Source organism: Perna viridis, chromosome 4 (assembly GCF_037379345.1).
Source record: "Perna viridis isolate PV_CMFRI_1.1 ecotype Kerala chromosome 4, ASM3737934v1, whole genome shotgun sequence".
Taxonomy (NCBI): Eukaryota; Metazoa; Mollusca; class Bivalvia; order Mytilida; family Mytilidae; genus Perna; species Perna viridis.
The window spans coordinates 24,717,077-24,789,165 of NC_142448.1; the positions used below are offsets into that span (position 1 = coordinate 24,717,077).

Sequence of the window (72,089 nt, forward strand, 5' to 3'; positions counted from 1 at the left end):
CTTTTTGCGTGTATAAAGAGAAAGAAACGGTATGGTGTATATGTCTAAGAGACAACACCCCCACCCGGATGAAAATGTTCAATGAACAACGGGGAAACCCTCATACTACAAGGCAGGCTGCAGCTGACCCCTTAACATTATTATAGATTGGTAAAACGAATGAGTTCCCCTATACACGCAATGAAAAATAAATGTGAAAGCGAAAGATGATATACAGAGGCCAGAAATTCCTGACTTTGGGCAGGCGCAAAAAACGCGGGATGTTATAGTACAAACCTCCCCCATTAAAATCTGGCCACTGTGAAAAAAATATTACACCATTAAACAAACCTAAAAATCAGTTCGAAAAGGTCTGAGTTCTTTGTTTCAACGGAAATAAAGAAACTGTATATAAAGTACACAAATTAGGGACTACTATCAGTTTTCTGACATGCCAGCTCCAGACCGGTTTAAACCTACACAAAGTTATATCCAAATCGTATGTAAAATCAATCCTAATTCTTCCCATGCAGGGTTTAAAACCATGGTACTTCATAAGTCATCCAATCAGAACACAACACATGTCATGCCAAAAGCTGGTTTTGATTTTCTATGTAAAGACCATATGATCGAATCAATGCTAATAACCAAACTATGCCATTTTGAACTATTTGACAACAATATCATAACTATATCCCTTACGAATGAGCTATTCAACGGTTTTGTTAACTATGGTATGAGTACCGAGCTTTCCGTGCTTTTTGTAGACTATTACCGTAAAAGGGTAGGAGATACCCGCACGTATTAATCCTTTACAAGTACATCTGTATTTGTGAATGAGTTCCTTGTATCGGTTAAACAAAATTATAAATGTTTTTACGAGCTTGTGATATCTAATACACTGATTTAGTAATGTATCGTAGTAATATCGTCCAAATATCTAAAGGTGTTATTTAATATTTCTACCAAATGTTGGAAACGTCTTTATTTATCCTAGCCATAAATTATGATTCGTTACAGTACAGAAAAATATCCGCAATAAGTGGCGCACAATTCGTTGCCATGGCAATTCCAATACTTTGACGATACACGGTACGAAAATGTTGTCTAAAAGAAATTTGAGTGCTGTAAGCATATCAAAAGAAGTCCAATTAACGTAGTATTTATGTTTTCGACACTAAAAATGGTCCAGAAGAAAACAAATATATCCACATCCAGATTCATTAAATTACCATTTGGTAAGATATGTGATTTTTTGTTTAATGAGATTATGTGGCAGTGTAGTGTGTAAATTTCAAAACTGAACAGATTCGAAAGTCCCCACGTGGGCATGTAATTTATCAATCACTTCAAGCGAGTTTTAACACTCCAAAATTAATTAATTCTACTATTTTCATAAGTTTTGTTACAGTGTTTATAATAAGATTTTTTTAGGATATTGCACACTCAAGTAAGTAAAATAGAAAGTCTAACTGTAGAGCAATGACTTGAAGAAGAAATGAATTTATATTTACATGTATAAAGTGATTTGTGAAGTTTGGGAAGCCAGTGCATAAAAGTAACGTCCATGCTTCTCGGCTCAGCTTTTAAAGGTGTGGCGACGGGTTTGTGTTTTGTTCACAATTCGTGTCTATTTTCCACGTTTGGTTTAAACATATTTTATTTGTTCAAAACAAAATGGATCGGACACAAGTAAATCATACTTATGAAGTCCTTTCTGCAATACAAAATTAACAATGAAACATTTGTACATATGAGCATACGAGTAATTGTTTATATCATTAAACATATAACAAAGTTTTTTCTGAGAAGTTAGCTACGAAGGAGAAGAAATGATTTGTACAGATTTGACGGTGTTGATGATCACAGCCCATTAAAGACATGTTCGCTAGTAGTACATTAGACTATTATGAATCTTTTAGACCGCTTTATGAAAGCGAAAACGTGACTAAACACACTCTTGTTTTCAGCTTACTCTTGATTCCCAGAAACTAATAAATTAATATCAAACGGGATGTTGTTAGGTAGCCAAATGAGATCATTGATAAGTAATTTCATGTATTTTCTGTACAAAGGGCATTAAAAAAAATGGTGTTGGGCATTTTCAATTGAATATCCACAGCGACAAGCCGGATCTGAGATAATGTTAGCTTTACATAAATCGTTGTTTAAAAATGAGGCAGAACATCTTTGTTGTGTAAGTATATTAAGTGTTTTTGGACCAAATGAGAAGTATTCTGGAATTTCAGTTTTGACAGTTCTTCTTTTTTAATGCCATTTTAAATTGTCCAATTGATTTTGAGTGGCGTATTGAGAGGTCAAGAGTTTTCCACTCTTTAATTGTTGCAGGTATGAATGAATCTATAGTTGAAGACAATCTACAAAAAGGTACAATGATATCTTCCCCATTTCTTAGGGGGTACGTTATTGTACTTTGTATATTAGGAGATAAAAGATTACAAAGAGAGTTAGGAGGTTATTATTTTTCATATTAAAAAGCATTTGTAGTCTTTTTTTCTTTCTTCTTTCTGCTAATGTTTCCCACCCAACTTCTTTATAGATTAATTTTTTTTGTAAAAATTGGCAAACCAGTTGCTATTCTTGCACATTCTAATTGTAATTGTTCCAATGTATTAGTATTACCAACACCACAGTTATCCCAAACTTCAGTTGCATATTCACAAATAGATCTAATAAAAACCAGATACATCTTTTCTAAGGTTTTCCTACCTAATTGATATTTTAATTTACGTAGCACATTTAAGTGTTTGGATATGCTTACTATTGTATTATCAATGTGCTTCTGCCATTTTGCATCATTAGAAAAGGTAATACCCAAGCGCTTATGGGTGTTTGTAATTGGAATATTTTTTTCAATTTAATCCAAAATTGAGAGTAGGTAATGCATTATTGGAAAATATCATAATTTCCGTTTTATCAGGATTAAAGGACATTTGCCATTTCTTGGACCATTCATCTAGCTTTGCCAGATCTTGATCAATTACAGGTTTAATTTGTTCATGGTTTGACTGGAAACGTTTAATGAAGTTTCATCGGCAAATAATCTACACAGTGAAGTAAGTGTATCTGTTATATCGTTGATATATATTACAAAGAGCAAAGGGTCAAGTACAGATCCTTGGGGAACACCCGCCTGAATGTTACAGGTGAATACGAAGATTGGTTTATTAATATATTTTGGTTTCTTTCAGAGAGGTAACTTTTGAACCAGTTGAATAATGAACCCTTTATCCCATAGGCTTTCAGTTTAAGTAGTAATCATTCATGCCATACTTTGTCAAACGCTTTCGAAAAATCACGGAAAACAAAACAATTTATTTCTCTATTTTCAAATGAATTCAATATGCAATTGCACATTTCTAATAACTGATGAACTTTGAAATATTTTGGATGGAAGTCTGACTGGTATTTATAAATTAAGTTATTATTGTACAAATGCTTATATACATGTTTGAAAATAATTCTTTCCATAACCTTTCCTACACAGCTTATCAACGAAATCGGCCTATAGTTTGAGGGCAATGACTGGTCCCCCTTCTTAAATACAGCAATAACATTTCCCATCTTCCACTGGGAAGGAACTTTACATTGTTGCAATGACTTATTAAAGATTATTTTTAGAGGAATTGCTACTTTTTCGGGGGATATTTTTAACATTTTATGACTAATGATATCTGGACCAGATGCTTTATTTGGCTCAATTACCTTGATAATATTGATGATCTCATTTGTTTCAATATCAATTTCCGATAAAAAGTTTCCTGTCCTATCACAAAATTCTGAAAGAGAAATATTAGTGTCATCTACGCGTGATATATTTGACAAATATTCATTAACATCTTCATTAGTTTCCAATAATTTTTTGAATTGCCGCCATTATCAAGTACAATATGGTCTAAGTTTTGCTCGATTTTTTCTTTTGCGCTTTTCTTCATATTATTGACTTTGTTTCTCTGCTGTTTGTACTTTGTAATATCATTGTCTTTGTTTGAAAGGAGGGAGCGTTTCCGTAATCGGTCTCTTTTCTTTATTTCTCGCCTTAGCTCATTATTAAACCATGATTTATCGTATTTTCTAATAATTACAAATTTGGTGGGTATGGAGTCTCGGGCAATTTGTAAAAATTTATCGGTAAAAATGTCACATGCGCCATCAACATCTATGCTGTCAGGACGTAGTGTTGCCCAGTCAAATTCGTGTAGTTTAGCATTAAATTTCACTGTAACAACTCTGTCATAGACCCATATTTCACGTTTATACGGTTTTGATTCCGTTTTAAGACATTCAAGAAAAGCGACCGGTGCATCATGATCACTTATTACTCGGGGAGTTTCTAGTACATCTGAGTATATACATTTGAGAGAGTCCTTTAAAATTATCGGATCTAGGAGAGTCCTACTATAATCAGTTATCCTTGTTGGCTTTCCTATTACATTATTTAAATTGAAAAGATTGATAGTGTCAAGCAGTTTATTATTATTCATTTTGAATAAGTCTGGGTTTAGGTCTCCGACAACCACAATATTATCACATATTTGCAATACCTAATGAGTGATTTAACCGTGTCCGGTAATGATCGTCAGTCCATTCTGGTCGATATGTATTACAAATAAGTAATATCTGGCCTTTTGTCATGATTTTTATCCACAGTGTTTCATCAGTCTGATTTTCTAATTCGGGTACACGATCGATGCCCACGTGATCTTAAACAAAAAACGAGAAGACCTCCCCCAAACGTGTTCCTATCTTTACGTACTATATTTGAACTGAATGAATCGAGTTGGATAGCAGTGTCTTTTATTGCTGGATTCAAATGTGTTTCGGTAATCGTTAATACGTCAAACTCCTCAAAGAAGTCATTTAGGAATTCAAGTTTATTTCTGATACTATGGATATTTATATTACATATAGAAATACATTTATCGTCAGAATTACTTATAGTAGTACAGATTTTGTTCCACATTACCAACAACTAAAATGAAGTGGAGTACAAACAGCAGAAAAACTATGTCAATATTTGGGAACCTTGACTGGAGTAAAGTCAAAGCTATAATAAAATCTGTACAATGCAAGTTGATTTTAATTAGTTCTAAAAAAACTGAATTGACGAAGGTATCCGCGGTCTTTGTTCACTCTACAATGAAACAGACCTATGGCAATCATGTAGGTCACAAGGTCACTACCCATTCCCTTTTAGATCAAAGGTAATGACATTGATCAGGGATCGCCATATTTCTAAATTGTAAACGACCTGAATTTCTTCAACACAATACAGGTTAGATAAAGAGGAGAGAGAAAGAAGTAAAAGTACTGAAAAGAAATATGTACAAAGGCATGTTTTTCTGTTAAGAAAAGTGATCATTTTACTTTTGGGTTTGATAAATATTTTTGTAAAAAAAATGCGTTTAAGTAGTAAGTTACTGTAAAATATTACTTTTACTTCCAAACTGTTGTTAGTTTACTATGGGCAAAAACATTATTAAGGACCTGTTGCAATTTTCGTGATCATGTTAAATGTTCACAGCCTACATTTTACACATCTTACTTTTCGAAACATAGAAACAGTGGGTAGCAAAATCTAAACACAAGCAAAACAATAGAAAACATCTACACTACATGTAAATTAACCTAGTGACAGTTGAATTGATAAAAGGGGATAATAATAATAATAATAATAATTGATAGCCGAATTATGGTTTTAGTTCATTATGTTGATCGGCTTAATAATTATTTTCCAAATTTATTTTTCAATTTCTTCGCTATTATTTAGTATAGCATGACATATGATATTGCGACATTGAAGTGCTCTAGTTTTTTAATCTCAAATAAGACATACAACGATGGTTTGTTTTACTAATCATATTAGATGTCTTTGTTGCCGAAAATGGATTTATCGCAGAAAGTTTACTCTACATGTACATGTATTTCTCCCAGTTCTATACAAACAATTTGTTTCAGGTAATTGTATTGTAACTGTCACGTGTATCAATCAATACAGTACTGTAGAATACCTGGCTAGCTAAATATAGACTGACAACAGTTAATTCACCTGTCTATTGGACAGCTAGTAGAGCGGACCTTAAATTTACATATATTTATAAACAGATACACATCCCGACGATGGTAAACAAACAGAAATAATCTAATCCATAGACATTAAAATAAGTGATATTATAAGCATAAATTACAATTGACAACAAAAGAGAAAATAAGTCTTTGAGATTTGAGCATTTTTGTAGTAAGACACGAAGTCTAAATAATAAGTTTATGTATCTGATTGTTGCTCTTTATGCTTTTTGTTCATCTGTGAAATATCATCATGGGTATTGATAATCTTGTTTGGTTCATCATCAGCAGTTTTAACGAAAATCCGACCGTCTGCCGTCCAGTAAGCACAGATCAGTTTCTTTGACTTTAAATCAGCCAGTCTTTGTACTAATTCATTTCTAAATTGAGAAAGATTTTCAGTGATGAAAGTGCCATTGGTGTCACCCTTCAGAGCTTTTTTATTTGTATACACTAAGTTTCTGGTTGTATACGATATAAATCTCCCTATTATTTGTGATTTACCGTTGCGTGCTTTTCCGATCACATGGGAACGACTAATATCATTTACTGTAATATCAATGTTCAATTTGTTTTTACATATATCTATAACAAGTTGGTCAGTGTTTACTGAATGTTGAATTTCACCATGATGGTTGACAGGGACAGGTACATTATGAAACCTGAAGCTTGTTCGGCGTGAATATTGCAGCTGTATTTCAAGTTGGTTTTCAAGGACAGCTACTCTTTGGTACTGAAAGTCAATATCATTTGCATGTTCTTTGCCAGACTGAGATTGATCAGATGATGCATACTCAGTCTTGTTGATTTTAATAGCCTGTATACATAGCTTATGTTTTTGTTCATCTATAATATTTTGTTGATCAACGGTTTTGTCGTGCAATTGTTTTGTTTGCCTTAGATTTAATATCTTCTTAGAGGATTTCACTTATTTTTTCAGCAAGTACAGGAATTATTGCATTTAATACGTCAGTACTAGTTAAAGCTTCAGCAACCTTTTCAGTCATACTTTTCTAGAAGTTGGTGTTTTTTTGTTTTTTTTTTTGGGGGGGGTGGGGGGGGTGGGGGGGCGTAAGTTCTTTAATGGCGGTACTAATCTCATTCGTATCACCTATCGAGATTAGCCTAGACTCTTGTCGCACAGTGGCCGGATTATCGGGACTATCTGGACTAGAACGTCCATTATTAGTAGTAGAAGTGGATGTGGTTGTAGATAAATTGGACTGGGTGAGTGATGGACCAGGGTCGTCAATTTGGCTAGTTATTGTCAATGGTGGCGTCCATATTGTTATCACCCATTGTTTACATTTGTGAAACTTTCCGTAAATATAGTAATATAAGATTTAAATGCATCTAAAAAGTTCACACACTAGTGCTTGCACATTTTAGGAAGTTAATCTAACATCAGTGTGGCAAATAATATGTGAATTTCCAGTATAAACCCAAAATAAGCAGAGACTGGTTTTATACTACCATATCTGGTGACGCATGCGCTACGCTTCATTTATACAAAATGTAAATTTACATGAACAAAATATGCTGCATAGTTTTGTTTTACTGTTTGTTTGTTTGATTGATTGGATTGGTTGTTTTCATACATCTTTTATTGGTTTTATAACACAATGAAATCTAAATAAATATACCTTTTATATTATTTCTATGAACGAAATTCAATCTGGTAAACTATGTCTCTATACTTGTCAATTTTCTTAATTTCGTTCCATTTCTACACAAATGGGGAGAATTGTGAATCGTCATTGAAATGACTAGCACATATACATCAATCACTTTGGGAAGATATTTATAAATAGAATGACATAAATAAAACGAAGTGAAAATTACTAAAATAACGAATAAACATAATGTTAACTTATCCCGACTCAGAAACATAATACATCGTTGTTTCTCAAAAAAAAAAAAAAGATAGCACACCTAGATATAATTATATAGTTCTTGGTAGAGATTCCGCATAATTTGTAAAAAAATAATTCCAAATAATCTTCCAAATTTACAGAAGAAGATGTTTTCAAAATGCTGTAATTTTCGATCGACAACATATTTGTCCAGTGTGATGGACGCGTTTTCCAACAAACGGTCGGTATTCCAATGGGAACAAATTGTGCTCCTCTACTTGCTGACCTATTCCTAAACTCTTATGAGGCTAACTGTATAGCTGATTTTATTCGAAAGAAAGAACCTCGTTTAACTAGATCCTTTAACCTCAGTTTCTGCTATATAGATGACGTATTATCGTTAAACAATCCTAGTTTTTTGGATTTGAAACATTGCATCTACCCAAAAGAACTTCAGATAAAGTATACTGCAGACGCTGTGATGTCACCCTCATATCTTGACCTACACTTAGAGATCGATGGTAAAGGAAAACTATCGACCAAACATTACGACATACGTGATTACTTTTCATTCAGAATTTTTTTTCATCTGTGGCAACATCCCTTCAGCACCTGCATATGGAGTTTTTATATCACAACTCATACGTTATGCCAGAGCTTGCCGTAACTATGCAGACTGTTTGTATCGCGCTATGACTCTTACAATTAGGCTTCTGGAACAGGGTTATATTGCTACAAGATTGAAGTCATCACTACAGAAGTGTTATGGACGCCATCATGAACTCGAGCATCGTTACGGTGTATCCATCTGCACCACGAAAACTGATTTGTTCATCGTGTCATAGTTTTCCCTTTCTCTTTCGTGTACCCTGGACTTGACCTTTTATGAGCAACTCGGCGGGTGTTTCTAGAAAAACAGAGGACGCTTACCCTACCGGTGCACCTGGTTCATGCTCCCAGTTTTTATTTGAGTCCGAGTTGCTCATTTGCTTTTGTTACTTTGTATGTATTATTTTAGTTACTTAATGTTCGTTGTTGTGTATGTCTGTTTTCCATGTTTGGTCTTTGTCCCTGGATTACTTTCGTTTGGTTTCCGCTAGAACCCTGGTTCCCTTGATTACTCTTAAGAAAGCAAAAGTGTGGGTATGATTTTATATAATAAGATAGACACGAAAAACATTCATACAATATTAATATTTAGGGCAAGTTTACATAATCGTGCACGTTTTCGATTTCACTTGAGGTTTTTCAGATTTCATTTCCTCAATCTTGCTTTTTAGTTCACTTATTTCTTTGTCTTTTTCTTCTTTGATTTTATCAAGTTCACCCTGCTTTGTTTTCGTTATTTTTGTTTTCTCTAACTCAAGCTTTTCTTCATACTCTGATTTCTGAGCATCTAAGGCTTTTTGTAAATCATCGTCTTTCTTGCTACACATTTCCTTAATTTCATCTTCTTTATCGCTGTACATTTTATTCCTTTCATTGTCAATCTTTGTCTCGTACTCAAGTCTTTGAGCCTCGAGAGCCGTCTTTAGCTCCTTGCTCATTTCCTCTTGTAGTCGTTTAATTTCTTCGCCCTTTTCAAAGAGAATCTTACCTTCCCCGTCTTTGTTTTTATTTTCAAATTGAAGCCTTTGATGTTCTAACGCTTCGTGCAGCTCTTTTGTCTTTTCCTCTTTCATCGCTTCAAATTGTGCTTTTTGTTCTTCCGTTAGCGCTTTTATTTCTGCTTCTTTCTCCATTTCGTAATTTTTCATCTCGAACTCTTTAGTGCTTTCATTGTCAAGTTTCTGTCTTCTTAAAGCATTTTCAAGTTCTTCCAGGTGGAGCTAAAGCATTATAGCAAAACAAACAAATAATTACCGTTGTTTTCTGTTGTGTTAATACAATCTAGACGGTATTCAAAAGACTATAACTCAATCAACAAGCTATGATATGTTTAAACTTGTACATTTAAGTGCTTCTAATATTGTTTTTTTTCTATTACAAAATGCATATTTTATCAATTCGTAAATGTAAATGTAAATGACGTACTTAACAAAGGAAATACTAAGCACATCTTTACTCGGATATTTACACTTCCCATCTTCTTTTCTGTTTAACATAAAAATAAAGTACAATAATCATATGAATATGTTATGACGAACCTGCTTGATGTGGTACCACTCTTGGATTTCAGTTGGTTTCATGCAGTAGTGAGCGCCGTCTTTCCGATTAAACACCTCCCCATTTACCTCATACAGCTGATAGAGGTTGATTGTTCTCTCCACCGAAACCTCAATTACTTTGTAGGTTTCTGCAATCAGATGAATGTAAACTCTGCTAGATCTTTCTAAACGGGTAATATTGTTGAGCCACATCACCAATGATGCAAATGCATACATGTACTTTAATGTATCTTTTAAGATTATTATCTATACATGTATATGTAATAGTTGGTTGGCTCAAACAATCATAGACGTACATGTTGTCAAAATTTCAAATAAAACATCCATCAATAGAAGAATATGTAAAAATCGTGCGAAACATAACACAACGACTCATTTTATTTGTATTGCTGTAATATTCGTGTGGATTTTACACAAATGTGCAATTCTCGAAAATCTACGTTGCTTTTTATATTAGCGATAGTATGTTTTAAATAATGTTTGAAGCATGTTTTGAAAATGTATCCATGCTTACGGAACTATACAGTGTCACGTTTTGTGTAATTTTATGAACATTTTGATGGAGAATCAATACAAATACGACTAGAAATATGATGTTAATTGTACCTATTCTTGTTTCCTTGAGGCCCCCAAACTTGTCAAATACAGGCACTAAGGTAACGTTGTAACCACGTGATGTTATGGGCGGTTTGATCACTGCAATGGCCTCGCTGATCGTCTGCTGGATTATATCATTAGATCTATCACATCTAAGGCCGGAAACGCAGCCTAGCCACAGAAACAGAAAATAACATGCATATATATCGTCTCTCAGGTTGTGTGTATATGACAAAAGTGGTCTTCCTTTGGTAGAAATTTAATGCTGCCTGTTTATAGTGCAATATTAGGATAACAATTAATCTTAAAGGAAGCAGGGGATGGGCGCACTATTGAATCTGGTTAACCCCACCATTTCCTTTGGAAATGCCTGTACTAATTCATGACCATTACGGTTTTTATCCAACTTTTCCTAGATATCGCCATATTTAAATATATGGATTTTTTTTACTATTACCGTTTCAGTGCATATGACTCTACTTAAAAGGAAAAAAAACGTAAGCGAAGTATCACTTACCATCATCTGTCACACCAATATAGAGTGTTCCACTATGGTTACTATTCAAAAACCCACAAACATATTTAGGGACAATGTTGACCAAGAATTCAGCAATGTCACCCTCCCCGTCAACAAACGATCTTTTAAGACATTGTTTTCCTAAAGTTTCTCCTTCCATGTAGCAGCGTTCATTTCCTTTCTGCTTATTAGGACCCTGATTGCGAAAAGATGTTGTCTTCAATGACCTGACTCCCCACGCATCACTCAAGTACTTAATGCTTTGGTTGACTTTCCGATGCGAGTTCTGCTTTTCCTTACTTTTGTCTACAATTTTACTTTGTTTTGGATCAACAACTTTCTCGTCTGATTTTTCTTCTTTTACTTCTTTTACATCTTCTTCGATTGAGTTGTCGGTATCGATGGTATATGTTTTCTCCGTTACAACACAGTGATTTTCTTTTTCCGTAAATGACCTTTCATTCTTCTCAATCAAAGTTTTGGATAAACTATGATTATTTACAATCTGAGCTTTAATATCCACGTCAGGATTTATAATAGAAAGAAAATTAAATTGCAACTTTGACCGCTCCTCGGGCGACGTCAACTTTTTAACGTAAGATTCCAAGTTTTCATCTTTTGCCACTTTTATTACAGCCTCTCTAGATTTATTTCTTTTAATGAGAATGTCAGTTTTCTCCACATTCAAATGAAACAGACGGTTGAAAAGGTAAAGCAAATTATTAGATATGTCCTCTTCTGAACACTCTTCTTTTAAGTTTTCGATTACAACATAGTGTTGCTGTTTCTCTTTCTCATTTTCCATGGTGAATTAAAAGGCAGTATTTAATTGCGATTTGGTGGAACTCCAAAACTATAATGTATGGTGCCTTCATAAAAAAACAATTATTTCAACTTTTACACACTTTTGAAATATATAAACGATTCTTTTCTATATGTATCTTCTGTTTCAAACATATTAAACGAAATATATGTTAACATTTTTTTAAATGCCTTTCTGTTGTTCAATGCAATGTTTGTATTAAGATTCCCCATTTTGACGTTAAAAAAATGTAGCACAACTTTTGTTCACAAATCTTGTCTTAATCTAATAAAACGATTTTTTTAAAATCTAAAAGTGAATGTCTTAAGAACAATTAACTTACTGGTGCACTGAGTATGAATTGCAGAATACAAAGGAAATTTAATGTTTTACATATTCAATGAACCAGTGACATACCAGAAAGTGTATATCTATAAATATTATGTAATATGATCGTCAAAAATGATTGATCTATTATATCTTAAGTATTATCATTTTGAAAATTGCTCAATTTCATGATATATCTTAAGAAGAGTTAACAATGCCGGTCTCATGATTTGTTTGTTCCTCAGTAAGTAAGCGGTTCTATTAAGCATTAATTATAGTTCATTTATGTACAACCTTTTTCTGTGTGTTGAAAAGAGGTGACCATTGAATAATACAGTAAGTACATGTAAGTAGATACATGTACCCGTGTTAACATTTATATGAATCAAACAACCGGGGACTTTAAAGCTACCATATAAACAATTGTATTTACATGTATTGGAACACTATGATAAAAACGGATTGTTAATAAAAATGTCTTCGACGTAATTGCAATGAAGAAATGATAAGTAGAAATATCAAAAATATTTTAGCTGATCAACAACCTATTACATGCAGATGTGAGATCAAGCTCGGACAATAAATTTCGCTAACTTGCTTGTAGAAATTATACCGACATTGTAGTTAAGTAAATGATTTCTTACAGTCACACTTAGTGCTCTGAAAATGGAGGAAAAAATAACGCCACCAAATGACTGTTTTGTCGTCAAAAGACTGGGTCAGTAGCTGGCATTGACAAAAGCATCGCGTGGAAAACCTTTCAATACATATATCATTTTACAGTATTACCCAGTCAGCAATTACTTACACATGTATGTACGAAGAAGGTTTGAAACATGAATTGTTCGAAATCGTTCCGTCAAAAATAAGATATGATGATAATACGGAAGTGATTTTTTGATCTTTCAAAGCCGAAGAGCGGTGTTTATTACTGCTATTATGATTTTTAAAGTGAAATCAAAGAAGCACACCGACAAGAAATAATTTGCTTCCCTTTAAAAATAATGATCATACACTTAAGTACAAAGTTCATGGCTTTGTTTAAAATGTGATACACTTGTAAGACTTTTCGCTTTACCCCTTGATCGAGACAGCAGACATAGCACCATAGCAGTTTATCACCGAAAAAGATGTTATTAATCATTGCAACTGGTTTGACAAAATGAATGATCCAAAGTTTGTCTTCCAATGAAAATATTTATGTAACGAGCATATGTACGGTGTACATGTCAAGGAGACTACAGCCCCACCCGGATGAAAATATCAGTCATTTGAAAATATGTATACATGTATTAAAACTGAAAATATATGTATTCTGATAAATGAAATATAACAACAATAGAAAAAACTATAAAGTTGCTACTAGATCTGGTTCTTATCCCAACTGCATCACCGTTGGGTGCGTTCGACTTTCATATGTATTGACAAAGATGAAGTTTTGAATGACAGTCGACATACAAACATCGTTTGACTCTTTCTGAAACACAACTAATTGTTATTTAATCTTATACGTAATTTTATTTTAATATTAGCAACAAATATAGATAATGTGCCGATCTTTCTGGGCCGAACTGACAGACATTTTGTTGTGAACAATCTGTGCTCAAATTCCAGTCCTCGAATAACACGAAGCTTGACAAGGCACTTGGATTGAAAATTCCGATATTACTGTTTGAAATAAATTGTAGGTTTAATAGTTGTCTTAGTGTACTTAATTTTTACATGCTTGGTTACTTGGTTATTTTGCATAATTTTTTTAAACGCGTGTGAATTCAATTTGATGAGCAGAGTTAGACTTGTATTCGAAGTATAACTTAGGAATTCCTATTTTTTCCAAAGGACATATATGCCTGGTACTCCTATATCTGAATATACTCGTGGCATGATTCTTCCGAATTATAAGATTGTGATTATCAGTGTACAATGTACTAAAGGGAGTATGATTCTACAATGTTCAAAACTAGGGATATGCCCACTGCATTTATCAGTGATATAGTGCCTCAAAAAGAAAAAAAGGAAAAATACTATCGCATGAGTGAAAGTGAACACGCAAAGAGCTTGGACTAAGACATGTCATTGCAACTGATTTTAACATGTAGCTAACAGATGTCCCTATACTCTTATGTAGTTGTCATATTGTTAAATTATAGAAGAAAAAGAAAATATCAGAGAATAAATTCATGGGTAAACAATACAAAGAATACCTTTTACTCCGATTCAGTGTCCATCTCTCAGTATTCAGTGATACCTTGCCTAAACACTCAATGCTTCAAGCTCTCTAAAGTATACATCACTCAATAAACACGATGACTCAAATATGAAAGTAGAGTGACAGGGATTTTAATGAAGGACATCATACGAGGAACAAATCGTACGTGTTTTTTAAACAACGAACAGTATGGACCCAACGACACGTAAAAGCCAATACATAAGTTTCTAACTCATGATATACTCGACATTTAATGTTTTGTATGAGCAACTTTTTATGAGAAACTCGGCGGGGGTTTCTAGAAAAGCAAAGAACGCTTACCCTACCGGTGCACCTGGTCCATGCTCCAAGTTTTTAGTATGTCCAAGTTGCTCATTGGCTTTTGTTGCTTTGTATGTATGATTTTAGTTACTTTATGTTCATTGTTGTGTATGTCTGTTTTCCATGTCTGGTCTTTGTCCCTGGATTACACTCTTTTGATTACCGCTATAACCTTGGTTCCCTTGATTACTCTTGTACATTTCTTAGGACATTTTCTACATATTTGTAATACATGCTCATTCTTATTCTTATGAAGGAACATATCAATGTTGTAAGTGTCAACTAATTTATTTTCTTCAAAGGAATAAAGAAGAATAAAGCTAACGTTAAAAGGGTATAAAATGATACAACTTAATAAGACATTGAATGTTTTTTTTTTCGGAAATATGCTTTTCATAAATAAATCCTTCAACAATTGTGCAATACATGTCTACCCAATTCCCGTCATGAGCGGCGCTCATCAACACGCACGTATCCTTATTATTGGAATTTGGTTCATTTGCGTTCCACTGCATATCTTCCAGGTTTTTGTACAAAATGTATTTGTTCAGAGTTCGTTCTTTCTTTTTTTTTAATTTCACACTAAAACAACTGGTAAGCAATTGTTACATGTATATTTACACATTTAAAAGCTGTCATATATGTTTCCTTTATTTTAATTTGTAGTTGTATTAAAACATCATGAAACCATTTAACTTTACTTGTAGGTGATTTTCGGATTGGTGGTATCCGTAGTTTTTACGGTGACTTTGTCTGGTACAAAGATAGGATCATAATTTATGTGTCAAAATAACTCGCTTCCTGTCAATCTTGAATTTACCCCCTGTTTAATCGAAGAAACGCTGTAGTCTATGTTGAAACTGTTCTGTCCATCTTTGAATATGATTAAATAAGTCAACTGTCTGAATTTAATATTTTGACACGGAGGTCTGTACAGCTTCATTATCAGGCAACAATGATTTTTGAATGAGACTATATTTCTTCCCTTTTTTACTCGGAAGTCACGTGAGTGGCTTCGAGTATTGTAAGTATAAGAATAACTAAAGGGCTTCCGGCATATAACTTCATGGACGGAAATGCTGTGTTCAAATTAATGTGCGATTCTCTTTTAAACTTTAAATATTTCACCAATATCCCAAAAGAATGATATTTCAAACATTTTAAGTGTTTATTTTCAGCTCAATATTGTCGAACTGGTAAATCGAGACGCCAAACTATTTTTTGTCGCTTGGTCGCGTAGAAATTTCAAAGAAGATAGTTAAAAGCTATCCTGGTTCCCGGGACTACTGAATATTGCGATCGGGAACAAGTCTTGTTAAAAGCCAATACAATTCAATTGGAGTTATCTCTCTTTGGGTGGTGTTGGATTTTAACTATGCCCCGTGGATGGTAAAAGTTCTCAGATGGTCGAAAATGCGTTATCTCGCACTTGAAATTACTGCAGGCGACGCGGAAACGGGAGACTGTGTATTAAAAAACTACACTGTAGTGCAATATCCTATTCTTCCGACCCAAGGACTGATCGTACCAAGGCTATTCCTAATGATTCATTAAATGTTGTATTTTTTCGCGAGTGTTTCAGAGAGTATACCTCTCTCAATAAAAGTACAATTTATATGTGTCTCCTCCGCAGACCTATATATCACGCGTTAGCTTTTAGGCTCTGTTGTCTAGGATGTCAAAAAGCACTACCCATTACAAATCTGCGTATCTGCATTTATTTGCATAAAGTGGTGGTGTTAGTCAACGAATTCAGCAAACATGTAAAATTGTAATATCGAATATAATACCCTAAGCGCTTGGCAATGTCCCGATAAAGCATTAACATCCGATATGCTAAATATCATCATTTAAACGACTGAAGTGGCCGGCCTCTTTCGCTTTTTAATGTGACATTTCAGAACAGATCGTTTGTACTAGGCAGCTTTTGGAGTGATCCTAGGTTTATATGAGTTTCTTTGTCATTGACTTTTAGTACATGTAGTAATTTGTTTGATGCCATTGAATATACTTACAAGTCGCATGCGAATGAGGTACATGTATGCATGTATAGCTACGCAATGTAGTCATATACAGTACAGTATGGATTGACATCTACTCCATTAGTTAGGGATAAGACTAAACAATAAGCGATTAAACTAAAATGCATTTTACTCAGATATTCATTTGTACCTGTATGTGACCAAGCATGCACTGCGCTTGTTGAAATTATATGATACACGTTTATGCTGATTATACCTTAGGCTATGAGACTCTTTTGGTTGAAAATAAATACATATTACCATTGTGTAACAGAACTTCGACATGTATAAACGTTAGTTTACCTCAACTTTGTCAGTTTGACAATAATGCTCTCGTAACCATAGCAACGGCATATTCGATTCACATGGAATATTCTGAGCCAGTATCTCAACACAAAATGGTTCATCTGTCTTATTAGTAAAAGAGCATGGGAAATAGACAGTGTCTTCATACCATACAGCTTCCAGAAGAGTATTCTTTCTAAGGAGTATGTCTTGCAGTTGTCGTGGCTATCTACCAACAGTATTGAAATGGGAAATAAAGCTCTACATTTTTGTAATATATGTAAGTTTGTATGTATATATATATTATAAATATAAGTGAACGTTAGGGATTAAAGTTACAAAAGTATAGAATGGAATTTCCATTATCAATAACAATTACCTGATAAACTTCATGAGGTAATTGTACAGTTAACAATGAGATATTCTTTTTCTATTTAAATATGTGTCTCATAGAAACTTTGAATCAACTTTTCAGTTGTCAAGTTAACTACCTAAGACAATAATACTAAATCAAGGGAAAACGAGGTCTTGTCCTTGATGTTAACTATGTTCCTAATACATGTAAAGTACACAAATGCACAAACAAAGGACTACCAGCTGTAAAGTAACATGCCAGCTCTAAACCAGTTTAAACCTACTAAAGTTATGTCCTCATCGTATGCAATATCCATCCCAATTCTTCCCTTACAGAGAACTACGTTTCTATGGTACATCGTAAGTCATACAAGGACATAACACATGTCATGGGTCATGCCAACTGTTTATAGTTCTAGTTTGTTAGTTTCTATGTTAAAACCCTATGAGCGAATCAATGTTAATACCAAAAATGCTATATTTAACGATTTGACAGCAATATCATATATATTTCCCTTACAAATGAGCCTATTCGCCGGTTTAGTCAATGAATCGGCCATGGATGAGTATTGAAGTTTCCGTGGTTTGTGAAAAATATCACCATAAAATATAGGATGGGAGATACTCCTACTAATTTATCGTATACAAGTCAAGTACATCTATATTAGAGAATGAGTTCCTCGAAACGGTTGAAAATTTTGTGAATGTTTTTACGGGCTTCTGATATCGAAAACCATGATGTATAAAAAAAAAAATCGAACATTGTTACAAACACAAGCAAATGTAAGCACCATATGACGTTGACAAAGGGACGTCACCATTTAAGAGTGGATAGTTACTATAACAATACAATGTATGGAATGACAAATCATCCCTTTTATCGTAAATTCTAGTATTAAGCTGGCCATTATTGAAATGAATACTAAATCAAGAAACTGACAAGTTGATTTAAAGTACATGTGTATATAGTCGTATTCACTACTTACTTTGCACATGATGAAAAATTTAGTGACATAATATTATGACCAGATACTTTAGGGAAAAAAAATAAAGATAAAAGTATGATATTGGTCACGACTTACAGTAAGTTTGGTGGCCAAGGTTCTCAATCAAGATGAAGACCATGATAATACTTGTATTTGACTAAAACTTACATACATGTTACCGTAAATGGATAGTCTCTGCCGATTTGATTTCAATCTCTATCGGAATCCCCCTTTTAACTGTCAAAACTACATTATGTTATTTCTCCCTCATTCTAGTATCGAAAAGAAATATTACATAAAACCCTCGTACCTCGTTTTGGCGTGGTTAATTTGTGTGTTGTTTCTTCAAATCGAGCTCTTACGTGTGTAACATTATGTTTATGTTATTGTAAAATTAGAATTATCCTGAATCTTAAGGAATATCATTTAATTTCGAAATGCCTGTACCAAGTCAGTAAACGTACCATTGCGGTGGTTTTGAAAATTCCGGTTTTTACCCTGGTATAATGCTTACGACTACTTACTTTCTATGTTGTACACCAGGCTGGAAAATATATTCTGAATTCAGCATCTGTAATTTACCAACTACACGTATACTGTACAAGGCCTGGATATCGTCTGCCTCGTTCCAGCTGGCTGGTTTTTGGCGGGAACAGTGTCAGAGATTCCCCAAAGCTGCATCCTATTGGGGCGACCTAAACCCCGGACCACTACACTGGTATTGCCATTTGTTATATGGACTTTTCATATTATCCTTTTGGCTAGAGCCTTAAGTTGATTTTATCATTTCGGTAATTTTGTTATTTACCTTCATTCAGATGTTGCTTACTAGGAATCACCCCATATACATTGTACGTTGACATAACGTACACATTTGACACTTATATGAAGCATGTGTAACATATAACAGGATGAGAAGTTTTATTCAATAGTAATGCCAATAGATATAAGGTGGGTGGTGACGTCGTAAGTTGATTTTAAATGTAAAATCAACATTGTTAAATGCAAATACTAAGTTATAATAAACAAATATATTTACACAATATCCGGTTTTTGCGTAATTTCATCCTCCATCTTGCGATATTATTTTCTTTTTTGTTAAATAGTAGTTCTTCATATTTACGGGATGAGAGTCATTTTAGCAAGTTTTGTTAATAGGGACATAACCAACCAACACCTGACAACCTGGTTAGCGGTCTCATCGGGGAAAGGGAAAGCAGTAAACAGTAAAACTTAGAAGCATGAGCTGTATTCACTTCGATGCTGTATGATCGAAAATGCATTATGTATTTGCCACTAATCCCCTCTAATGGAACGACTTGTTTACGGTCGGGTTGTCCAGATGTTTAACTTTCGATCACTCTTGTTCCGTGATTTACCGGCATATATAGGCTTGGTTCATTCCACATACATCTTTTTATGAAAGATCGGGAATCTTCGTACTACTATCATGGACGTCATGAAATTTGCGATGCCATTGACCGTACATCACTTCCTGTCAGACTGAAATCAGACCTTCTGGGATTTTAAAATTCGTTAAGATTACCGCTTTGAAGACTTGTCCTCTAATAACTATTTCTTATAATGAAATACCCCGGGATTATCTCTCTTTTAATAAATAAAAAATATATATATATATTTCGAAGAAATTGTACATTATGTGAACACGGCCCTTTTTCATAAATAAAATCTCTTAAATAAAAAGAAGATTTTTATGAAACTGGGCCAAAGTCGACAGTTAATCTATATAATGTCATTGTATCCCTGTACGCGTAAAGATAACATATAAAGAAATATCTATCATGTCAAGAGATACATGTAACTGAATGCGTCATCATTCCAAATTAACTATATAGTTGTTAATACGTGTTTGAATGTTAGCGATGTTTAAATTATGACATAAATGACCAGCCCGTGATAAATCAATGCTAAAATGGAGTAACTGTGATTTATTTCAATTTTAATATGTTTAGTTTCTTCATATTTTTTAATTGATGCAGCATATGTGATGCAGGAAATGTTGTTCGTGGTCCAAAGAGCTTAAATTAGAATCCATTTTTTATTTCACAGTACGTGCTCGGACGTTCAACCCCGACAAACAAAACAATTTCGCAGTACAAGTGTAGTAGTGTACAATCAAACCGAATGGTCACGTGTCAAGGCGTGACCAGAGTCTATTAATTTTTTTCTTTATTTTTCTTCATTTGGTCACGGAAGTGTTACATTCTTTTGTACGTCCGAATTCTAGTGGTATCAACCTTTTCAATTGAGGCAAATACAAACAAAAACAAACAAACAAAAAACAAAAGATACATTGTAGTTCTTTAAAATGCCCATCATTCATAACGTATTGATATTTTGTTTTTATTTTGTTTAAAGAATCAAAATAATTAAATCAAACTTTTGAAAATATCATGTATATTACATGCTTGTATGAATACATGTAGCATATTCAGTTTTCCGACTGCATGAAGCACAAATCTACTTTCTGTTATTGAAGCTCGTATTCAATTTACATTCATATACACACGTACATGTATATGCACTAATAAAGTCAGTTTTAGTTTAATTTCTGTGTATTTCATTTTCTGTTGCTAAATTTAACGTCAAAGATACAGAAAATCAGCCTTCCCAATAACATCTTGGTCTGTAAGAAATGAATGTATATGTAACGACTTCATTATCAGGGACAATAAATGAAAACAAATAACCATTTGATTCGTTTATTCTCCAGATCTCCTGTGGCTCTGTAGTTATCCTAACTTCCTTTTAAGCTCATTTATCCTGCTTCTGTCTATCCGACAACCTGTAAGAAACAAAATCAGACATTGTATATACAGACCAGAACGTAAAACTTGTATATACAGACCAGAACGTAACACGTATATGATCAGATAAAAATACTAAATGAATGAACAAAACATTATGTTGAATAGGCAGACGAATCCGAAGTTGTAGATTATTTGAAGAAGGCAAGTTCAGTTTCCAAATCAAGAGAACATTTCATTCTAATTTTCAGCGATGGTGCCTTCATTGGAACAAAAAGGTAACTATTTAAGGAGTGACATAAAAACCTGTATTTTCCCGATTACTACGATGTGTATACATGTATATTTAAAACCATGTTTCGGTAGTTTGTTGTTTGAGAGAGGAATAAAAATGTACAAATTACGTGTAAAAGGTAATTTATTCAAGAATTTGAATGACTTTCCGACTGAACCCTCATCTGTATGGGGTATTGGAAATATGCTTAGATCAAAATGACATATGACAAATGGTATCGATGAAAACATACCAACAAGATAAATGAGATGTTAAAGGCATTAGAAAATATTAGAAGTTGTTACTTATCTCATGCCTACATATAATAAGCTGGGTTTATGACTATTATTACAATTACAAAAAAAAAAAAATACTTGGATAGGCTTAAAATGGTTATTCGAACGTGTCAAATCAACAAAAAGAAAAAAAAAAACGAAAATTTTCGAAACTGTCGTGAATCGATGCAGTTTCGACAATTTCCGATAATCGTCAAATTGTACCACATGGCATGTCATTAGAAGTGGAATCGAGCTCTTTAATTGAGTGAAAGTATGTTGAGTTGTCTATCTGGAACCCTTTTTGCGAAAATGTCAGCAAACCGTTTCTGGACATAGTTTTTTTTTTACTTTGAAACAAATGACCTTGATCTTTCAACTTGACCTTGGTAGCAATTATGCTCCTGATTAAGATTATTTATGGTTGTTAGAAAAATGTACTTTTTATTACAAAAAAGTGGCCGATCGTATTGAAATAGCATTAAATAATTAGTTTTTGAGCATTTATATATTTTTAAATTTGAAAATGCTGAATAATCAGATTGTAGACTTTGTTATTCTGAACGAAGAATTATTAGTAGTCCTCTATCTCTTAAATTTTGTGAATTGATTAAAATGTATTAGCTAAAAATAGCAAAATAACTAACAATTATAACGATTTACGCGTTTTCGAAACTCTTCGAACTCTTCATAAAGAATGATCTTAGATGCATACTTTATGAACCTATTTTATCTGTTTCCGAAGATGCATACTTTATGAACCCATTTCCTTCTATCTGTTTCCGAAGATGCATACTTTATGAACCAATTTCCTTCTATCTGTTTCCGAAGATGCATACTTTATGAACCCAATTTCGTCTATCTGTTTCCGAAGATGCATACTTTATGAACCCATTTTCTTCTATCTGGTTCCTGAAGATGCATACTTTATAAACCTATTTTCTTCTATCTGTTTTCGTTTTCAAGATTATCCCCTGCCTAGGTCAATGGCGAATAAAGGATCTCAGGTAAAAGGTGAGTGGGTGGGGGCGTAAATAGAATTAGAGAAAATTTTATAGGTAAAATTTGGGAAAAATCAAGATTTTATGCAAAATATTTTTTTTTTCAATTCTAGGGAGGCGTACGTCCGGCACGCCCGTCCTTGGATCCGCGCCTGCGATGACCTTTGACCTTGACTATCATTTCAGATCGACGATATAGGTCCCAAAATCTGTATCACTTATGGTTTTAAAGTTAAAGTGACCAACCGACATTGTTTCATTTAAAGTCGAAAAATGCGTAACTAGAGAAACTGCAAATGAAATAGTACTGCGACCTGCTTCTGAACAAAACGCAGCTTTCGATATTTGTGTACCAATAACGGTTTAAGATATTTTTTAGGTAATTGAACTATTCTGCTTTCGAACAGACAACTCTTGATCGACGAACAATTAAGTCTCTTTGATTCCAAAGGAATTCCAAAGGCCTACCTCTGTTTGCAAAGGATGGTATAAATCTGGTTGCATACAAGAAGGAATAGGAAAAACCTTGATTTTAATAAAAATTCTACGTAAGTGGTGTCAACCTATGAGTATGGAAAGATAGTTGTCTATGGGAGGTGTAAATCGGATCCGGTTTGCTAAGATTTTTATATTACATTCAGTTTATACATATAAGATTAATTTTCAAATTCATTAAGAAAAGAAAAAATAGATTACGGATTACTACCATACGACTTTTTTTTTATAACTTTAATTGCAAAATAACTTTTTACCTTTCTCTCGGAAAAGTTGTTTGTCACGATCACATATTGACCTACAGGAACTGCATCTAAATTTTCCTGTTAGAATTGAAATAAATATTACATTAATTTCAAACAAGAATGTGCATATAATTCTTCTGGATGTTAATACCTAAGTATTATACATCCCATGACGTAAGTATCAACGTGTACAGATACATTTTTTTAAAACTTAAGGTAGATCATTATGATTACACTGAGCATTCTTTTCTGTCATCTTACAAAATCAAACAAACATTTATATTTTTAATGAACTAATAAATAAATGTTTATAATAATGTAAAAATATTGTGTTTCAATTTTTTTAAAAGAATTTTTGACCTAAAAATTGTAGGGTAACGTAATAAACATCAATTGTATAAATCCTCTTTTAAGGGGAGATGGTTGGCAGGAAAATGTTCTAAGAAATGTAATTAGAATTTTACTTTTTTTTATATTTAAAGAAAAAGGTTCAGTTACCCCCAATTTTCTCTATCATATAAGAAAGAAGGGTGTTATTTCTGTAAATTTAGAGGATACATTTTTGATGGTTATTCATCACAGAATCCATATAAAATCGGCCTTAATTAAGGCTCAATTATCTCAAAATCAAACTCAGGTACTTTTTTGTTCAATTTAAAATCCTTAAGTTTGTTCATTCAAGGTAAAAATATAGGAAAATCAGTCAACTAGAAATATAAGGTATGATCTTAGGAGAAAAATTTTTTATACCAAACAATGTTCTACCAACAGTAAACAAAAGAGGTGAAAATTATTTATGTTTGGTTAGTAGATTGCTTTATATCGCGAATAATGAGTAGTGTTCCTTCTAGAAATATTACTGGTGATTCAAACTATTCCATGTCAATTGTTCAAACAGTATAAGTGTCCTGAGATGTTGTATAATTTAATTCATGTATTATAACAAGTCTCGACAAACATTAACCATCATTTTAGTTTATGATCAAACTGTTATGCTACATATTTACAATATACGCATGTGTTCTAATGTTCCAAGTACATGCATTATTAACTATAAAAATTTCGTGATTGAATGTGTTTTACATTGTTGCCACCATCAACGTTTAGCTATAAAAGCCACAATGAATATTCAGTACATAACATGCCTTTGCATCGTTGAAGACAGGATTTACACCGCCCCATTGGAACAAAGCCATATTTCCTTCCACATTCTCTTATGTCTTCCCGAAGTTTTTGTCGTGCCTCTTTTAACTGTTTCTTTAAATCAGCTCTTGTATCTCGTTTCATTATGGCAACTGAAAAACATATTGGTTACAAAAAACATGACTTTGATGTGTACGAATGTCACGAAAGTGTGCAATGATATCAAGCCGTTTGTATACGGCTAGGCAAACTTACTAAATATAAAATTTGCATTGTTCATTCATTTCACTATTTACACTTGATATAATGTTTTATTGTTTTTGACAAATTGAATGTGTTTCCTGAAGTTATTTATGCTAATTAGTAAATTTTCAGTTGAACAGATTGAAAAAAAAACAGAAATTAACTGAGCTGGTAGGCATACGACTATCGCTCTATCACACCAAGTATAGCAAAATATACATTACTGTGATTTTCCAACAATGAAAGTATATGGTTACGTCTTACATGTCCGTTTGTAGGAAAAGAATTCTAGACTACGTGAATCCTGTAATGTGCTGATATTAATCTATAGTTAGGTTTTAGTATAATTATGTTGTAAAATATGTAAAAATTGTGATATATGTATTATTTTTTACAATACACTATTTTTAGCGTATAGAGTAATAAAAATGTATCATGCTTGCATATACTACTCCTGTGACTAAAATCTGAATGCCAGATCTTTACTACCATTCAGTATTATGTACCGATAAATGAGGCTGATGAAGAGGAACTTTCATGAAAAACTACAACATGCTTGGAGAAACTCCCTAAAGAGGAATATAAGAATAGTAATGGAAGACGTGAATGTCAAGATTGACCAGACGTACGAGAACAGAGAAAAAAATTACGGAAAAGTACAGTATTAGGTAGATGAATGAGAATACAGGAAAGTTAGTTGAGTCTTGTGAAACAAGTGAAAAAAAAAGTGAGTTGGTGTTAGGAGAAAGCATTTACCCCCACAAAAACACCAACAAAACAACTTGGGAATCACCTAACGGCAGAACAAAAAACAATCGAATAGATCACATTATGATTCATCGCAAATCAAAGATGGAGAAGTACAGTACAGGATGTAGAAGCTCGGACTATCTCATGTTATTAGCAAACGTGAAAATCAAAATAGCAAAGAATGCTAAAATTGAGATAAAGAGTATAAAGTACAATGTAGATAACTTACAAATCAACATTTCAAAGACATATTCCAGCTGAGGCATTTATTGTGTGCACTATATAGAGAGAATGAAGAATCAGATATACAGAGGGAAAAGCCTGCGGGGAGGAATCTCATCAGGAATACATGTGATAAAGTTCTAGGAAAGAAGACCAATAAGAAGAAGGAATGAATGTTGACGCTAAATTGCAGAAGGTTGAAGTTGCAGTTTAAAAGAAAAAGTTTAATTTACAACAGGAAGAGCATAAAAGAATTGTGCTAAACACATCAATCACTCGACAAAGAAGTCAAAACATTTTGCAGTATTTACAGGAAAAAAAGAGAATATGTTAACCGACTTGATATACATGGGTGATGTAAACACGCTCAACAACATTAAATTAGACGTATAATATTCAAAACTGATTTCCCACAAAATTGGAAAGATCTTACATTGTACCAAGTTAAATGAACAGAACAAAATATGGAACGAACACTTAATTCGTGTCTTGAATAGACAAGATTCAGAACAGCCAGTGATCTTACAACCAAAGATAGATCTCAACATGAAGGTAAAAAGTAAAAAAAACCCCTTAAAATCACCTAATAATGGAAAGCAGCTGGAGTGGATAGAATACCACATGAGGCTTTGAAACATGAAGGAGACGAGATCTGTGAATATCTCGCCAAATTACAAATTAATCTGGGAAACTGATACAATGCCTACAGAATGGGATAAAGGGCTACTTGTCTACTGCCTTAGATCGATGGATACCCAAGCTGTTGCGCAAATTGGAAAGTCAAAGATCCTCAATAGAGTAATACTGAGCAGTTTGAAATACACTTGTATACTGAAGCAAATGTTTCTGTGATAAACAGGCAGGCATCAGATCCAATAGAAGTTGCACTGACCAAATTGCAACTTTCAAAATAATTGTAGAGCAATCCTATGAATGAAAGTCATCACTGTACATAAATTTGAGATGAAATTGGACACTATGGAATACCATCCAAGACAATAAACATTTACAAAACCCTGTTTGAAGATTTGTCCGTACACGTCAAATATCACTGATCCATTTCATGTGAAAACAGGAATGACGTGAATGCTTACTCTCCTACACTATTCGTAATAATAGTTGCAAGCATTTAATAAGCAAAGAGGAATATAATTGACATAGACCATAAGACCAGAAGACCTAGATTTTGCTGAGGACCACGGCCTACTATCTCACAAGATGAAGGATACCATTCTAACAGATTGACTGAGGTTGTAGAGAAAATATGGCTACAAATCAATAAAAAAAATCCCAAAATTATGAAGGTTAAAACTAGAAAAGGGGGATCAGTAACAATTTGAGAAGAACTGGTAGAAAGCGATACAGTGTGCATACCTACAGAATTTCATAATTAGAATGACTTGGACAAAAACAGCCCAAAACTGAGAAAATTTGAGAACAACTGTAGAAACCCTTTGTTTCACAAGGAACGGAGAGGACTTAGTCAAGTCAAGTCATACATGTATACAAGATATAATGCACGATTTTATAGGTAACGGGTAAAAGTAAAATTCATCATTTATAAGAAATACATGATGCACATAATTTGTATTAAAAACTTCACAGCTTGCATGATAATCAATGACATCTGTAAACATCTGTGTATTAATTTTACCGACATTAATAGTATTAAGTAGCAGTCTTCAAATAAAATTGAGGCAGGAGACTCAGTGTGATTCACGAATGTCACAAACCAACCAAATCATTCTTATTTCTCATTCAAATGATTAAAATCCACATTACCAGTCTTAACATGCTTTTCTGTAATTACATTTGTAGAGACTGTGTATGAAATTGGCACTTTGTAAGAATTATTGTTCATGATATGGTTGATTTATGTGGAAGATGAAAGGAAGGTTTTCTTAAAATATAGATCGGAATATTTTACCGAATATCTCTACGTAAAAATAAGGTAAATAAACACAGTCTATTTGTTGAGTTCACCCCGCATCACCCTTATCATTGGCAGTGTCTGAATTTTGTATGTACATGAGAATCTTAGATTCTAGTATTTTATTTAAAATGTAAACGCAAGTCATTATCAAGATGCCTGTTAAAAAGTAACTCTTCAAAGTGAGATATGACTGTATGCAATGATGAGTTGTCACCATCCTAGAGCACTTTTTAGTATATTATGCCATTGTTGAAACTGGAAAATGACATAAATCCGTGAAGCAAATTTCTGTTAATTTGATCAATTCGGACCTATAGTGTGCATGGAAATTTCACTTGCAATCTGCTCCCTACATTATTTGTATTCTGGCTATTTCTTACTTCAAAAAAATAAGTCGATATTAAAAATAGCTTACCAAAAAATTTCTTGTTCATCTCTGATTGTATTTCATCGTCAAGGTGATTATTACGGTTTCCGGCGCAAACTTGGTGGTGGACAAAGAAAAGTAACAACCACACAAGAAACGTCATAATGTCTGAAAAAAAAACAACAAAAACTTTCATTTTTTGGGCCTGTCCGTTTTCACGTTTAGTCTATTTTCTATGTTACCTGCATAATAGGAGCAACGCTTTCGCTGTACCTGTGTATAATGATATTTTGGGGCTAGCTGCAGCCTGCCCTGTGATATCAGGTTATCCTTGTCATGCATTGAAGACCAATGTGAGGCCTTGTGCTGACATTATCAATCCAATAGGGTTGTTGTTGTCTCTTTGACATGTACACCATGCCTATTCTCGTGGTATTTCTATCAAAAAATTAAATTGAAATTTCCTTATCAACTGTCAAGTATTCTATCCCCTGAACATCATCATTGTATGTGCCGTAACGTTTGTAATTCACTATGTATTTTTCATCAATATTGGTGATGCATTTAACAATGTAACGGCAATCAACCCTCCTGGATATTTCCGAAAATCAATAATAACTCAATTCTGTAAATCAAAACATTTTTGAAAACTCTTTCTAAATATTATTCGTAATTTTTGATTGATATTTTTTGTTGATATTCTACTTTTTTACTACTTTCTTCATTTCTTAAGCAAAGTTTTTAACGAGTTTGTAATGGAGAAGACTGTGTTATTATGCAATTATGAATTTCGAAACTAATCTTTTAAATGTTGATGTAAATTAAATTAAAAAACAATAATTTCCTTCCCTTAACAAATTAATCGCGATTCATAATTAGGGAATTTCAATTACCTGCGCCTTTGTGCGCCACAATGATCGGTTGACTTGTGACGTCACGAAGTCGATTTGTAAAGTGAAAGTAATCGAAAACAATGTCAGAGAAGAAGCGCAGATTTTGGATTTTTCCTCGATAGTTTTTTATACAAAATACACAGATACATGACAAAACAGCATGTTTTGGGGGAATAGAAAGAGTAATCAAGGGAACCAAGATTATAGCGGTAATCATAATAATGTAATCCAAGGACAAAGACCAAACATGGAAAACAGACATACACAACAAAGAACATATAGTAACCAAAATCACACACACAAAGCAACAAAAGCAAATGAACTCCACTAAAAACTGGGAGCATGGACCAGGTGCACCGGTAGGGTAAGCGTCATCTGCTTTACTAGAAACACCCGCCGAGTTTCTCATAAAAAGTCAAGTCCGGGGTAGACAAACGAGGAAAGGAAAACTATGACTCGTTGAATAAATCAGTTTTCATGGTGCAGATGGATACACCATAACGATCGACGAGTTCATGATGACGACCATAAAACTTCTGTAGTGATGACTTCAGTCTTGTAGCAACATAACCCTGTTCCAGAAGCCTATTTGTTAGAGTTCTAGCGCGATACAAAAAGTCTGCGTAGTTTCGGCAAGCTTTGGCATAACATATGAGTTGTGATATGAACACTCCATACGCAGGTGCTGAAGGGATGTTGCCACAGATGAAAGGAAAGTTGACAATTTTGAATGAAAAGTCATCACGTTTGGCGTAAAGTTTGGCCAATAGTTTTCCTTTACCATCGATATCTAAGTGTAGGTCAAGATATGAGGCTGACTTCACAGTGTCTGTAGTATCCTTTATCTCAAGTTCTTTGGGGTAGATGCGATGTATCAAATCCCCGAAATTAGGATTGTTTAAAGATAATACGTCATCTACATAGCGGAAACTTAGATTAAAGGATCTAGCTAAACGATATTCTTTCTTTCGAATCAGATCAGCTATAAAGTCAGTCTCATAAGAATGAAGGAAAAGGTCAGCAAGTAAAGGAGCACAATTTGTCCCCATTGGAATGCCGACCGTTTTGTTGAAAAAGACGTCCACCAAACTGGACAAATATGTTGTCGATTAAAAATTCCAGCATTTTGTAAACATCTTCCTCTGTATATTTTGAAGATGATTTGGAATTATTTCTTACAAAGTGTGAGGAATCTCTACCAAGAACTATATATTTGTATCTAGGTGTACCACCTTTTTTGGAAAAAACAACGATTTATAATGTTTTTAAGTCGGGATTTTAACTGAGGATGGGGAATGGAAAAACATGATCGAAGAAATATTTACGGAGTATTCTTTGTTTACATATTATGTAGCAGTCTTTCTAAAAGTCGGACAGTAGGTTGTTAATGTATGTCAAAAACCTACTGAATTCAGTTTTATTTCTTGTTCAGAGACAACTACTGATCACATAAACAGTCTTAGTTTTTCATTTAGTTGTTGGGCATTTGAGAAAAAATATTGATTGTACATGGAATTTGCACTTTGCAAGAGGTATCGTTCCTGATTTGGCTATATATGTTTTATTTAGGTGGAAGATGAATGTATGATTTTCTAAAAAGTGCAGATCAGAATGGAGGAAAGCTTATCGTTGTATAAAAGTACAGCATGTGAAGACAGAAAAGCATTGTTCGTTTGGCGTGTTTTTTCTTCACCATGAATCACTTTACCATTGGCAGTGTCTGAATGGACTCGTACTTCATATGCAGTACTTGTATAAGTACCAACAAATTTAGTGACGACCCGAGTTAATCGGGAGCTATTGTAAAAATCTTAAAGTCTGCTTATAAACAACACTATTGAATCCTTCAGATAGAAGAATTTTGCAAAGTGGCTATTCACATATATCTCATAGATTTCAAATTTTGCATAGCCTTGTGTATTTTACAAAAGGGAATTTTGCATTAGAAATTATTTATTTTTGGTTACAAATATATATGATAAGAGCCTAATCTAATGCAAAGGTGGTCTTTCCCTTTAAAGTCAATGTTATTGGTAAAATAGTGTGATGGTTTGCCATTCACAATTGCTTCTACAACTTTGCTATGCCACATATGAGCAGGTGGGTTTTGTATTATTTATACAATATAGTTATGTTTGTCTGTATAGGCATTGTCAAGCAAGTTCATGTGTTAGATAATTAAATTCTTACATTAACTTGAAGCTCCACCTCGACATATTTGACCAGAGCTATAAAATGATGTAGAACATATGGAATCTATGCCGTATCGGTGTTTCATTTTCATTTTTATTTTTGTTTTGTTTTTGTTTATCTTTTACTTTCAAGCCAATGTCTCACTTTTTACCAATACAAAGAATGAATAAATCTGCATTCAAGCAAATTCTTCAATGAATAGGAACTTGTATTCAATTCTATTAATCTATATGGATTTATTTTCAAGATTGTTCCAATATATAATGTAATTAACATGTCAAAATCTGTATCGCATGTGCAATTTAAATAAAGAGTTACATGTACGATGTTCTACGTTTGATCACTGAATGAAAAATAAAAATAGAGGAGTCGAGTGTAAATAAAAAATCAAATATCTATGTTTATCATGGAAAGTTTCTTGCCTGTGATAACATTTTTGAAAGCAATGAGGAAAAGGGATGGAGAAACGCCAGGTTAATTTTCCTAAGTAGCACTTCAGCTAAGAATCGTGCAAAGTGATTCATGATTGGAAAGCCTACATATTTTTATGTTTGATATTTTGTTTGACATATTGTAGTAAACAGAAATAAACAAGCATGTAGCTTTTTGTATAACCATTTTTGTAGGAGATAAGAATAATATAGAATGTACTATAGAATTAAGGTAGCTAATTCTGTTCTCCTAAGAGCAGAAAGATTGGAATGAATAATTATCATCATATAACAAAAATAAAAATGTGTAGGCTTTTTTTGGGGTGTTCACATTTTACAGAATTTTGCATGATTCGTACAAAGACTGCTAGTTAATTACATTTTTCATCAACACAGGTTGACAACATATGCTTTACATCGACTACCAACTAATAAACTTTGTAAGGTCCTGTGATACCAGTTTCTATATGTTCTCTTAATGGTCAAACAAAACACCTAAATAAAATGAGCCTATTGACAAAGCAGATTTATTGTCACTTTAATCATATACTTGTCATAATAAAGTCGATTTAATACAACGGTGAACACGTACGTATATTTACATCATTTAAATACATTATGATCAATAACTTCAATAAAGTAAAAATCTGGTAAATCGACAAAATGTTGTAAATTTTGAAATAGAGATGTTTATGACTAACTAAAATCACTTACCTTCGACACAAACGATGTACAACTATCTGCTATATTCAACCTGTTACGTACATCTCATCAGGAAGTAAGGTTTCCCTTGTATTAAGTTGCAAATAAATGATCTTTATTGAAATCTGTAGCGTGTATCGAATTTTATACATGTATGAGAAAAAATATAGTTGTATTGTATGTATTGGAAGGTTCAGTTACTTAGTACATCTTTACATATTGAATGAAATTAGATTAATAAATATACAATAATATGAATTAAATCTAGACGGAAGTCCTACAAGATGTTGGTAAACCTGGTAGTTTACGTTTATTTCTATCATGTATAATTTTGCCATTTTCTAGCATTCGATGATATGCTCATATGTTAACATACTAACGTATAAGCAACTATATAAATATTACATAACATTTGTGTTTTTGTTTTAGTTTTAGTTTTTTTTTGTTTTTGATTTTTGTTTTTATTGTCAATCACAGAAAAAAGGCCTTCCTTATCTCAAATGTTGACAAATCTGATTTCCAGACATTACATATTTGAGAAAGCACAAGAATTACAGGAAATTATAAACCTTCGTAATGAAAGCAGGTCCACATGTAAAGTATACATATAATCTGTAGTAGTCCTGAAGCCAGCCTAGTACGATTTAACACAAATACTAACAAAACCACTCTAGAGTTAAACGATTAATTGAAAAAACAAGGCTACACACGGAGCAACTGCTGATCATTCATGATTAAACATAATCACAACAGTTCATCTATCTTCTATTCAAGAATATTGTCAAACAATATAAAGCTATTATTATCGAACAATTCTAATAATCTAAAAATATCTACATCTAATTCGTGCTTCCTTTATGTAAGGACTTTTTGAAATTTGTATCCAAGTTCAGTGCTTCGTGTACAAATAAAATGCAAATCCAACTGATCAAGACTTGAACAAAGCCACTCATCGAATATTTGTGAAGTAAACGTATAATTATGAGGAAAGCTATGATTTGTTCGGTGAGCGAAACTACACATCTATTTTACGTGTAAAAGGTGAATTTCTTCTTTGTAATCCACACATCCTGCGTATTGAGTTTTCATATCACAACTCATGCGTTATGCCAGAGCTTGCCGTAACTACACAGACCTTTAACATCGCGCTAGACTTACAATTAGGTTTCTGAAACAGGGTTATGTTGCTACAAGATTGAAGTCATCACTACAGACGTAATGTGGTTGTCATCATAAACTCGTGGATCTTTACGGTGTATCCATCTGCACCCTGATTTGACAGAGTAATCAAGGGAACCAAGATTCTACTGGAAATCAAAAGAACGTAATCGTGTGACAAAGACCAGACATTAAAAACAGACAAACACAACATAGTAAAATAAAATAATGCATACAAGCAAGAAAAGTAAATGAGCAACTCAGACTCCACTAAAATCTGGGAGCATGAACCAGGTGCACCGGTAAGCGTCCTCTCCTTTTCTAGAAACACCCGTCAAGTTGCTCATAAAACGTCAAGTCCGGGGTAGACGAAACAGGAAAGGAAAACTATGACACGATGAACAAATCAGTTTTCATGGTGCAGATGGATACACCACGAATTCATGATGGCGACCATAAAACTTTTGTAGTGATGACTTCAATTTTGTAGCAACATAACCCTGTTCCAGAAGCTTAACTGTAAGAGTCCTAGCGCGATACAGAATTTGTTTATACATTATTTAATTCAATAGGTATCTGTAATTGTAAAGATGCGTCCTTCTCCGTCAGAAAATCATCTATTTGAAGGACTTTTCCTTCACATCTCCACACAATTTTCTATTCTAAACCATAATAGTTGATACATTTTATAAGTCTAGTGACAAATTCACGGAGTTTATAAACTGGAAAGTTAATTTTGAGGCTTAGGCTGTTCATTTAATGAGCATTTTCTATCGTTTCTAATCCCCCAAAGAAAATCTGATGAGATGAGTTAGTGTAGAATGTAGAAGGCAATAATTCGAGAATTTGGTTGTTTGTTCGTTTGTTGGGGTTTAACGTCCAAGCGTCAATATTTCAGCTATATTCAGACGGTGAACATGAGATGGATGATAAAATGAACATGAAATTATGATGAAATTAGAAAAAAGGATGGGACACAAGGATAAAAGGGTCGACAAATTTTGATTGCCACTAGAAAAAGGGGGATAGGTAAGGTCGGGCATTTTAGCATCCTGTCGTGGAGCGCAAATATCACAGCAGGGTTCTTTAACGTGCGAGGAACGTGACATCTTTTCCCAACACGGTGCACCACTATGGTTAGCGGTCAGGTTTTCCGTATTATAGCCTGACAACCCCAGCAAGTAACATGCCAATGGTACCCCATTCCATCACCTGGGGCACACATCCCAGTTGCTCTATGGGCTAGGTTCCTGAGCACTATTTAGTCGCCTTTTACGACAAGCTTAGGCCTGCTGTAGGCCTATTCTTTTGACACCCGGACCTGCACGGGGCTTGAGAATTTGCTAACTCTCTGTTCTTTTTCAAGTTAAAAATATCATAGTAAGATTTGTAGATATGATTAACTTACTAAAGTTTGATTAAAATCATTTCCGTTTCGGCTGGAAAATTTCTGAGAAATTTTATATATGTTGTATTCATTCATTAATTGATTATATTTATCATGAAATGAAAAAATAAAAATAACACCATACTGTTTCATCAGTACATGTGTAAGGAAATTCGGATTAACTAAAGGAAGATAAAAACGTCCATAACTATAACCGAAAGTGTCCACAAGGTATGTATAATATAACTAAAAATATAAAGGCTTGTACATGGTTGAACATAAGATCAAGAGCTTATAAATTGAAACGTTAGATAACATTGATGAACAGTGAACTCTCTTAGACCTGTACAGCATATCGAAATTTACAATACATATGATTGATTGGTATTTTTGTTGTATTTAACCACTGCCGGTGGACTAAGGGTATTATTTGACTCCGAATTATATAAGATTTTATTTATCATACTCATCAAAATGTTTAGTACTACAAATTTCAAAATACCTTAAACAATGACGCTGCATTCAATGTATTGCACTTGATAGAACCCCTCGGTGATTGAATTGGCTTATTGTTTTGACAGTTTTGGTCTTGAGTGCTTCTTGTGGTCATTCAGTTTTGAATTTAGACCTTTCTATATATTTGATTCTCATACTGCTAATGAGTTGACAAAACACATGCAAGAATTTCTATTTCTGTGAGATCAATTTATTTCTAAACGATTGTATTTTTACATATCTGTCAAAACATTGTTTATATTTCATTTTTTTTCATTACGTCTTTTATCTATCCATCTTTTAAAGAAACAAAGATGACCGTCCCGCTAGTTACACATAGACTTGGTTTGATTGTGTGTGTCATGTTTGTTTTGGACACATGCTTGCTGTATCAGACAAAAGGTACGTACAAATTATATCGTCGAATCCCTGTGCGTAATCCTCATGTCCAATTTAACGGTAATACGTCTGTCCACCCGTCACTCTTTACGTATCTGGTTGGCAATGTAAATAAATGTTCAAATAAATGTTAACCGATTCTTTTGATAAACTTGAACACGGTGCTTCAAATCATGAAGTCAAGTTCGATTTTGGAGTTTATTGCATTGATTCGTACACATTTCAAAGGTAACACTAGTGTTTGAAACGTCGGATGTGGGGCTATTTTTGAACATGAGATCAGCCTTCCCTACTGTAACGTGTCATGTATTAAGCAATAATAAAAACTTGTTCCTGCTTAGTTTATTGTACAAATGCATATCCCTAATTTTGTCATAGAAATGTTTTGCAGTATACATACTGAAAGAAGAATATCAAACATACAATTTTCATTAATTTAGCATTACAAGGACATTTGTACAAACCCAACATGTAATGAAACCGCAACTTTAAAATCCGATATACAGATCGAAAAATAGTTTGTCGGTGCACAATGATGTAAGCATTGACCCCTTTCTTTAAAAAAAAAAAAAAAAAAACAACAACAACAATTAATACAATCTAAATTTCTTACGTAACGTTTTCCTTGACATGTGAGAAGAGAAGTATGATAGACTTTAATTTCATTCTTGCATAATAACATGGAAAATTTACATAAACCCCATCCTATAAGACGTGATTTTTATTACCTAATTTTACTGTTTTTGACATAACTAAGCGACTAAGCAGACACCGTATTGAACGTTTGCGTGTTTTCATTTATCCATTGAATTCTTCATATTATACTTAATCAGAGAGTACATGCTTAAATAAAAAAATAGAAATATTATTCTTACAATGTATGCAAATGAAACAGTTCAACTCAATAAAAAATAAATATATAATAATAATAAAAAAAAAAAAAAAAAAAAAAAAAAAAAAAAATGAAAACAAGAAAATTGAAAGATAAAACAATAAAAACCAAACATAAAAATGAATTGTTTTTGTTGAACAGGTATATCTGATATATCTTCTCTGACTCTTGGTGACAATATCAGCATTTCATGCAACGATAGTGATTTAATACTCAATGTAAAGTCCATAATCAGCATTAGACGTACGAAAAAATGTGAACAACAGGATGACAATACATCGATTTCAGAACAAACAGTTAATCATTTCAAAGAACTCTGCAATAATAAAAGGAGCTGTCAATTAACACGAACGATGATCGCAAATAAAGAGCCTTACCTCCATGAGTTTGGTTACTACAAACTAGAGAACAGAAATGAAGGTACATGTTTAGTCCATGAATCAGATGTTTAATACGAAATTACATATTTCTTTCGCTCGGCAAACGTATTCAGGTGTTGGCGTGTTGTTTTCCTTGAAACAGGCGTATAGCTTCGGTTTTAACTTTGACCTTCAAAACGTTATTCTTTGTAAACAGATATCTGGTCCCAATTGGTTAAATCCTTATACCGTAGTAGCTTTCGAAAAACTGTATCGAAAATCGGAATCTCATGCGTAGCTATTTTTTGACTTGACTTGACTTTTTACGGTGGGTGTTTCTAGAAAAGCAGAGGACTCTTACCTTACCAGTGCACCTGGTCCAAGCTCCCAGTTTTAAGTGGAGTCCGAGTTGCTCATTTACTTTTGTTTCTTATTATGTATTATTATAGTTACTTTATGTTCTTTGTTGTGTATGTCTGTTTCCCATGTCTGGTCTTTGTCCCTGGATTACATTCTTTTGCTTTCCGCTAGAAATTTGGTTCCTTTGATTACTCTTTAATGAAATGTAAAAGATTATGAATAATAAAAGATAAAGTCTGACTACGTCACTTATCGTTTTTCTAAGTGATTCAAAATAACATTATATTTGTTAACGCATGGTTATAAAACAAAATCAAGAGAAACTCTTACTGAGAAGGTTCGCAAAAAATGAGGTAGACAGTAAATAATGCAATCAAAGGTAAGAATGAGAGTACATTACTTCGAGCAGCGCAACTCTATGGACATACTTCGAAAATCAAAATTTTGATGTTGGCATCCAAGAATAGCGTATTAAGTGGAATGGTAGAAGAAGCATTTTTCGATCGAGTACAGCACCCTTCTTTGGAACAACGCGAAATTTATTTAACATACAAATAAAAAAAACTATAAAATTTAATACAGTCATTATACTTCCAGTACTATGATGGCATGTTCTCACCTAAGAGATAAGACTGTCACTCTAACAAGCCAATTAACAAGTTTGATAATGATGTTCGTTATTACTTTTCTTTTGAAGTTAAATGCACCATGTTACTTTTGTTCTTATATGCGAATATGAGTATTAGACATCAAAATAAATATCGTTCAAAGAAACCAGAAAAGTATAATATAAAATGCAAAGAAAGTGTAAATATTGTAAATCGAATGTAAAGTGTCCTTGAAAAATAAAATTAACTGAATTTTTCGATGTGATTGTAGTTATCTTAATATGTGTGTAACACTAAGATAAACCGCCTAGGAATGAGAGACGTAACATATCCAATAGATTTTTACTTTCTCTGATTTCCAAAGATAATGTTAAAGTAGGTAGGTTAAAAATGCACTTTTTCTTCCACGATTACATTACACCGAGCGATAGCGACGGGTAAGATATCAGCATAAATGGTCAGCCCGTGCTAAAATTGTTTGTTTTTGTTTGTTTTGATTTAACGCCCGAGCAGCACTATTTCAGCTGTATTCAGGCGATTAACATGAAGTCGATAATAAATTGAACATGAAATGATGATGAAATGAAAAATGGGATGGGACACAAGGATAATGGGGTCGAGAAATTTTGATTGCCACTGGAAATTGGTAGAGGTGGGTAAGGTCAGGCAATTTAACCTCCTGTGGCGGAGCGCAAAGGTTCCTAATCCGGGAGAATACCACAGTAGGGTTCTTTAACGTGCGAGGAACGTGGCATCTTTCCCAACATGGTGCACCACTATGGTTTGCGGTCAGGTTTTCCGTATTATAGCCTGACAACCCCAGCATGTAACACGCCAGGGGTACCTCATTCCACCACCTGGGGCACACAACCCAGTTGCTCTGTGGGCAGAGCGCCCTAGCCCCTGGCTAGGGCTCGAGCACTATTTAGTCGCCTTTTACGACATGCTTAGTGCTGCTGCAGGCCTATTCATTTGACACCCGGAGCTGCAAGGGTCCCCGTAGTAAAACAATGAAAAAATGGAGTTTCTGTGATTTATTTCGATTCTAATAGGACAATACCGGTACTTTTTTTCATATTTTCGTGACCTATTACAGCAACCTTAGACCCGCCATATTTGTCTATATATGGCTGTACACTTTACGATAGCTATGTCAGTGGAAATGGCACGTGTGAAATGGTCAGTAGTGAGACTTTGTTTTGTTTCTTTTTTTATTATGAACGAAAGAGCGAATTAAGAAGATCGATGTTAGGTATGGCAATAGTCGTTTGCATTAAAAGGTCACAATGTTCACAAATGGAATGGTACAATGTTTCATATATTGGAGACTGTAACTGTTTTGTTTCATACATATGGCGCACGTGGCACCTGTCGAATGGTACCGAGTACGTGTGTAAGTGATTTTTACGGAAAATAATATAACTATTCTAAAACATAACGTTTAATATCTTTATTTAATATGAATTCGATGTTTATTCACGCTACTGAAATAAATCAAAACAGCTGATACACATCGGAATGTTATGTGTGTTTGTTACATGATTAAGATGGGCAATAATTTACACGCACAAACAACGTCCATTAAGTCGCGTGCTGCTCATATCGCAATCGAAAATCGACCACAGTTGTGGTCTCAAAGCCTGTTAAGGACGTCATATTAGAATGATAGTATTGATCCGCGCTCAATAAAGTTGAATCGAATAAGAATAATCTGCCTACATTTGTTTTCTTATTAAAAATTAAGATATAAGATATGTTTTCAATTGTTGGTTTTGGTGTTGGATATAAAAGACTTTGGGCCCGTTCATGCTCTTTCACTGGGAAATTTTTAGATTAAAAGTACAACATTTCTTTTACAAGTGAATTCAGTTCTGAGTAAGCAATAATCATTCGATTACTTACTGCTATCTATATTTCTTCAGTCCGGGGAAAACACTACACAGCACAAGTTTATCGTGATTTAATTGTTTGCCAAATTACCAACAACATTTCTAATCAGGTAATACTTCAGACGAAGAACAATGTGTTCATATCAGCGATGACACTCAGTTAGAAAATGACGATGTCGGCAACTTGCGTATCACCTTCGATCCTGACCGAAGCGAATGCAAAGATGTTTATTCCAACATTGACAAGTCTCTATATCACCCATACAAAGAGGCACCTAATTCATCACAATATTTATCAGCAACGGATATGGTTCGGCGACATTCGGAATGTTTCCGAAAGTATAACATCCAGGTACACTTTACCTGTAAAAGTAAGAACACTATTTTCTAAGCATTTGATCATTGTTTTTCTATTTCCTGATAATTTAGAATTACGCGGGCAGTTTCCCACTATTTTATATTTCATAGAAGAAATCGACTTTTCAATAACGACATTTTAAGTTATGTTTCCCATCTCTATCAACCATAATTGTGATGTTTTTTTTTCTTCATACATTTAGTTTGGTGTCTGACTTTTCCACTGCACAAATTTATACATTTGATCAATACGTTAAATAAAACCACCAAAAGACTAATGAAGAAAATTGTTTTATCGAATCATCTGGATATTGGACATCACCCATCAATATCATATTTGTTCTCCCTTATTCGTAAAGCATGAGGGCTATAGCATTCGATTTTTAGCCTGTCTTTACTCTTTACTTCCGATCTTCCGTTCGAAAATAGTTACAGCGATACACGAATTTCAACGCGACGGGGTAAGGCAAATACCTATTGATTATAAAATTGGTACGTCAAAGTACGAATTCATATGCATGCATCCTTTACACAGATGCATTTTCAAATTGTTTCCATGGCATATTTTTTGGCACAGTTTCATAAAACCTTTATAAGGTGACAGGTTTGAAGTAGAAGTACAGGGGACAATTACTGAGTTTGAATTTCATCTCGTATCCTCCTGTTTATTTTCTTACTACGAGACTTGTAATCTAGAATATGCTCTAGTTGAGATTTCTCAATCTTTACATATTACATTTTATTTGTACACAAGTCTTATCTTACAGATAAGTCTACACAAAATTCTACATCAGAAAAGTCTTTCAAAGAAACAACTTCGGGTATGTTTAAAACTTGATATGTGTAAAAAGTACAATGTAAATCTTTCAATGAGACATTCTTAATTCAATGTACGTTAACGATATGTATTAATCAAAACATATATTTATTGGTCTACCCGGGACTTGACTTTTTATGAGCAACTCGGCGGGTGTTTCTAGAAAAGCAGAGGACGCTTACCCTACCGGTGCAACTGGTCAATCTCCCAGTTTTATTGGAGTCCGAGTTGCTCATTTGCTTTTGTTGCTTTGTATGTATGATTTTGGTTGCTTTATGTTTTGTTGTGTGTGTCTGTTTTTCATGTCTGGCCTTTGTCCCTGGATTGCATTCTTTTGATTGCCGCTATGACCTTGGTTCCCTTGATTACTCTTTCAGTTACTTTATGTTCTTTGTTGTGTGTGTCTGTTTCCCATGTCTGGTCTTTGTCCCTGGATTACATTCTGTTGATTACCGCTATAACCTTGGTTCCCTTGATTACTCTATCACATATTTTATTTTAAATGCAATTGTAATACAATGGTTTATTTATTATTATTTCTGCCTAAATATTTGCATCGAAAAACACCAAATACTTTGAAAGTACTTTAATTCGTGGGTTCCTATTTTCGTGGATTTAGAGAGAAATGCAAGTTCGTGGGTTCTTGAATTCGTGATTTTTTTAGGTTTTCAGTATCCACATCAATGAAAATCTCCTTTTCGTTGGGAACCAATTTAAAATTTCGTGCTTTGGTCTACTCATGAAAACACGAAAAATGATACACAACGAATAATAATTCTTTCACCGTAAAAGGGGGGAGAACTTTACTCGATCGAGACTATCGACATGGACAGATATATATACAATATAATATTATAAAAAACTATAAATAAAGTCAAACGAAAACATTTTCTGAAAAGAAATACATATCGTAATGATCTCTTCAATGTTAAATCCGTCTTTTTGGAAATCTTTCTTTTTCAAATCTGTGTTCAGTTCTCCTATTTTGGCTCTTAAATTCAAAAAGGAATACGCTTAATTATTAAGAGTTACATATGCAAAAGCTGAATTATTTTTAAAATTGTTACCTATAATAATATGTTTTTTTTGTGAATTGCCTATAATAGCGAGCTCCGGAGCTTTAACTTTCTTAAATTTTCACTCTTAACCTTCCGAGCAGCTCAAGTAATATTGAAAGTTTTAGTAGGTCTGATTCAGAATACATATATGTGCAAAAACGGAAATATAAACTATGTTACGATGTTAATAAAACAATAAGATCTATAGTTTTGTTTGAACACAAGTCTTATCTAAACATACATATCGTAATGGGCTAGTCAATACCAAATCCGTTTTTTAGAATGTTTTTTTTTTTCTTTTAAATATGTGTTCAGTTCTCTGTACGCTTAATTAATTAGCGTTACAAATGCAAAAGCTAAGTTATTAAGTAGCAGACTTTATAGAAACCAGACAGGAGGTGATTCATGCATTTTAAAAACCCACTGAACTCACTTTAATTTCTTGTTCAGAAACAGTCACTGATCACATAACACATAATTTTTCACTGGACGTCGCGCTTTTGCGATAAACATTATGTAGTTTGTACATGAAATTTGCTTTTTGTAAGAGTTATCGTTCTTGATTATGTTTGATTTGGTTGATTTTAGTGAGAAAGAGATGTACGATTTTCTCAAAAGTACAGGTCTGAATATGGAAAATACAGTTGTTACGTACAAATATAGCATATGTTGGTTGAAAAAGCGAGCGTCATTTGTACAGTGTTTTTTTTCCATGAATCAATGTAATATTGTCAATGTCTGAATTTTATATGGACTGGTACTTACGTTGGTATCTATAGTAATATGGTGTTTGTGCATTACCTATAGAAGCGAGTACCAGAGGCTCAACTTCTTAAATTTTCACCCTTAACCTTCCAAGCAGCTCAAGCTAAATTCCAAGTCTCAGTGGGTCTGATTCAGAATAAGTATCTGTGTAAAGTTCGGAAATATAACAGTTCTCAATGGATGGCGGGAATATTTTACACATAACCTGTGACGTAAACATATTCACATCAAACTGACGCAATTGACAGCTTTGAGGAAATTCAAAATATGATTGCCATTCCTATGTTAGCAAAGCTATGTTTCAATTTTAATAAAACAATCAGATCTATATTTTTTTCGGAGGTCGATAAAGGTTCTTGAACATCAAATGGATCAGCGGAGAAATATGTGTATGTACCAAGGCCTTTTACCCGAACTTATCAATGAATATATTGTATGAAGCAGGATATAGAAAGAGAAAGGAATGCATTGATAACAATGGTACAGTTCCAATGATCAACGCTAATATATTTCATTTATTTATCCCGATGAGAGTATTTTTTTTCTTGCTGCGGAAGTTCTCTGTTAAGACTTATTGTACTTTCTATAGATCGTATTCCGATTCGACTGATAACTTTGACTGGATCTCAAGAATGGTTTTACGTACACACAAAAAAACTGCATGGACCAGATTCACCGGTAGGGTAAGCGTCCTCTGCTTTTCTAGAAACATCCGCCTAGTTGCTCATAAAAAGTGAAGTCCAGGGTAGACGTAAGAAAAAGAGGAAACTATGACACGTTAAATAATTTAGTTTTCATGGTGCAGATGGTGCAATTTAAAATTTGTGTTACTTAAAAATATTGCACAGCCGTTCCTTAGACAAAAATAAATAAGCTTTATGTCAGATACATCTGAACTCAGAAATCGACTAGTTTTAAAATTATATTAAAGGTACAATCAGAACTGTAACATGGATAAGTGGGGTCCTTGTAATTGTACTACTAGTGTGCATTATTTTTGTCGTTTACAGGTTAGTATACACGAAGCTATATATGTATTTCTAAAGTTACTGTTTATATTTTGTTTAGAACATTGTTGACGAACAAATTTAAAATTTTAATTTGGTGTGAAAACTATTATATTTTATGTTTACGCGTTATAGTTTACTACATGTTAGTACATGTTTATTAAAATAATTGTGAAACATTTATATGATCATTGCAATAAACATTAGCTCTTTAAAGTTGTGCAATGTGCTTTATAATTAATATTGTTTTGTCTTAACAAGACCCCCGTTACTTCTATTCTTAAATTGCTAATGATTTGTATAAGATTATTCGTCGAAAACATTAAATTCAATATGTAAATACTTAATAGCAAGTCTTAATTTCATTTTAATAAACGAACACAAATGATTTTGCCTTATCACTTAGTCATCAAAGCAAGCATTCTATGAACATAAATCATTGACATTAAAGATCAATGTATTATTTCTTCTTTTGATCATGAACAACAACGATATTTATTTTCAAATGTATTACTAATAATAAGATTATGGAAATGATTTGTATTAATATGAATTTAATATTCCAATTTGCTATAGATGCTTTAACAGATCGAAAAGAAGCATTACTCAAAAATTAAACAGTATTCCAGATACAGAATATTTTGGTCACCAAGGAATTTCGTTACCTGAAAATCGCAACAACAGCGGACTTTGTGAAATCAGACTCAGTGAACATTTTTATGAACAAGTCCCTTCTATTTGCTCGGAACAACAAAACCGCATTGAAATTGACAATGATAATCCAGCGGTTTACATGCCTCAAAATTATGAACAGACGGATTTGATTGGAAAACCACTATGTTACGAATCTGATACAGGAAATACGAGGAACATTGAATACTATGAACTTGAAAACCAATCTGAACATTTGGAAACATCCCAGTCTGAAGTTGATTTCGACATTTCTGATTCTGAATACGCAGTTTTAGGCGAAAGTTATTTGAAAAACAGTGGTGCAAACATATATGATCATTGTTTTGACCACATATATGACGCAGCAGTTTACAAAAGGAAAGAAACTGACGTAATAGATGATTATGATCATTTTACAGGGAATGAAGTTGATAATATCTACGAAAACGTGAATTCAGGGATGTCTTATTCCATCATAGTTTAAGTTTAAAAATATCTTATTAATTTGTTGAATGTTATAAAAAAAGGTTAAATGCATGAACATCTTAATTGTGTAGTCAAAATACAATATACTTATGAGCATGCGCATAATAAAATAAACATTTTGTAAAGGCATAATTAAGAATCATTTATATAAAAACGAAGAAAAGGGGTTAAAACTGGTATTTTTTGTGTTTATTTGCAAGGAAAATATACGAAGGGAAAAGATAAACAAAATGAGACGTGCGTGCTTATTTGCTTAGGTGTTTATTCTACAAAAGTAAAATACGTTTAAGCTGCAATGAGTCATTATATGTCACATTGATACAATCGAAATCGAGTTTTACATTTCCATAAAATTTGTCCCAATCAACATGGGTACATAGTTTCATTAATACTTTTTAATGTAGAGTTAAGTTTATAAACGTTTAATATCATAACGATCTGATCTAATTTTATAAATAATCGAATCTTCAGTTCATCGCCTTCCCTGATAGGAAATCTTATATATTACATTATTGTAAGTTATAAATACTCAAAGGTAGTCTAATGTAATATTTTTACATTTTTTTACCCCTGAATAAATAAAGTTGTAAGTGTAACGACCATCTGTTCTTCTGTAAATTATCCTTAAAACGCAAATCGATCCTTCTGAACCTGTTGACGGATTATAATGGAATTTCATATAAGAATAATAATGGTGCTGACAACTAAGGACTTTGTAAATACTTTAATGAGACAAGAATATATACGGTTTTTAGATATGTCAATGTACAGATAAATCAATGTTGTTTTTGAATATCTTACCGAAAAACTGAAAATATACTTTTGCCATATTCATTCATTAGAGCAGAGGTCAAATATAAGTCGTCCCAAATACAATTGAATGGTTTTATTTATAGCACGGTCTTACGATTTTGCAAATAGGCTTTGAGCGATTTGACCTATTTGGATAGCGAGGGAGGTGGTGCAATACATGATTTGTGATATGAATTGACCACACCCATTAATCAATAATTGACCGACGAGAGCTATACAGGCACGGGTAGATCTGGCTCTCGTTTCGCGGATTTTTGTCAGAGGCGCAGTTGTCCATGTGCAATATTATGCTAATAAGGTTGAAGATTGCATTGTTGTTTTCCAGTTATGAGTTCTATGGGAACACGTGAACCTTCATGCAATATCATACAAGATTTCTTGTAAAAGCACACTTGGTCTTCCTCATATATATTTGGGAAAAAGAACAAAGGAAAAATCTCAATTTATGTTACAATTAATTATAGGGAATAAATGCAATTTTGGTATTAAGAAGATGACATGTAAAGATTGCATGTGTAAACTTTTGAAATACATAAAAAAAATCACCGCTCAACAGAAATGTTTCTTAATGGTTGTATTCTTTTGCCTTTTGAACAATTCAAAAATAATGATACATCACAGAATATTACAATTTATATCTGAAAATTCACATGTAAGTAACCATATAAATACAACAGGCTCGATTCGATCTGCCACGACTGTGGTAGTTAGTTTTGAAAAAAGCTCAACCGACCATGACACCAAATCCTATTCATTCCTGTACATTATTGTACTTGATAGTTGTATTCATTGTTCTCTCATCTCAATAAGTATGTTAAACAAATACATGTGTAAACATTACACAGTATTTACTGTAGAAAATTTGTGCATTTATAATTAGCAAAATGTTTCAACGATATCCGAAAATCAACGTAAATTATTTTTGATTTTTCTCAAAAAGAAAATTCCATTCACTTGTAATTTTAACGCGTATTTATCTCACGCAATAGGGCTAAAATTTAGTTGCAACTAAACAGGAAAATTGTTAGACCTTGATAATAACTAAATCTCAAGGTTAACAAGCGAAAAATAACTTAAAGACGCTGACCTTCAGTGTTGTGAAAGGCTTTCCATATTTTCACTTTATTGTACGTGGACAATAGATGTTGTGTCCGGTTGAATTAAGATTGTACATTTATTTACTTTTGGCATTATTTATGTTCTTTCAGACAAACGGTATGTAATTTATATGTACTGACATATATATATAAAACTGAAGCTACATGTACATACACTCACACACCCTTTTAATAGGGAAAAATGCCAATTCATTAATTAAACATAGTCTAGTTCTCTGTAGAGACCTTTTAATTCCCGCTCGAATAAATCGTTCACTGTAAACTCCGTATTTCTCCTCCCCAGAGATTAGTTACAGTTTTCCAGCAAGCAAGTGATCAAATGCACTTTCAGGTAGAACGTCTGCTGCTGCTGTCGTCTGGTACGACTTCATATTCATTCAATATTCGTGAAACAGTTTGGTGGCAAATCTCGTTTGCTGCTTTGTGCCTTCAGCATTTTTGTTTGACATATCAGGGAATGTGGGAGCAACAGACATAATTGCTCTTATAACTCTTTATTCCAAAGCTGGTGTTAATTGTCAAATGTTCTGATAATGGCCATTTTTCTGGTCATTATCAGAACATAATAATGACTGGAAGAAATTTTACTACAGAATTAAGAATCATACATGACCACCTTTTATCCAATAAGAAAATATGATTTTTCACCGATATGAAATAAAATACTATGCATTCCATTGTTTCCATCTGACACATACAGATATTATAACAATTAAGGGAAACAACACTCATTTCCAGCGATAAAATATTACTTGCAGCAGTATTGAATGTCTAAAGATGTGTTAAAGGCAGCAACATATAATACAACGTTTAAAAAATGTGTCTCGACGTTCGGAACAAAATATGTTCGAAGTGATTGTACCAAGTCGGGGCCATTGCGGTACCAGCTGCTCGGGCGGTGTAATATCCATTTTGCCAGCTTAATTTAGTTTGGACTTGACTTGATTATATATCGTATTAGTGTTGTTACCCTTATACACGTTGGTGCACTCTGTAGATGCTAAATCATTTATTTTGTTGAGCCCATTCAAAACGTCAAATTACAATACGCAGAAAACATACCCATTACTTGTCTGTCTATACCGCCTATTAATCACGTAACAGTGTTCACTGGCGTATAAGACGAATGTCAAATCCATGCACACGTTCATGGGATTCCAAACTATTTTTTTACGATATGTTTTATATTTCATTGAACTTCATTGTTTGAAAAAGACATCGATAAAAATGATACACAAAAGTTGCAGGAATGAGTATGTGCGATTCTCATTAGTTTAAAAGTTCAAAATAAGCTGAGTAGGCTTCAGAGTAACGTTTAGGACGCAAATGCACGTTCGAGGAACATTCGATAATGCGTGTATGTAAATAAAGAAAAAAAAATGTTTGCACAAATTCATATGTATCGACGTATTTGGCTTTCATCCAGGTGTGCTAATGAATGCCACCAATTTCAATATGTGTTTATATTTTACACATACGTCGGCAAACACTATCACTGTGCGGGCATTGTGAATATAAGCACTTCGAATTAAAGAATAAGCACTTATATATATATATTTAACTTTGCATTTTGATACAAAAAGATAGGTAACGGATCCATCGAATAAATTCCGTCTCTAGTTGAGACGCTCTAAGTAAGTTTAATCGCTGATTACTAATATACCCTATTAAAGCATATGAAGCAAAATTAAGTAGAGAGAGAATGAGAGAGTACAAGCACGTATTTATTTAAAACAGTAAACGTATGTATAACCGGTGATTACCGTATGCTTGTAAAACACTGAAAGATACTAATTGTTTATTGTTTGCATGTACTTACGTATCAATATCCATGTTCTTGCATATATTTAGGGTACTCACTGTCATCAATGCCTTATAGTTATAATGTGCCAAATATTGTTTAAAATGCAATACATATTCCTTGTTACTGTGCATAATTGTAGCAATACGTTGCGTTATTCATTGACAAAAGAAGTAGGCTCTTGCTGTTAAACTTTGTTTCGAATGATTGAGTCTGCCAAAGTTCAGATTGGTAAAAACACGAAAAATCAGCTCCTCAAGTTTAATTTTATTAAATATTTTGTTTCAATCTTTAACATATTTTCCTTATTCCTTATTTTTTTATGTATATTATATGCAGACTAGTTCGTCAAATATTACATGCACAAAAGAATGCTTTTAAATAAAATCAAACACAAAAGGCATAACCCTGATTAGAACTAAACAATGTTGCTTGTTTTAAAGGCATCACAAAATCTAGTAACAATGTTGTCCTCGAGGAAAACACCATTCTGTCCTGCAATAACAGTGGACACGTGATAAAAATAATCAAACTATTAACTGTCAAACGCCAAATGAAATGTGAAAATTCTTCGAAGAACCACACAATCTCTAACAGCATTATTGAAGAGTTGAATGATATTTGTAATAAAAAGTATCAGTGCCAGATTAACAGAAATGTCATATTAGAGGAAGATACTGACCTAAATAGTTTTGGTTACTACAATCTTTACAACAGGTGCAGAAGCAAAAACGGTAAGACTATATTCGTTCGTTTTTATGCCCCGGATATAAGATAAGTGATCATGCTGAAAATTTCTATGAGGGAGGAATCTAGTCGGAACCTAGTCGTAACTTATTGAAATACTTGTAGTAGTAAGCTTACTTTTAAATGATATAGGATGGGTATTTATGTCGATCTTTGTTTTTATTTCTTCATATCTGTTTAGAATGATGTGATTTGTGCGTCGACTAGGCCTGGTCATATCTTCATTACATCATATCTTTATTATCAGATGGAAAATTACATTTAGCGAATGTCTATAAAAAATGTGAACACATGTTATTAAAATTATGTATTGCAACCAGACGGACAAAGTTGATGAGTACTTTTATTACACTGAAAGTCGAATGTAAGGTATATGAAAGATGTTTTTACTGATTATCCCCGTGTGCTTCTTTAAATTGAGGTATTCTAAATAAAAAAGGTCTCAATACACAATTTTTTTGTTAATCTTTCTCTATTTTTTTCATGTTTGTTTTTTTTTATTTTTCGAGAATTCGTTTGTAGGTTTGTAAAGAATATGCCTCGCAAAACTGAATGTTTCTTGCTTTGATATGCATGCTATACTCAATAATAAAAAAATCTGTAAATTCTGTCCCTATATATATTTCTTGTCTAACATCAGGTCAAAAACTTTGAATAAATTTCATGCGTTGATAGACAGATATTTGTTTGAATGAACATCACCTAAAGTCCTTAAAGAAAAACACAGCTTTTTTAGAAAGTGCTTACAACATACGCAGATTTAGCAGTTTTCAATATTGTCAAATGGAGATTTGTCTGAAGAAATGCCCACGTAATAGACAGGGGTCTGCTTTCAACTTGTCATTAAAATTATTGTGTAATTAATTTTAATGAGTCAACAAAACTTAATTGAGTGAGTAGTAAATCGAATGATTAAATTTTGTTGTTCAACTTAATTTTATTATTGCATTTGTTAATCATTGTTTTCAATTTTAACTGCATGATTAAAATGCAAGTGCATCTCATAATGCATTTCAAATATAAACTTCTGACACTTCCAGTTACTTGAATATAACCAAATATTGACAATGTAGCATACATATCCTTCTTAAATATTACATTTTTATTTGACAAAAACAAGTTATAAAGTAAAATAGTCAAAAATGTACGACAACTTTTTTCTGAATGGTTTTGTAAAAACTTGTTTTATTCATAGTCTTATATTCAAGACAATAGTGTTTCATATTGTGGTAGCTAAGTACATGTAATTGAGATAACATTCACTTTAACTCACTAAAAGTAAAACTTATAGCTTTCAAACTCTTTTTAAATTGTTTCAATGTCAATGGGAGATAACTCTTTACCCGGATTCTATTAAAACATGATTTTGACCCTGATTTATTATCACAAACTGTGTAAATGGTGTTTTGAATGTGTGATTCAAGTTTTAATTCTGGTCCAGTGGGTGAATTAAATTTAATGACATGATTAACATTTTTAATGATTCATTAAAATTAATGACAAGTTGAACAACAAGTTAGTTACATAATTAATTTTGATCAATGGATTAAGGTATTTTAATTACTTATTAAGAATAATGACAAGTTGGACAACTGACCCCAGATCTAAATGATTCCTATTTTGTTCAATTTTCATAAAAAGTAAAATCAACTTGAAGAGTGTTTATTTTTTTACTGATAATGATTACATCTCCATTGCTCGCTGCGTTTAAAAAGCCGCAATTCGAGACAATTGAATCGACTATTTGGAACTGTAAGTACATGAAACTATACTTAGAATGCTCTTCAAAACGTTTTGGCAAATTTCTGTGTTAAAATTTTGGTCGTTCCATCGCAAATTTGACAGTTCTAACATCGTTGGGAATTTTTCAGACCCTTCTATAAGTTTACGTTATCTTCCCTGTATCAATTTGATCCGGTGGAGCAGTGTAGAGAATAGAGTCGTCACATTCTGAGACGTTGTATAATATTGATTTGTTGTGACATGCATCATTAATTTGATCCTCTATCCTACATAATAACACCTAGATGAACTGTCCCGTATTACCATACATCGTGTACTAAGTTACACCCCTAGACTAATCCTACGAGGAGGAATCACCCGGACAGCGAAAGATATATTTTATATAGTCTAGCTGGTCGAGTGGTCTAGGGCGCTGGACTTTGTGCTGGCGGTGTTGCCATAGATGTCACAGCGGTACGAGTTCGAGTCCCGCGGAGGGAACGACAAAAAATTGCTTCGCAAATTTGACAGTTCTGACATCGTTGGGAATTTTTCAGACCCTTCTATCTATATATATATATATATATGTAGTTCTACAAAAATCAAGTATGGTTAATATCTGACGTTTAATATTTGTGCTGAACAATTTTTTTTGAACAGTGGAAATGTCCCTTTACTTCTAAAAAATAGTATTTGTGATAACAGTTTTGCAAGAACAAAAGAGACCATCTGTTTGAGACATGTAGTTTACGAGCGTTATTGTAATTAAAATATGATGAATTGAAATCAAATTACAGATCAACAAGAGGAGACGTGTATTTCGTTGACAGATAATAACAGTTTCATACCAACCTGTGATAAATCAAACAATTTGAATCTAACGTTTGATCCTTATGTTACACAGTGCACTGAACTATACGATTCAATTACTCAAATGATAGAAAAAAATTGCAGTACCAAAACAGGCCTCTCCAAATGTACATTTGACATGAATGGTAAAATACATAAATTAAACAGATCAGAATGCTTTAGGAAATACGACGTGCTACTAGAGTTCACGTGTGAAGGTATGTATATGTGATTGAGTTAAGAGACAAAAGTTTGTTTCCACCAATACAATAGTCAATAGAAGCTTACATAATTACGGAAATGCATGAGCATTAAAATATTCGTTTTTTCTATAAAAGTTATAAAAACTTAGGCTTTTTCACCTTCAGGCTGAATTGGATGAATATGGTGGGTGTTAGTCCGGAGAATTTTGGTCTGCATCTGGTTTACCTTTAAACATACTTGTGCTGATATTTCAGTTAGTTTGTTGATCTTAGCTTTCTTTTTGTTGTTGTGCGTGTGAAGGTAGAACTAGATTTCTAAAAACTGCATACCATTTTGTGATTAATGGATTGATCATGCAGAATTTGTACACATGTTATTGTTAAGTTTCCAATACTCACTGCCAAAGGTAAAACCATTTTACTTACCATGTAATTTCAGATACGAATGAGTTTCCCATATCTTCATCAGAAAACGACAATTGGATCCTAGCTTTAGGTATTTACTCTTATTCGGATTAGTATCAAAATTTGACAAACAAAAATCATATGCATAGCTACATGTACATCGTGTGCCTTAAATATACATTTCAAAATTGCAATATATTGTTTTGAATTTAGATGTTTCACGAAGGTCAAATTACTAAATTAAGTAAATTTCAGGTTAATCTAGAATGTAAATATTATAATGTTGACGATAATTATGATTGAAAGTATTTGTGTGAGTTGTTTTTGTTCTAATTGTCATTTTATGTCTTTTCCTCATTTTATGCGCTTTGTTTAGTTAATAACGGTCCTTCTAGTATGAACAAAAGTTAGTCACATGTTTGTCATGTCAAAAAAATGACAATGAAAGATATGCAAAAAATAATTTTCTCTGTATAGATAAGTTGTTTTTATAAACATGTTTTGAAGGTATATCATTGGGAGTAATTGCAGGATGTGTTTCAATTGTGATTCTAGCGCTAGCCTTCATAGTAAAAAGGTAATTATAAAGTACGAAGCACTCATAACAGTAATCAAAACTAATTTAACTTTTGACATTGAAGCACTGAGAGTCCGATTTCAGTCTGAAAGGAAATAAACCTGTAATGCTGAGTAAGCATATTTAATGTTCGTATCGTTACCAAGAAAACAAACTCTTACACTAATTTTAAAGGTTGTTAAATACCAAAAAGTCTTACTTGATGTAAAACTGTAAAATATCAGTATATTCGTTTGTGTTCTCTTACATGTAATGCCTGCCTTATCTTACTTATGGAATTAAAGCGAAGTAAAGTTAATTTTTGCAAACAAAAACATACAGGTCATTAGATAACAGTGTACAAGATGGATATCAGGTTTCGTAAGCGTAATGCTTTGATGTTGCTCTATATTACTATAATTCATGTCAATAGTAATTTAATGAATCCACTGAATATATAATAAACTACCACGACGGAATTCCAAGTCAGCATGAAAAGTTTGGATTTACTGTCTTTTAGAAGCTTTTTAAAAGCTTTAGAATTAACTTTGCTGTCATAAACTAATTAACGGAATTTAACATTTTAATATAGAATACAATACACATGTTATATTATCAAATTGATTTGAAGGAATACATTTGAATGTCTAAAATGATAAACTTCAGTTGACTTCATTTTATTAAGACGAGGACCGAATGAAGATACTGATGAGTTAGTAAAGGAAAACAAGTTGAGCGATAGACATGGACATCAAAGGAGTATTTCCCCCACAATTCGAACAAGTTATGCATCTTACGAATTACCACAAGAACCTGGAATGCATTCTAATAATCGTCATGCAGATAAGAAGAACACATCAACTAGGGCGAATACGATGAATGATAATTACTTCATACTTGAAAAACAATCAGAACAGTATGAAATGGCTCAACCGGTAGTCGATTCTAATGAAACATACTCAATTTCCGACACAGAATTTGCTAACTCGGGTCAACCATACCATCCAGACAATGACAACTCCAATGTGTATGCTCATACTGTAGACAATGAATATGATTCATCGGGTCACGTGAGAAAAAAGGATGACAGTGGTAACTTGTATGATCATTTTGATGGTCGGAAATCAGATGACTATGACATTAGTCGACGGTAATGTAAACATGTATTGATAAATTTGACCTTGCTCCAAGTTGGTGAAATGTTTATATAAATTGATTACCCTTGCTTCCTTTTTCAATTAAAAATTATTAAAATTTCTAGATTTTATCAATGTACACGTTTCAATAAGTTAAAGGTCACATTGTCCATTTTTTACCCGTACTTTTACTTGACATTCATAACATTACGTATAAACGTTAACTGCAATGGACAAAACTTAATATCGTACTCCAATACGAACGTCATGATGGTTAAAACTTCAACATGAATGGTTTTTAACTCAAGCGTAAAGAGATGTGATTTTGAAACAAGTTTCACAACTAGAAATGGTTTATGAGGTAAGCGAAACAAAGTTGAATACTAGTATTTAGCCAATTAAACTGAGACATGCAACAGAAAATGTAGAGAGATGAGTTAATGCCAATAACAGAAAATCTCTAGGTCCGATTTACAGAAACTACATTTATATCGACAAATTCTTATATATGATTCAGACAGATTTTGACTATCTTATATTACTACATCAGAAAAGCGATCATTATTGTAAAACGACAAAACTAATTACTAAAAACTCAGCTGTTTGAAATGCTTATCTTGCAATGCATGATGTAGCATACTACTGTAGCATTCAATGAGTTTTCCTTAGTAATACGACGTAATGATCCCAAAGCGTATGATTTGAGAGATGATTTTCTAAGATGTTTGAACAGTTTTTCTTTAATAGGCTACATATTGTTATCTACAATTTACTTACTGGGAAGCATCATGTTAGCCTTAGAACATGATATGAAAGGAGTTATAATACACATGTAGTAATTTTATGAATATTTTCAAATTAATTTCGCTTTATTTGATAGGAACGAGTGATCAAGAGAACCAAGATTCTAGTAGATATGGAGATAATATAATCAAGAGATAAAAAAATAGACATGGAAAAACAGACACACACAACAAAGAACGTACAATAACCAAATAACCAAAATAACACAAAGAAAGCAATAAATGCAAATGAGCAAAGAGTAAATGTAGCTAGTCATGTTAAAATAGAATTTAGTTTGAAAAGCTAAAGATAGCGTAATTACTCATAATTTGAGATGCTCTGTTTAAAAATGGAATATTGAAACTAAATTTATATATTAATGTTATTAATCGATAAAAAAAAGTCAAAACATAATTAAAACAATAACAACAAAAAGTAACTATAATTTTCACAGTCGTAATATTCTTTGTTTTATAGGTATCACATCATTGTGGCTTTAAAACAAATTACCTATTGATGTGATTAATACACATTTTCTTAAAACCGTTCAAGTAGACTTGTATTAACTTCCGTCCTTACGAATATAGCACAGGCGACTAAACACTAATTTCAAATGGATTTAGTTTCTTATGTGTTCCGTTCGCTGTATTACATGTATAATGTATTAAGCTCCGAGTGGGTCAGATGTTTGTTTGTTTGTTTGTTGGGGTTTAACGTCCGAGCAGCAATATTTCAGCTATATTCAGACAATGAACATGAAATGGACGATAAAATGAACATGAAATGAAAAAAAAAGGATGGGTCACAAGGATAATAGGGTCGACAAATGTTGATTGCCACTGGAAAAAGGGGGGATGGGCAAGGTCGGCAATTTAGCCTCCTGTGGCGGAGCCCTATGGTTCCTACTCCTATCGAATACCACAGCAGGGTTCTTTAACGTGCGAGGAACGTGGCATCTTTCCCAACACGGTGCACCACTATGGTTTGCGGTCAGGTTTTCCGTATTATAGCCTGACAACCCCAGCATGTAACACGTCAGGGGTACCCCATTCCACCACCTGGGGCACACATCCCAGTTGCTCTGTGGGCAGAGCGCCTAGCCCCCGGCTAGGTTTCTGAGCACTATTTAGTCGCCTTATACGACAAGCTTAGCGCTGCTGCAGGCCTATTCTTTTAACACCCGGATCGAGTGGGTCAGATAGAGTAATAAAAGGAAGCAATGTAATAGCAGTAATCAAAAGAATGCAATCCAGGGACAAAGACCAGACATGGGAAACAGACATACACAACAAAGAACATAAAGTAACTAAAGAGTAATCAAGGTTGTAGAGGTAATCAAACTAATGTGATCCAAGGACAAAGACCAGAAATGGAAACAGACATACACAATAAAAAACATAAAGTGACTAAAATCATACACACAAAGTAACAAAAGCAATTGAGCAACTCGGACTTCACTAAAAACTGGGAGCATGGACCAGGTGCACCGGTACATGTAAGGTAAGCGTCCTCTGCTTTTCTAGAATCACCCGCCGAGTTGATCATAAAAAGTCAAGTCCGGGGTAGACAAACGAGGAAAGGAAAACTATGACCCGTTGAATAAATCAGTTTTCGTGGTGCAGATTGATACACCACAACGATCCACGAGTTCATGATGACGACCATAAAACTTCTGTAGTGATGACTTCAATCTTGTAGGACATAACCCTGTTCCAGAAACCTATTTGTTAGAGTTCTAGCGCGATACAAAAAAGTCGTAGTTTCGGCAAGCTCTGGCATAACGTATGAGTTGTGATATGAACACTCCATACGCAGGTGCTAAAAGTATGTTGCCGCATATGAAAAGAAAGTTGACAATTCTGAATGAAAAATCAAAAACTGTTGAGAATAGAAAAATCAAAATCAAGGACCAAGACCAGGCATGGAAAACAAACATACAAAACAAAGAACATGAAGTAACTAAAAAGATGTTTATTTTTTTCAGTAAGAAGTATTTTTAAGACTTACACAATAACTTTGCGTGTAACCAAAATTTTTTAACAATTACCAATATTAACTGTGCTCTATAAGTGCGTAATAATTATGAATAAGAATTAAAATTCAATAAATATATCAAAATATCATCGTAAAAAAGATGAATGGTAAACAATGTGCGATAGATATGTCTGGTAAATATCAGATGGACTTTTATTCAATTTACCAACATACCTTCCAACTAAGCCATACTATTTCGTTGTAGAATTTAATTTTGAGAAACAGATCTTCGTGTACAGTTACATTTCTTTTAATTTGTAACAAGTGAGTGTTAACAATGGTCTTCATTATGAAATCTCTTGATTTACACTCAACCGACTTTTAAAAGAATGTTTTAAAGTGAGGTTTTCCTCTCATGTCTTTTTTGCTTGGGATAGTGGTCACGTCACACAAGATACACACTTTATACTTCAAATTACAAGCAAAGCATAGTGTTAAGATGAATATTACCAAAACTAGAAATCATTGGAATGTTTTCAATGAGTTCTAAACGAATACAGCATATCCTTTTTACCGTAGTTTTCTGAAATCATTCTTTCCGGCAGACTTCGGACTTCATTGGTTTTTGCTGTACAGGTGATTACCATCATTAATAAAATGTTATTTCTAACATATAGTACTTACTCCTTGGCTTTATGAGCAAATTCAATGGAAACTTGCACTGTGTTGACGATAATATAACACTTTCATGCGAAGAGACTCAAGACGTAATGAATACACAATCCCTTACAAGTATCAGGCGTATGACAGAATGCGCCGATTGGGTATATTGATGGCAGCATCTCGGAACAAACAGTTCAGTATAATGGTAACATTGTAAGGATTTGAAAAGCATTTTGCATGTTGACAAGAAAAACTATCGTTGAAAGAGAGCACCATCTTACTGATTTTGGTTACTATACTTATAATAATGATAACGAATGTAAAGGTGCACTGAATCCTTATATAAGTCTTTTGTTTTTCATTTTACAATCTTTATACGCTTTATTCTGATTAATACTGGATGCCAACTATAACTCAATGGGCTAGGGGGGTGCACTGTGCTTCCCTCTACTCACCAAGACCAATGTTAAAGTATTTAATAGCTCCAGTTTACCAATCAATGTATCGCCATGTGTATTCTCGACTCGTCTTTGTATAAGCCTACATTTGTATACACCAGAAACCAAGATTTTCTCATTTATTTTCCTGGGGAAATGGAATGTATGTTTTTTTTTGTATTGAAATCAATCCTGGCTGCATCTTTATTATACTGTTTCTTATACTATTAAATTGGGCAACATTATAATTCCTGTATATTTTGATTTACTTTTTTAAAGTACAATGCCGACGCTTGGTTAAACAGAAAGCAAAAAGTTTGGATGCTTGCCTCAAATTGGTATACAAATGGTCTCATATACAACCATGCATTAGTTGATTGTTTGGATAAAAAATAAATTTATAAAAAGAATGTATAATTGCACATAAATTATTTTGGAAATGATGAGTGAAGGTGCACGATGGAAACGTTTACATGTAGTATATGAATATTAAAAACATACCTTTGTCGAAATATTTATTTTAATTGGTTTAAAATGTGATATACATTTTGTATCATATCTTTGCATCGAATGGAATATTGACCTACTACCAATACGCCACTGTATTACATGATTTCTTCTCTAAAATGTAAATTAGAAATATTGTTATATTTATAACATGAATGAAATGTAATTTTGAAAAAAAGAAGACAACCATGGCGAAAATAAAGCAGGGAAAAAGAAGACATGTCAAGTGAAAACGGGAAATCATTTGTTAAAGGTGGAGTTAGCTATAGGCGTATTGATACATGATAGTCCTGTAACTGTGAATCGGGTCATGTGACGACTATGCATTCTTTCTTATTCGACCAACGACATCAACCCGAAAACAACATAACATAAGCCTTATAGACGAGCCATTAAAGTAGCTGAATAAAACAACATCACCAAATAGCAAACAACTGAGAATCAATAAATATAATAAAGCAATAGTCATTGCAAAACTGAAATACACTGATACGGGCCTGGCACATTACGCATTTACCTTTTTAAATGCCCTTACATGATGTCCATTATCAAAATTGCCTTTATACACAAGCAAAATCAGACATGTTTAATTATCTAGTTTATGGGTTATGGAATTTGTAAACCATACTGTCATATACATATATATAAGCACGGAAAAATCGAAAGCACATTTTATTTTTCATTAACTTTAACTGATATTTCTTTTGTAGCTTAGCATATATTTTATCGTGCATCTATTTTACTGTTTTGTAAAATAATGACAATACTTGGCATTAAGTTTTCTAACATCAGAGTCTTCAAGCTTAATTATCATGTTCGCATCCACTAAATTTAACATATAAGATACTTATAAAATACAGGTTTAGACCCATTTCAGGGATCATTTGGTTCTTTTGACGATGGTTTAACAGAGCAATGAGCTGATCATGATGATTTGGATATTGGATTTGATCCTGGAATAACGGATTGTGATGAGCTTAATTCAAAAATATAAGTATCTGCATACGAATGATATGGATCGGTGCATCAATATTTCCGATAAAACGTAGCAAAAGCTAGCTATAGATTGGTCTTGGAAAAAATAAATTACACCTGCAAAAATTAGTAGGTGTTAAATGACACAATTATAATTGAGCTGTATGGGTACTACAAAAAAGTCTTTTTTTTCCAAAAAGTTATATAACTGTCAAATCCAATGACAGCGTTATTGTGTCTAATTCACTCTTGCAAATCGACCATTGTAGGGAAAAAACCCGCTTATCAGTATCAAAAATAAAACAAGGCAAGCTTTTTAAATGATGTCCCCAGTTTCATTTTGTTTTTTTTCTAGTTCAAAAGAAGGATTTTTCTTGCATCTATGATGAAAAACCTGTTATATTGATCACAATATTCAAATCTTTCAAAATGTGTCAAGGAAATTGTTTTCAACATGCTGAATTTTTTATCGACAACATATTTTTCCAATGTAGTGGACGCGTTTTTTTTAGCAAATGATCGGCATTCCAATGGGAACAAATTGTGCTCCACTACTTGCTGACCTATTCCTCCACTCTTATAATGCCGACTTAATAGATGATCTGATCCAAAGGAAGGTACATCATTTCGCTAGGAATTTTAATTTGATCTCAGTTTCCGCTATATTATTCTGACTCCGAGCCGAGTCACTGTATCTCCTTAAATACGGCTTACTTGGCAGAGAAGCAGTGACAGGTTTTGTGTGTCCCGGTCCGGTATCGAATCCACAATCTTCCGCAATCGAAGCTATTACGCAACCCTGATACAACCGGGAAGGTTACATTTCTTTAGTGGAAAATCACTTAATTCATTCACTATCTGAAACTGGATACAGCAGCAACGATCATAAACTCATGCATTCAATGTTAAACTATGAATATGCTGCGAATGAGGTTGAAGTTGCCTCGAAAGAATTGTAAATGGTAATATATATTTTTCACAGTATGCGTAACAATTCCGTCTCTGAGAGTAAACAGATAATTGACCAACTCCAAAACAGGAAAATTGGTGTTGTTTGTTTCTGTTTTGAATTTTCATGCTTTTATAACAGAGAAAATATTTTTTAAAATATATATATGGATTAAATAAATTACAAATACATCTGTAGATCTTGCAGTATTCCAAATTTTAAAATATGTAAAACACCGAGGCTTCATTCCTTGTATTGCATATGGTAGAACCTCTCGGTGATGGATTTGGCATCGTCTTTCGATAGTTTTGGTTATGAGTACTTGTTGTATACAACTAGTATTTTGATTATGATCTTCCTACATATTTGATTTTAATGCTGCTGATGAGAGGTTACTCCTTGAAATACGTGTACAGCATATCGAAATTTACAATATATTAAAAAGGTATTTTTTGTATTTTGAAACCAACTCAATGAAATATACACCTTTAGAGCGGACATGGACATTCACACCATTTAGCAATACAAACTTTTGATGTATGGAAAAGTACCACAACATTAGAACAGTATTTATCGAACGCTCTTGTGAATCACGCAGAGAACAGTTTTTTGTTACAAAAAATGACACTAGACACTGGGGACATTTTTCAGTATGTTCGGTCAAAAAAATACTTTTATAAAGCATTTAATTAAAAAAAAAAATTGTCGCTGTCAGTCGAAAAGTACAATTTACATACATAAAGCTGTTAATTAAAAACACATTTAAGTGGAACGCATTAAGTGGATAATATACCTTGCATACAATCCCCTATTTCTTAGAAAGATAGCTAGTCGTATTGTCAAACAAGAGACGTCCATGCCTTGATACACACAAAACAACACGCTTTACATATGTAATCAAGTTCTCCAGTTTTCAGATGAAACTTATCTAATTAAAACTAAATCACTCGTGGTGAATTATGGACATTCAAGATTGAGATGTAACGGTAACTATTGAAACGCCCCGTGCAGGTCCGGGTGTTAAAAGAATAGGCCTGCAGCAGCGCTAAGCTTGTCGTAAAAGGCGACTAAATAGTGCTCAGAACCTTAGTCGGGGGCTACGGCACTCTGTCCACAGAGCAACTGGGTTGTGTGCCCCAGGTGGTGGAATGGGGTACCCCTGGCGTGTTACATGCTGGGGTTGTCAGGCTATAATACGGAAAACCTGACCGCATACCATAGTGGTGCACCGTGTTGGGAAAGATGCCACGTTCCTCGCACGTTAAAGAACTCTACTGTGATATTCTCCCGGAGTAGGAACCATGGGATCCGCCACAGGAGGCTAAATTGCCCGACCCTACCCAATTCTCCCTATTTCCAGTGGCAATCAAAATTTGTCGATTCCATTGTCCTTGTGTCCCTTTTTCATTTCATCATCATTTTATGTTCATTTTATCATCAATTTCATGTTCATCGTCTGAATATAGCTGAAATATTGCTGCTCGGACGTTAAACCTTAACAAACAAACAAACAAACTATTGAAACGTTATCCCCTTGCTATGGAAAGTAGATATTATCGTCCATGGTTGTGCGAGTTTCAACAAAAACTGTCATTATCCATTTTAATAGCACATGCATAGTAATCCAATATTGTTTACTGGATTGTTCAAGGTTTTTTTTGTATTTTTGACATTTTAAGTTCATGAAATGAGATTATATGTAAATGAAGTGTAAGCAAAACATACAATCTAATCAGGAATAGCTACATATTTTGTATTTTTTGTAGTAAAAGAGGGATAATCCTTGTTTATTCAATTGAACAAACAAAATATGTTTATGTTTATCGTGTCAGGTAGGCATGTTACGTCAAAAGATGGTTATAATCTGTTTTCAATTGGATTTACCTTTGCGTAACCAAGGAAACCAAGATTCGTGCAGAAATCAAAAGAACATAATCCACGCACAAAAATCTAACAGGAAACAGACACACACAACATAGAACATGAAATAAGAAAAACACGTTCAAAGAAATAAAAGCAAATGAGCAACTACTTTTAAGATAGTATAATACATTGTAGTTTATAAAAATCCTTTCTTTTCATTTTTAGTTTTTTAAGTCTGTACACATACATAGATTTGTAAATGGTAAAGAAAAACAGGTGCATTTTGCCCACTATCATAAAGTATTGTAAGAATGTTTTGAAAAAAAAAGATGTACATTTTTCAGGGAATGCAAAATATTGATATTTAAGATTTGCTAGGAAGTAGAAATTGTGAAACATATTTTTCTTTAATGAAAAATGATAGTCACTCTTTCACACATTAATATTTATCTGTGTGTGTGTGTGTGTGTGTGTGTGTGTGTGTGTGTGTGTGTACGGGGTGGTAAGAAAGCATTCGTCTGTTTGAAATGTTGTTTAAAAACTATTTCATGGAAAAGATGATGTTCACCACAAACTGTATGCTACAACAGCCTTACAGTTTCATTAATGAAAACGGATCAGCAGTTAGCGTTGTTGTCATCTCCTTAAATAATATGATGTAGATAATTGTTGCCTTGCTTTACTTTTCACCTAGTTTCCATACTTAATGGAATTGTTGCAGACTAAGCATAAACAGGAATAAAACTATTATGATACATTGCATTCGTAAAAGATAAAATATTATTACATTGATAGGTTCAAATGTATTAAAACGCAAAAAAACATCCATTGTTGAGTATATATGCATTAATAAGACGGTTAATCAATATTGTACTAAATGTCATACATGTATGAGTGCATGTTCCCGAAAACAGTTGAATGATACAAGCTTTCAAGCCAAACGGTTCAGCATACTCAGGATTTTTTTCATACAGCAGGTAAGACGAGTCCATGATAAATTGCACATGCGAACTTGCAATCACGAAAAGGACGTCACTGATCGCGAACGAAAAATAGATTGTCACCTGTGTATAGGAAGAGTAATCAAGGGAACCAATGTTTTAGCTGTAATCAAAAAAATGTAATCCAGGGACAAAGACTAGACATGGAAAACAGGCATTCACAACAAAGAACATAAAGTAACTAAAATCATACATACAAAGTAACAAAAGCAAATGAGCAACTCGGACTCCATTAAAAACTGGGAGCATGCACTAGGTGCACTGGTAGGGTAAGCGTCCTCTGCTTTTCTAGAAACACCCGCAGATTTGCTCATAAAAAGTCCGGGGTAGTCGAAAGAGGAAAGGAAAACTATGACATTTTGGACATGGAACAATGACATAAACAAAAAGAACACAACCACAATTATAGAAGTGAAGTTTACAAAAGGATTTATTTATATTCTAAAAGCATATAACAGAACAAAGAGTCCACCGGAGCATCCCATGTCCATACACATATGCCTTTCAAGTTATCCTTGTTGTCTGCATGTGATTTTAATGAAATATATACATGACATGCAAAAGTTGGGGCAGCGTATTTATCAGTAAATGTTTTCTACCAGATTTCAGATTCCAAGTCAATGTCGGAAAGAAAAGAAACGCAATGTTGCTCTTCTCGTGTAACTTGTATAATAAATAAATAAATAGATTTTTTGTTGTTTGAATCAGATCGTTATTGAAGAACGCACATGAAGCTGTCTTTTCACTGACTTTGAACAAACAGAAAGTTGGTAAATTAATGATATACATACATCCTAAATAAAATTAAAAAAATAACAATTCATCATGCATCAGGCAAGTTGTAAATTAAATACAATTATATTGACAAGAAATTCCACCCACTACACGAAAAACGCTTAATGTCACATTATTATCGCGATGATCGTGCTTCTATAAAAAGTTTTTCAACTTCCTTTTTGAATTGCACAAAATGTATGATGTACATGTTGTTCCTTATAAGTTTAGTTTATTTGTATTTTTTATGATATTTTTAGGACAATGCTTTCTACTACACACAAAAAGTAAGAAAAAGATTCACCGTATTATTCTGTCACATTTCTGACAATTTGTCATTAATTTATGCACTAAAAGATTCAAACCAATTAATATGAGAGCATAGACTATTTATATTAGCATAATATGAAATATATTCACTTTCTGTGTTTTATGTTAAATCATACAAATAATGTAATATATGAGAGGCTACACATTTTTTTGTTATTAAGTTGCTTTTTAAGACTATATGATGAAATGCACAATCATTCATTCCAATCTGTCTGCCCTCTTAGGAGATAATTCACTTTGAAAATCATATAATTTGCGGTGTATTTCAGTGTCATTTACAGAGGTATCTCCCTTTATTTTGAATTCTACAGTAAATTCTATATCATTTATTTCTCTTATGAACAGGAGTTATATGCAAAACCACATGTTAATTTTATTTAAGTGTAACGTTTTAGACAAAATATGAAAAAATAAAAAAATATGTAGGCTTTTCAACCATGAATAACATTTTGCATGATTCTTAGCAGGAGTACTACTTACGTTTTACACTCCTGGGCTTAATTATATTTCTTCAGACAATCAGTTTTTCAATCTTTGTTTTACAAAAACACGTACTCACTAGGATTAGAATGCAATATCTACACTTTTGAATAACAATATGGAAGTCTCTCTAATGTACATAACTAACATGCGCTGATAAGGATTTGATTTTAGTATAGTACATCTGTTCTATTTGTCACATGATTCAGAGTGTTTATTGCAAATAGGAAATACTAATTGATACGTTATGATTACCTGTAGGTATGTAACTTATGTTTTATCACCAGGCGCATACACAAAATCGTTATGCGTTATGAATGGTCTGTCCATGTAATCCCTAACTGTTCAGGGTTTGATTTCTGTGGTAGCGTCAAACTGCTATCCACAACATATTTATTTAAGAGTTAATGAAATGAAGTAAAACATACATGTAAATAATTATATATACATGTACATACAGACTAAACGATTTAGTTCCATAAAATAAACTGATAACTTTTAAGTCCGCGTCGGTTTGCTCCTTCCTTGTATCAACAACACGTTGTTTACGTGATTATGTGCATAGGGATACACTATACAGACTATACAGTTACACTTAGGTGCACTATTTCGCACACTAAGTTGACCCAGTCTAACTTTTTTAAAATTTAAAGTTAAAAGTTGTGTTTATATATTGTTGAAATGTAGTTAATCATTAACACATAGACAGATGTAATATATATAATGGTAAGCAGGTGTAATTGAAATGAAGAAAGTTTTAGTCCCTTACAATATTACGTTCTCTCCAAATTTTCAAAAAACCTTATTCCACACGAACTTAAGAAAACAAAAATTTCGAGAAAACTGAATAGAAAAGGGTGTTATTATTTTTATCCTCTTATGCTTCTTTCTGTGCAAGTGTCCAACTGCCTAATATTTTATCAAACATATTATTTGGCTGTTATTTTTGGAAAAGCACCCTGGCCCTGATTTGTAACAAAACTGTTTACAGTATGTCGCCATGGCTCTTGGATCTTTTAAAAATAATCACTAAATTACTTATGAATTACTTGGACCGGCACACACCATCTGATGAAAGTAACTAGGAATACGATGAAGAAACAGAATAAAAATTATTTAATGAAATCGTAACAGAAAAGAATAAGAGTCGTTTTTATTGAAAGTATTATTAATTAATATTCATCGGGATATGTTGAAAAGATCCCAAAATTACAATTGCTTACCCGCAACTTAACAAAAACATGTTATATGTGTCTACAGAACTTTTGGTTTCTAGATCTTTTCCTTATTTAATAGCTAGTCCAGCTGGTATCACTAAGTAATTTGTTGTCTGACTAGATTGACACAATTATTCACAAACCTCTTTAAAGGTTACCAATGAAAATAAATATCGCAATGACTTTCAAAATAAAAATATTATAAGAAACTGAAACTTAAAAAAAACTTTATGGTAGACTCAAATCGGTGTATGCAATTTTGAATATTGTGACTTTGTTTTTTCGTACTTCAAAAGCTATTGCTATAGGGAAAAATATTTTATGAAATTTATTTTACAACGTGAAAGAACAATTCAGATCTAAAACGTTTTTGATTCCTGAATAAAATAAGTTGTCAATGGCTTCTTATTGACGTTGTTTGCATTGTACTCTCTGAGAAAGAGTCATGTAATAAGTTCTAAAATAAAAATTATATAAAAATATTCTGTTTAAATATAATAGAATGAAATAAACCATTACACTAACAGTCAGCTTCACTTGAAATAATAATACACGAATGTAGAAACAACTATTTCTTTACCATGGGTTGCATCGAATTGCATTGAAATACTATCACTTATATCATTTGGTTCACTATTGGTTTTGGGAAATCTCCTTCAGAAATATTGATTAGGTAGCCACTGTTGTGTTCAGTTATGAAATCCGAGTTTGTGCTATGTTAGAAACTGTCTTATAAATGTTGTGGAATTGTAATTGCTGTATTGTTTGCTTAGGTTGTTAAATACATTGGTCAATTAATAAATTTTGGATTTTATTTGCTAAAGAATTGAGGCATATGTTTTGAACCAAGTTTTTAAAGGTTATACAGTGAGTTGACTAAAAGTTTCAAACATGTAGCAAATCCAGGAACTAATTATTTGAAGAACTCTGGGGTTCGAAACACCATACAAATCAGCAAGGATTGCAACAGGAATAGCATGCCAAATTATCTCTTTCCATTCAAACTGTCTTTACCATGGAAATATTCTAGAATTACTGGCACTAATAACTGAGATAAGCCCATCAAAACAGTTAATCTGTTAATTCCTATACAAAGTAAAACCTACATATCATTAGCCGTCACTGTTTTCATAAAAGAATATTTCGTATGGTGATAGCAAAGATTCTCATGTACATGATTCAAGTCCTTAATGTCACTCCCTGTAAGGTAAATTTGTACGCCTATTTCTGTGAAGTAGTTGTATTGTTTATCTGCTTACTGCCAACAAAGTATGTTTTGCATATACAAGGACTCTACAAGAACACCAAATGCCACGTCATCCACAATTCCACACTCTCACAATCTTTCAATGTACATACGCCAAGGTTGTCTCCTGTCACTTCTTATCTTCTCAGTAGTCATAGACAGGAGTATGAGAACTTCGATGTCACCACCTATAAGAATCCATTGGTCACTCACTACAAAGCTAGAAGACCTTGACTTTGCAGATGATGTGAGACTTCTATCCCACCAATTCCAGCACACACAACATACTGAAATTAAAAATATAGAATATACGAGACAAATGTCAAGTCAGTTCTTTTGCATGGATCGGAGACTTGGAAACAGACGAAGAAAACCGAACATGACCTACATGTCTTCGTAAACAAAAGCCTGAGATAGATTCTACAAATCAGATGGCCTGATAAAATTACCATCACACAGCTATGGGAACGTACCAACCAAAACCCTTATTACTAAAACATCAAGAGACGTAAATGGAGATGGATAGACCACATACTAAAACGCACAGATAGCAATATCTCATTACACACTCTAGACTGGAATCTGCAAGGTAAAGGAAGAAGGGGTAGACCAACCACAGAGGCCGAATTGAGAGCATGCCAACTTACATGGAGAGAGGTAAAGAGAGCAGCAAAAAATACCGAGCCAAATGGAAGACTGTTGTGGAGGCTCTATGCTCTTTAGGTGTAAATAGGATTAGGTCAGGCATGTCATATGCATATTCTTCAGAAGGGGCTCGATTTGAAATATTGTAAAATTGATAGAAATTATACTACGTAGAGAATTACATTCTTTGATAAGACATATACCAGTGGACAAATTTACAAAAGAAGAAGCATTAACCTCAAGACAAATGTGAAACACATGCAGTTTAGTGGTGATAATTTTAAATTGCTAATTGAAAGATTTTCGCAATGTTTTGCATGACTTTAGTAGGAGCTTGAGATTTAAAAACCCAGGACAATTAAGAAAGTATAATATATAAACAAAGCCGAAAACAGACTAAAATCAAGAGTATCAAAATATATTTGTCAGTCTTCACATTACTGCAGTATCTCATTAAACACACCCACGCTTTAACAGTTTAATTCTTACAATATTTTTTATCATGAAGCATTACTGTAACCAATTGCTTATTTCTAGGTTTACTTATTATGTGAACATTAACATTCTTGTGTTCTGTTAATTTTCTCCTTTTTACATCTTAAATAACAAATTTTACTTCTTCTTGTAAAGGAAAAATATTGACCAAACTATACAACAATTGTATTTGTATTTGTATTGTGCAATTGTAATTGGTGTTAAGAATTGAAAATTGTAAACTATTTATAACTTATCTTTTTTGTTGCAAGTACTTCTTCAATAGATATATATTCAAAAGTTCTTGATGAGGAAACCTTACTTTCATGTGATGATGGTCAAATGATACTGAGTGTAACTGCCGTTGAAAGCTCCCGTCACACAGCAACACGTGTTGGCAGAGTTCAGCAATATCTCACAAGAAACAGTTCAATATGTCATGGAACTATGTAACAATTTCAAACACTGTAATTTAACTAGAAGAAAACTCGCTGAAAGTGAACAACAATCAGGTTACTTCAAAAGAATAAAGGTAAATCTTAGATCTAATATCTCCGTGGTCTCTTGAACAAATTGTAATCAAGATTCTTGAAAGAGAATCGTAAAAAACTGTTTAACCGACAACATTTGTTGACAAAAGTAGTATTATTTTGGTCAATGCTTATTTTGTTTAACACTTGTCTTATGTTTGTTTTTGTTTGTTTGTTTTATTTGTTTTTGTAATTTGTTTTCGTATTTTTGTTCTGTAAGAGTAATCAAGGGAACCAAGGTTATAGCGGTAATCAACAGAATGTAATCCAGGAACAAAGACCAGACATGGAAAACAGACATTCACAACAAAGAACATAAAGTAATCAAAATCATACATACAAAGTAAAAAAAAGTAAATGAGCAACTCAACCTCCACTAAAAACTGGGAGCATGGACCAGGTGCACCGGTACGGTAAGCGTCCTCTGCTTTTCTAGAAACACCCGCCGAGTTGCTCATAAAAAGTCAAGTCCGCGGTAGACAAACGAGGAAAGTAAAACTATGACCCGTTGAATATGTGGTGATGGATACACCATAACGATCCACGAGTTTATGATGACGACCATAAAACTTCTGTAGTGATGACTTCAATCTTGTAGCAACATAACCCTGTTCCAGAAGCCTATTTGTTAGAGTTCTAGCGCGATACAAAAAGTCTGCGTAGTTTCGGCAATCTATGGCATAACGTATGAGTTGTGATATGAACACTCCATACGCAGGAGCCGAAGGGATGTTGCCACAGATGAAAAGAAAGTTGACAATTCTGAATGAAAAGTCATCACGTTTGTCGTAAAATTTGGTCAATAGTTTTCCTTTACCATCGATTTCTAAGTGTTGGTCAAGATATGAGGCTGACTTCACAGTGTCTGTAGTATCCTTTTTCTCAAGTTCTTTTGGGTAGATGTGATGTATCAAATCCCCGAAATTAGGATTGTTTAAAGATAATACGTCATCTATATAATATAGTGGAAACTGAGATTGAAGGATTTAGCCAAAATTCGTCTGGGGACCATTATTGATATAGCATTGTTTTATGGTCTGATCTTATACAAGTACGTGATGTATATTTATATATTTTTATAATATGATATTTAGTTCACCAATGCGACTTTGATTCCGATCGGTGTGGTTTTAGGAGACCAAGGAAAGGAAATGAATTTTGTTGGGGGAAAAGAAAAGGCAGTAGAAGGAATCCACCTACTTCTGACCACAAATATCAAGGTAGTCTTCTATGATTTTTAATCTATTCTTCAATGATTCTTTTTGACGATACATATGAAAATCTGAAAAGCTGTTTAAATTGTGAATATAGGCTTGTTTCAATAGAAACGCAAGGCTAAATGACTATGCAACAAACCTTTTTGTTTTACTGAATTATAATTATTTTCGCCTGAATACTAGTACGTTCCGAATATAATTGTATAGTTTTTCAATGTTGATAAACGTCTACTTACTGTTTAATGCTCTTGTATTATTATTTTATTATTATGATATGGGTATATATTAAATGAGACTATATTCGATAAGCAGTTATTTTAAAATGACTTGGGAGAGTAAAAAAAAGATAAATGAGAAGTAAATTTAACTTGTTAAAATATCATTCAAATGTCATGTTTTGATTAGTCGAAAAGTCATTTAACACAAATAAGCAAGCAAGGAGGGGGTAAAACTTATTCATTACTATATAAAGACAGGATTATTGCATGTTTATTTTGTGAAGGTTATCGTTTAGATACCTTAAGTTCTGGTATTTTAGCACCGACACCAGTCATTCATTGGAGGTACACGTATATACCGAGAAAATGATCTTTAATAAATCTTATTCTGGCAACAGTAAGGAATGGGCAGAGAAACAGATAACAATTCCGTTGAATGCGGAAATAAATTACACGATATCGTTTTATCTGTCACGGGGAGAGGAAAATCGTAACGGAAATATAGCAATAGATTATTCCTTAATAGACAGGAAACGTGAAGGTAGGAACGAAAATTAAAAAAAAATCGGTAAAGAAACTGCTGTAAAGTATTATGAAATATTAAATTAGCCATTATGTCGTACGTGCAACATTGATAATTTTTAAAAGAAGGGAAATGTAGTTTTTAATTGGAATGAATAACCATATCATACATACAACTGAACTAAATTCACATTAATTACACGTACTTTATAATCCAAACCATTATAAACCATAAAATGCTACTTTAGCTCTTGTAAATCGTTAGACTATTAATACTCTGTCTTACAGTAATATAGGCAACAAAGACCGAGCCATCAGGAGTGGGTTAATTCAAATACCTCAAAACCCATAAAATGTCCTAAACGTAAGCACAGGAAACAAGACGATCTACATACGCAATGTAGCGAATGGAACAAAATATATTACACATTTAAACTGCGTGAAGATAAGGAAAACAATACGTCACACAAAAAAAAAAAAAAACAAACGATGTAGCAATATGAACCCCTACACAAAACTGCAAGTTACATCAGGTGCTCTGGAAGAGTAAGCATGCCCTGCTTTACAAAGGCACGCGTTATATTGCAAGTGAGTATAGTCTTATCATAATATAGAAAAAATATTGCAGCTCACCGACACGAGTTACAAAGGGGCCCCGTCAAAACCATTCACAGTAGTGTTATCATTTAATTGAACTAAGTATCATGCTATCATAATATAAGTAAAGTAAATAATGCGGCAATGGTGAGAAATTATAAGAAAGACAAATTAAATCATTATAAAG

At 33.2% G+C, this 72,089-nt stretch overlaps 4 protein-coding genes and 1 long non-coding RNA gene across 14 annotated transcripts in view; 3 read left to right on the top strand and 2 right to left on the bottom strand.

Annotated features, from left to right (window-relative positions):
- Positions 1–7,732: 7,732 nt before the first annotated feature.
- On the bottom strand, positions 7,733–19,364 carry LOC148619433 (uncharacterized). The gene is made up of 6 exons (XM_088579311.1): positions 19,031–19,364; positions 17,185–17,395; positions 11,202–12,070; positions 10,694–10,855; positions 10,067–10,215; positions 7,733–9,748 (listed from the first exon to the last, which is right to left on the bottom strand). Exons 3-6 carry the CDS (start codon positions 12,004–12,006, stop codon positions 9,128–9,130), a joined length of 1,737 nt encoding a protein of 578 aa, XP_088435437.1. The 5' UTR covers positions 12,007–12,070; positions 17,185–17,395; positions 19,031–19,364; the 3' UTR covers positions 7,733–9,127.
- Positions 17,323–45,503, top strand: LOC148619434 (uncharacterized). 3 transcript variants are annotated; one of them, XM_088579313.1, is made up of 7 exons: positions 17,323–17,446; positions 35,788–35,883; positions 36,914–37,192; positions 40,099–40,359; positions 41,113–41,166; positions 43,917–43,995; positions 44,569–45,503. In XM_088579313.1, the coding sequence occupies exons 2-7, from the start codon at positions 35,796–35,798 to the stop codon at positions 45,146–45,148; spliced, it is 1,341 nt and encodes a 446-aa protein (XP_088435439.1). In that variant the 5' UTR covers positions 17,323–17,446; positions 35,788–35,795; the 3' UTR covers positions 45,149–45,503. The 3 variants fall into 3 exon arrangements, with proteins under 3 accessions (XP_088435439.1, XP_088435438.1, XP_088435440.1); XM_088579312.1 differs by lacking the exon at positions 17,323–17,446 and adding an exon at positions 35,073–35,217; XM_088579314.1 differs by lacking the exons at positions 17,323–17,446; positions 43,917–43,995 and adding an exon at positions 35,073–35,217 and having other exon boundaries at positions 44,569–44,746.
- On the bottom strand, positions 21,216–37,213 carry LOC148619435 (uncharacterized). Of its 3 annotated transcripts, none has more exons than XM_088579317.1 (5): positions 37,150–37,213; positions 28,271–28,390; positions 24,710–24,859; positions 23,577–23,642; positions 21,216–21,312 (listed from the first exon to the last, which is right to left on the bottom strand). In XM_088579317.1, the coding sequence occupies exons 1-5, from the start codon at positions 37,196–37,198 to the stop codon at positions 21,260–21,262; spliced, it is 438 nt and encodes a 145-aa protein (XP_088435443.1). In that variant the 5' UTR covers positions 37,199–37,213; the 3' UTR covers positions 21,216–21,259. The 3 variants fall into 3 exon arrangements, with proteins under 3 accessions (XP_088435443.1, XP_088435445.1, XP_088435444.1); XM_088579319.1 differs by lacking the exon at positions 37,150–37,213 and adding an exon at positions 32,454–32,588; XM_088579318.1 differs by lacking the exon at positions 37,150–37,213 and adding an exon at positions 32,119–32,161.
- A 1,507-nt stretch (positions 45,504–47,010) lies between the features above and the next one.
- On the top strand, positions 47,011–54,621 carry LOC148619436 (uncharacterized). Of its 5 annotated transcripts, none has more exons than XM_088579302.1 (6): positions 47,012–47,178; positions 49,326–49,616; positions 52,149–52,418; positions 52,843–52,899; positions 53,316–53,385; positions 54,050–54,621. In XM_088579302.1, the coding sequence occupies exons 1-6, from the start codon at positions 47,106–47,108 to the stop codon at positions 54,516–54,518; spliced, it is 1,230 nt and encodes a 409-aa protein (XP_088435428.1). In that variant the 5' UTR covers positions 47,012–47,105; the 3' UTR covers positions 54,519–54,621. The 5 variants fall into 5 exon arrangements, with proteins under 5 accessions (XP_088435429.1, XP_088435431.1, XP_088435428.1 ...); XM_088579304.1 differs by having other exon boundaries at positions 47,026–47,131; XM_088579303.1 differs by lacking the exon at positions 52,843–52,899 and having other exon boundaries at positions 47,011–47,178.
- A 14,477-nt stretch (positions 54,622–69,098) lies between these two features.
- The window catches only part of LOC148619437 (uncharacterized), a 6,013-nt gene continuing 3,022 nt past the window's right edge, over positions 69,099–72,089 (top strand). Inside the window, exons 1-2 of one of the 2 annotated variants that reach the window (XR_015921602.1) lie at positions 69,099–69,350; positions 70,443–70,568. This is a non-coding gene — a long non-coding RNA (uncharacterized LOC148619437). Of the gene's footprint in view, positions 69,351–70,442; positions 70,569–70,745; positions 71,325–72,089 lie in introns of those variants that run through there. The other variant, XR_015921601.1, reaches the window with a different exon arrangement.

Coding starts and splice junctions, on each gene's coding strand:
- LOC148619433 (XM_088579311.1), bottom strand. CDS start 12,006: ATGGAAAATGAGAAAGAGAAACAGCAACACTATGTTGTAATCGAAAAC. Junction 10,216..10,693: donor CCTCAAGGAAACAAGAATAG/GTACAATTAACA, acceptor ATCTGATTGCAG/AAACCTACAAAGTAATTGAG. Junction 9,749..10,066: donor AGTGGTACCACATCAAGCAG/GTTCGTCATAAC, acceptor ATAATGCTTTAG/CTCCACCTGGAAGAACTTGA.
- LOC148619435 (XM_088579317.1), bottom strand. CDS start 37,198: ATGTACCTTCATTTCTGTTCTCTAGTTTGTAGTAACCAAACTCATGGA. Junction 24,860..28,270: donor GATGAACAAGAAATTTTTTG/GTAAGCTATTTT, acceptor TATGTTTTTCAG/TTGCCATAATGAAACGAGAT. Junction 23,643..24,709: donor CTGTCTTCAACGATGCAAAG/GCATGTTATGTA, acceptor CAATTCTAACAG/GAAAATTTAGATGCAGTTCC.
- LOC148619434 (XM_088579313.1), top strand. CDS start 35,796: ATGACCGTCCCGCTAGTTACACATAGACTTGGTTTGATTGTGTGTGTC. Junction 37,193..40,098: donor ACTAGAGAACAGAAATGAAG/GTACATGTTTAG, acceptor ATTTCTAATCAG/GTAATACTTCAGACGAAGAA. Junction 41,167..43,916: donor TTTCAAAGAAACAACTTCGG/GTATGTTTAAAA, acceptor ATTATATTAAAG/GTACAATCAGAACTGTAACA.
- LOC148619436 (XM_088579302.1), top strand. CDS start 47,106: ATGTTGTGTCCGGTTGAATTAAGATTGTACATTTATTTACTTTTGGCA. Junction 49,617..52,148: donor CAGGTGCAGAAGCAAAAACG/GTAAGACTATAT, acceptor ATCAAATTACAG/ATCAACAAGAGGAGACGTGT. Junction 52,900..53,315: donor CAATTGGATCCTAGCTTTAG/GTATTTACTCTT, acceptor CATGTTTTGAAG/GTATATCATTGGGAGTAATT.